At 31.8% G+C, this 72089-nt stretch overlaps 7 protein-coding genes and 2 pseudogenes across 7 annotated transcripts; 8 read left to right on the top strand and 1 right to left on the bottom strand.

The window, feature by feature from the left end:
• The first annotated feature begins 22915 nt into the window (after positions 1 to 22915).
• On the top strand, positions 22916 to 23556 carry LOC126552592 (acrosin-like). Its single transcript, XM_050207303.1, has 2 exons — positions 22916 to 23182; positions 23290 to 23556. Exons 1-2 carry the CDS (start codon positions 22916 to 22918, stop codon positions 23554 to 23556), a joined length of 534 nt encoding a protein of 177 aa, XP_050063260.1.
• A 3763-nt stretch (positions 23557 to 27319) lies between these two features.
• Positions 27320 to 31665, top strand: LOC126551821 (uncharacterized; annotated as a pseudogene).
• A 6482-nt stretch (positions 31666 to 38147) lies between these two features.
• Positions 38148 to 40039, top strand: LOC126552591 (uncharacterized). The gene is made up of 4 exons (XM_050207302.1): positions 38148 to 38323; positions 38376 to 38516; positions 38564 to 39330; positions 39372 to 40039. Exons 1-4 carry the CDS (start codon positions 38148 to 38150, stop codon positions 40037 to 40039), a joined length of 1752 nt encoding a protein of 583 aa, XP_050063259.1.
• A 35-nt stretch (positions 40040 to 40074) lies between these two features.
• On the top strand, positions 40075 to 40626 carry LOC126552590 (uncharacterized). Its single transcript, XM_050207301.1, has one exon. It carries the CDS (start codon positions 40075 to 40077, stop codon positions 40624 to 40626), a length of 552 nt encoding a protein of 183 aa, XP_050063258.1.
• A 788-nt stretch (positions 40627 to 41414) lies between these two features.
• On the top strand, positions 41415 to 42327 carry LOC126552103 (zinc finger MYM-type protein 1-like). Its single transcript, XM_050206590.1, has one exon. The coding sequence runs from the start codon at positions 41743 to 41745 to the stop codon at positions 42313 to 42315; it is 573 nt and encodes a 190-aa protein (XP_050062547.1). The 5' UTR covers positions 41415 to 41742; the 3' UTR covers positions 42316 to 42327.
• A 212-nt stretch (positions 42328 to 42539) lies between these two features.
• LOC126552102 (uncharacterized) lies at positions 42540 to 44550 on the top strand. The gene is made up of 3 exons (XM_050206589.1): positions 42540 to 43705; positions 43775 to 43919; positions 44191 to 44550. The coding sequence occupies exons 1-3, from the start codon at positions 42571 to 42573 to the stop codon at positions 44336 to 44338; spliced, it is 1428 nt and encodes a 475-aa protein (XP_050062546.1). The 5' UTR covers positions 42540 to 42570; the 3' UTR covers positions 44339 to 44550.
• A 14508-nt stretch (positions 44551 to 59058) lies between these two features.
• LOC126552589 (uncharacterized) lies at positions 59059 to 62727 on the top strand (annotated as a pseudogene).
• Positions 62728 to 63597: 870 nt separating this feature from the next.
• On the bottom strand, positions 63598 to 65324 carry LOC126552588 (putative nuclease HARBI1). The gene is made up of 6 exons (XM_050207299.1): positions 65076 to 65324; positions 64726 to 64922; positions 64412 to 64562; positions 64200 to 64344; positions 63996 to 64140; positions 63598 to 63886 (listed from the first exon to the last, which is right to left on the bottom strand). The coding sequence occupies exons 1-6, from the start codon at positions 65322 to 65324 to the stop codon at positions 63598 to 63600; spliced, it is 1176 nt and encodes a 391-aa protein (XP_050063256.1).
• A 4479-nt stretch (positions 65325 to 69803) lies between these two features.
• Positions 69804 to 70883, top strand: LOC126552587 (uncharacterized). Its single transcript, XM_050207298.1, has 2 exons — positions 69804 to 70125; positions 70552 to 70883. The coding sequence occupies exons 1-2, from the start codon at positions 69804 to 69806 to the stop codon at positions 70881 to 70883; spliced, it is 654 nt and encodes a 217-aa protein (XP_050063255.1).
• The last annotated feature ends 1206 nt before the right edge of the window (positions 70884 to 72089 follow it).

Raw genomic sequence — 72089 nt, 5'->3', positions numbered from 1 at the left:
TTTCCATGAATTACACATTTCACATACATTTGTTATCATGATAAATAATATATAGTATACTCGTATAAATGGTTATAAAAATTAAATCTTACGTTTTCGGGGTCGCAAACGATCACCTTAAACCGCATGTCCGCAAATGTGGTACGAAGGAGATTGCTCACTTCGTACCAATATTTCTGTCTGAACAGCAGCCCAGTTTCGGGATAATTAACAAATCAATTGACAAATCTGTTAATCTATCCCTTAACTGCGTTAATGTTGAGGCCAATGACTGTATTGTTGGTTTTTGATAGTAAAACATTTTAGTAACTAAATAAAATATGTATGCTTCTCTTTTCTGGTTATTGGAAATTTTGAGTTCTGCCATACCACCGACACTTACGTTCTGGTCTAATACTCTAATAGCACCCCAATATGACCATACTTCAGTCTGCAACATAAATTAACTTAAGTAAATCACATAATACAACAATGAAAATAAATGTTAAGACGATATTTTTTTAAACTTTTAAAGATACACCTTTTATAATTATTTTGTACCTCATTCATATTAGGTACCTAATAAAAAATACGTATAATACCTAACTATGAAATATGAATTTTAAACTTACTTAAAGCTCACCGCAAGGCCCTTCCCCATCTGCATGCCTTCAGACACACAGTGCGCTACCGCAAATGTGCTGCTGCAGACGGTTATTTCGATTGTATCGATAACGTTAGATGACGATAATACAATTTCAACCATGCTGAAAAATTAGTCACATAAAGTATCAATACCATAAAATAACTTACGCATTATTGAGTAATTAATATATTTTAAATGTCGGTTTAATAAATATATGATATTATGCTGACGACTATATAGGTGTATATTGGTTATTTATTATAGGAAAAATATAAAAATAAGTTAAAATATTATAGTTATATATATACTATATAGAGATGATGAATTAAAAACCTACAGTAAAGGCATTAAAAAGCTATATAAAAAGAACCAAAAATGTAATTATTTACGAATATCATAAGATAATGCAAAAAAATTTTATGTATGAATCGGATTTTGTATTCAATGAGATATGTCCTAGAGTTTAATGAAAAAAAATGCATATGCTACAAATTCCAAGCCCTGGGCTTTATATTACTTATATAGGTAAGTTTAAATACATACTTTTGTACCATTGCTGAAGATTGAGACAAGGTGCAGTCGTAAGGTGCAGTCGTATGGTGCAGTAGTGCAGGTAACAATATTCAAGGCAAAACTGTAAAGGCGTTTAACTATCAAACGTACGTTCTTTTATAGACTTTGACTCGATTACCCCTCCATTGGGTGATATACATGGTACACCACTATGGCACTATACGCTTACCCCATTGGTCCTAACCCAGATAATATTCTAGTACGATTTATTACAACTAAGTTACGACCTTATAATCAAACTTAACAAATATTTTTATATTTTTATACTTTTATTAATATTAATTAGTAATTAATAAATACCTTTATATCATTTATATATTCTTTGAAATTTGAATATTATATTTACTTATATCAACAATTGTTTAAACATATGTTCAATTTTCAAAAAAAAATGATTAATTTACACTTTCATCGAATTTACGCAATTAAGGTTTATATTATAACATATATTATAATTTAATCGTCCATATAAAATAATTTTAATAAATAGTATTTATTAATTTAGGGCTTGGAAATGGACTGAAAGCTATCGAAATGTGTAGGTAGGTAACATACCTAGGTATTTAAAATCACTCACATTTGTACTAAAAAAAAATATGGCCTTACATTTTTGTTTAAAATAATCTTTTAATTAGACAGTTCTTATTTCAATTTAGTTGACTAATGACTGATAATTAAAAATATCAATTTCATACATTTAAAAATATAACTTATACTTTGACAAATTAAGTAAAAGAAAAAACCAAACATTGGAATTTGTTGATTAGATTTAGACATTGAAACATTGTAGATTTATGTAATCAAAAAAATATAATTTTTCGTTAGTAGAAGTTAATTAAAATTAAATTAATTGATTAATAGAGAAATATTTTTTTTTGCGTCAAATATAATATTATTTTATTTATAATAATAATATTATATAAGATATTATAATCATATTGGATTTTCCCCTCCCAAAACCTGCACTGACACTCAGTGACATATTCTAAAATATCTATATTTAATAATATTAAATTTTATATGCTATATACATGAAGCTTAAGTACCTCTTTTTCAAAAATCTTTGTACCTATCAATATTTAAGAAGTATAAGAAAGTTTGAAAGTTGACAAAATCTAGGTAATGAATTCGAATATTATTTTATTTTTACATTTTTATTTTTTTCTAGGCACAGGTTGTCATTCGTATACTTATAGGTAATAGCAATGATCCGTTGATAGTTCTTTATTTTATTTAGGGTTAAAAACTTCAATAATGCAACTAGGATTTTTACAATTACGATTAAAAATATATTATATTCGTACCTATTGTGTTTCAAATACATCGACATAATATCGTACAGGTAAATCGTATAAAATGTACGCATTTGATAATCAATAGCAGAACCTTAAGTGATATAAAATAAAATAATTTGTTGATTGTTTAATTTTTAATTTGTATAATAACTACTTACACAGGTAATTGGTCAAAAAGTTCATTTTGAAAAAAAAATAAACAAAAAGTCCGAGCACATTTCTATTGTCAGACATAAAGTCCAAAAATATAATTAAAATATTTTATTAAATTTTCATCTATAACTATATTATATTATATATAGGTATTTCATATTACACAAAACAAATAATTTTACGTACAAATTATAAAAGGGAAAAATGATATTTGAAGCTTATTTCATTAAAATACGGGGAATTTTACTCAATTTAAAATAATAAAAAAAAAAATTATAAAAATTATAGAAATTTATTATATAATGATGTTATATTATAAAAATTATATATACAATATACCTACATATACATATAATTTAAAATTAAATTATACTGCGAATTTTTAGAGTAGAACCGAGATAATGCGTAAATAATTAATGGTAGACTGCCGTCCTAAGAAAAAACGCCGTTAATCGAAAAATAAAAAGTATCAGTGTTATTATACATCAATATAAAGCGCTGATTTGTATGTATTTGTATATTAATTCTGGTTGATCGTATGATATTGATATACAGACAAGAGCGGATCCAGCATGTATTTACGGTCGGGGCACTTTATAGGAAAAATGATATAATATTTGATATAGCTCCTCCCACCAAAATTTTTTTTAATATAATTTTTTTCCAAGGGTGGTGGCACTTTCCCCCAGTGCCACCCCCCTGGATCCGCCCATGTATATAGATATATTTTCATGACATACTGATTAAAAAATGACTTTTTTAATGCATATTTTTGCATGTTTTGAAATTTTTATATTTTATGATTTTAATTACATATTTCAATGTTTTTTGTTGCTTTTTAAATATGATATATTTATAGTTTCGATTAATAACAAAATTAATTAATAGTTATATACTTGTAGCAATAAATTGTTTTTCCTTATAAGAATTGTAGATCAATAATCGAGGAAATAAAATACGTAAACTAAAATAAAAAAATATCAGTTAAGATTATATGATAGAGCATTGACCTTATTTCACCATTGTTCAAAAAATATAGATAATATTTACTATCTACCCTATACAGTAATTTATATTTATTATATTTATATAGATTTATCAATACTACCACTAGCAGTGCCACTAGATTAGATTATATTGATTATAATATTTGTCATGGCAGTTATAGTTTTGAGATTTACAATGATTATTATACCACCTACCTATATTAGATAATATGAAGCTATAATTGCTTCAAATTGTCTTGTATCCCTCCGCCATTGAATACCACTATAGGCCAGTGGCGTTTATAGAAATCAATTATTAATTATATTTTCGTACTTTTTGTCCAACAATAAAAAATGAATCCGGACTTTTAGTTCAACTTTTTTTAAAATGGACTTTTCATCCGGGATTCATTTATATACATTATACATGACCAGGGTTCAGATTTTATAGCACTAAAATTTACTAAAACATACGCTATAAAAAAAGTTTTAATAAAAATCGTAAATAATAAAAAATAAAAAAAAATGATAAAAAATGTATATTATAAATTTTTTTAAAAAAAAATGTAGGTAATATTATTGATTCATTAAACTATAAAGTATAAACGTTTTTTGAGTATGATAACTATATATATTGTTATGTTTCATAGTTTCATACCATATAAATTAGTATTATGAAAAATATTTAAATACGAAATAAACGTTATATTGATATAGTAAATTAGCCGAAAATGACACCACAACTTAAAAAATACCACTAAAAACTAAAAATCCTTTAAATACCTATACAAAAAATAACAAAATAAAATTTCATACTTGAAGTCTCTAATGCATAAAACAAATTTATAGCTAACTCTGCTATTTTTATCTATATCCAATAAAAATAAGCAAATGCTATAAAATCTGAGCCTGCACACATGTATACATTTATAATACGGTATTTACTATTTACAATAACCTTATAATAATAATATGTTTACTGCAACTTCAGTTAACACTTAAGGGTCCCGTTGCTAGTTTTTAAAATTTTCCACAATTCTATAAAATTTGAAAATTTAATTTGATATTTTAACTGTCACCTCCGACAGGATGTTAATAATAATAATAATATCTTTATTGTCATAGATGTTATGCTGTCGCACTTCCCCTCCCTACCAAAAACCATATTAGTTTCCCAATTTTTTCTAACTTGAATATTGTAGCCCCATCTATATACATAGTAGAATTAATAATATTTTTAGCTTGCTTGATTATTAGCCATGTTCATCCCTACGCTATTGTTTATAATATTAAATATATGATAATTCCTTGTATGGGCAAATAGTAAAATAATTTAATTATTACTTTAGTATGAGGAAAATAAATCAATGTAGTTTGGTGAAAAAAGTTAACAGTTTATTATTAATGAATAATGATCAACTATCAATTTGATAAAACTTAACAACATAATATAATATCAGTTTAGGATAACATTTTATACATTAAACTTGAGCTGTTTTAAAAATAATCTACAACTTACGATACTGAAGATAAAAAAAAAAATCATCTGTTATATCAATACTAATAAATTATAATTAATAAAGTAATGGAAAAAGTGTTATTTAAATGTGTAGTCAATATATAGTTTGGTAAATAGACAAATAGTGGTTGTTAATCGAATGTAACGATGAGCGATAAATTTATATAATTTGCATGTACAAAAATATTAAAATGTTTGGCAATTCTAAATTTTTTTTAACACAAATTCTGTACCTATAGGTTTATATATACAGGTTTATATTAGTTTATAAACGAAAATTATATGTAGCCGATTAACAAGTACATCCACGGGCATTTGTGTGTACCTATGTGTATAGGCCAGAGATGGCGAACCTAAATCACGCGTGTCACGGAGTGAAACGCACATGATCTTTAAGTGACACACGCAAAGTCTGTTTTAGATTCTGAACGGAGTGATGAATGTATTGATTTTACAATGATGTATGTTTTTTTTTTTGTCGTCTGTGTACAGCATAACTAGTCGAAATAATGCTTCAATTTCAAACTTCGGGAGTGGTTTCCGATGGAAAAGTGAATATCCTTGGTGCATTATAAAGGTAAAAAGTAAACGTTTTCCAACAGTTTTCAAAAAAATCGAGAAAAACAAAAAAAAAAATGACGGAAAAACGGGAATTTATACGCATAAACAGTTTTCGACCGAATCGATTTTTTTATATGGTTGTAATTCAAAAACTAATCACTGAAAATACTTGAAATTTTCACCAAATGTTTATGTTAGTGTTATCTATATACAGTTAATTTGTAATATTTGTGGTATTTGTAATTTGTTACCATATTGATGCAAGTAGGAAATTGTATTGTTTGTTTTTATTTAAATTATTTACGTAATTTTGTTGTGTAAAATAGCAATACGGCGAATGTTACCTATACTACCTACCTACCGCACAAATATTAAATAATTTTATCTACAATTATCTTGCTCTTATTAATAATTATATTTAAACTAATACAATTTGTACAGTAGGTATATTTTTAACAATACTTTAAAATATACTTCAAAATCAAATGAATATTTCTAATTTTTACTCATCTTTAATAAAAAAAATGTGTTCTATTAAAAAATACAATTTCATTTTTATATCACTAGTCGTGGCTCATAATAATTAAATAATCAATCTAAGTTTATTAGTTACGAATTATCGATTTTTATCTCCGTAGGAGTTGAAAAATAATCCGTTTTAATTAATTTCGGAAAAAAAGTTAGACCACTAAATTACTATGATGAAACAGAGTCGGGTTTGTTTTTTTTTTTCACAAAAATATGATTTGACCAATTTATAATTATAAACATAATATAAAATTAATTATCCTGAAAAATAACTTGTTAATAATAGTGTACAAAATTATTGATATACCCAAATATTTGTGTAAACAAAACAATTACAAATAATTTTTTTTTCCAATTTCAAAACCACTACTTCCGTTTCAATGTGAATGACCGGGAGATCTTACAACGGTTTATGCGTTATCGTGCCATCGATTATATATAATATTATAATATTATTAATAATTATTGTTTAATGTTGGGTACTAGATGTGCCTCGCTCTGCTGTGAAATTCGGTCTAAGTGAAATTCGGTATAAGTGATATTCGGTCTAAGTGAGTACCCTAGATCGGAGACGGACTATAAAGAAAATATCATAAAAAGTCTAGTAGTCACAATTTTAGTTAACCTAACCTCTGGTGGTTTGGAAGGAGCCGAGGGAAACCTAACCTAACCTTCGAGAGGGTCGGTGTGCCTCGATTTCTAGGCTGGTAAAAGCCGTCTTCGGCGCCTTCGAGAGGGTCGTGAGAAAATCGTGCTATCAGGAATTCGGTCGGAAATTGTAATCGGGTGTCTAGAAAAGAAATCATACACTAAAAAAGTAAGAAAAGTACTGAAGTCGAGTAAATAAATACGAAAAATGATAATTGAGTGTCTAGCTATCAGTCCTTAACTGGTGTAATACCGTTTCCCATTGCATGCCATGTTCTTTTTGTATATAAAAAAATGTATTTAGCGAAAATGATAGTTGAGTGTCTAGTTATCAATCATCACATCACGTACCTAAATCTATGTTTGACAATGCAATCCGCCTGCGCCTCCGACGTCGAAAGTCTAATGTTGTATTGTAGGATAATAAGTATAAAGTCGAATAACATGTGAGCATTCAAGTCGAGTTGTCAGTTATCATTGGGAAAAATCAAATTAAACGTCATTGCGTCGGATCGCGGACGGTGTGTGAATAGTAGGTTTATACTTTATAATATCAATATAGTATAATATGAACAATCTCATACCGTGTCCCGTCGCATGCCTGGTTCTTTTTTTTATATTATAAAATTTATTTAGTGAAAATGGTAATTGAATGTCTAGCTATCAGTCATCATAATATGATGTAAATCGATGTCCGAAAGTTAAATCCATAATTTTCATACCTCCTAATGTCAAAGTTCAGATGTTGTTTTTGATATGTAAGTGTAAAAATCTATAAAACATACATTATTTTATTTAAGTATTAAGTAATACATAAATATTTTAATTTACAAAACATATCAATTCAAAATGTACTCCCTAAACGCGTTTTAGTACTACACGTCTACACTTTATATGTATATATACTTATAATAATCGTAATAATATGGTATTAAAAAAAATCGTAGATGTATATATTTATCGTATAAGAGAAAGCAATAGCTTTAATTTTCAAAATTCAAATTTAAAAATCAAAAACTAACTCGAAAAAAAAAATGCAAAAAATCGTTGGAGACGGGCGGCCAAAGACACAGCCAGAGAGGGAATCGAACCCACTACCTCCTTTCACCTATCATGGAAACCTAACGCCTTATCCTATCAACTACAGTTTGAGTTGGAAATGATGCCGTATCTCGAGCACTTAAACCGTTTCTGTGCTGCGACGAATTTTTCGTTCAGCTCAGTTTTAATTTGTATAATTCGTGTGTAATAAAGCTTAATTATTCTTATTAATGATCTTTTTAATGTATATCTGTAACACTACCTACTTAAATACGTTAATCATACATCCATTTAACGTATTAATTAATAATAAATCTACAAAATAAGCCGTAACGTTTCTCAAACCAACGTACAGTTGAAATACTTATATCTATAGGTATTTTTATAACATATAATCATGTACACGAACATTGTATTGTTTAGTGAAATGTCGTCTAGAAACACACAGTAAAAAAAACAACCAACGGTTGAATATAAAATAACATAATTTTGTATTATAATATACAAATTATCAGACAGATCGGAAAAAAACACTTGAATAAAAAAAAAAAAATCGAAGGAAAACGTCGTCGTACTCGGAAGACTCCAAAACGCACGGAACGGAACGGAAAACGTTCGGAAAAGTATGAAAATCGACGACATATAATTTTGTATTATAATATAACAAACAGCCGATAAAAAAAAAAAAATCGAAGGAAAACGTTAAAATCGTCGAAAACCCGCGTAATAATCGAACCTAACGTAAGAAAAACGCGTTATCGAGACGGCGGCGACGTTGGAGAACCATCCGTTTTTGATAACGACGGCGGCGGGCCATGGAGTATAAAAACGGCGACCGAGGCGCACTCTTTTTATAAAGAAACGAACCTCTTCGCGCTTTATTATATAAGAGGATTTTATATTTTATCTTATAATTCAGATTAATTGTGCTATCTTCATTATCTTGCCTATCCATTAATTTTCTATCTACCTTACCATCTATACATTTATTACTGTAGATTGTATAACAATAAATTATATAGGACTTTTTTTTTTTGGGAGTAATAAGTAAATATCAAACAAATGATCTATTGTGATCCATTATCCATAACGATTAACGACGTAACATGAATAATGGTAGGTAGTCGATGTGTGCCGATATGATGATCGTATAATTCGGGTACAACAAAACAACCTTTTTTTCAACCTACTATTTTGTGTAAAAAAAAATATATTGATTCAGTAAAAATGTCTCAGTCCAGTGGGAAAATCTCCAGTATCCAGCTTTTATATTTAATTTATTATTGGCTTTGATCTTATACAATTTGGGACATTGTGTATGATCTAAGAATACTTGACATTTCTTTCAGCTATAAAATTAAAATATAAATTTAATAATAAACAATAAAAGTTACTAATTAGTAATTTGTTATAATTTTAGAAGCAATTTTACTGTATTTAAAAATGTTTGAAAATAACATAGCTAATCTAAACTATAGTTTAAATTATTGAGAAAATAGCTCTGCTTTGTGAATCTGCAAAATATTATTTTAATAAATTATCATAAACAGAATTAAAAATACTATTACTTTATACTGTTATGCTTATGATGGGAAAGTTGAAATAATGTGACACTGCTATGTCTTAAACATTTTAAGGTTTACCTAGGTATACGGTGATAAATAATATGTATTAATAACTGCTAGCATTTAGAAGCATTATCAAAACAATGGCATTGTATTCCACAATTCGGTGTTTGCATTAATTAATATTTAAAATTTCATATATTGAATCTTCTATTTGAGTATGTGTTATTAGTAAAATTTTTGGTACCTATGCACACTTATTTTTGGGTAGTTTAAAGGGTAAATGTTCAAAATATTGTAGCCACACCTAAGTCTGTACTTATTCGAAACTGAGCAAACTATTATGTATGTAGTATAAAAATAAAACGACAAAATTGAACTACAAACTTCCAACGTTGTTACTTGCAAATTAACATGCACAGTGTTGAGGCATAATTCCATAATTAATGAAATGCTCAAATCCTAAGTATAAAATAGCACATAAATTCTTGGTAGGACTGTGGTGGTGGCACCATGTCCACCATATTTAATACATTTATAATAGTTTATATAAGATTTCAGATACTAGTAGACAGGAGGAATAATATATTGGAATTATACAATCAGTTTGAACCAGAAAAAAAGAATTTCACCAACAAAGTGAGGGCAATACTTAATGAGCTACCATTTGAAGTGAAGCGCATAGACTCTGAAATTGTAATTGAAATTTGCAAGAGGTTGGGAATAAAATGGAATGCTACTAAATGGAAAGTAGGTGCATTAAAAAATCGGAATAAAGTGACTTCAGCATTGCGTTATATTTTTAAACTGGACAGTGAAAAAGTAAAAACACCAATTGAAAAGGTAATGTTATATAAAAATATTGAAAATATTGGGCTGGTGTCTGTTGGTGATGATTTTTTGTCAAGTTCTAGGTCAATGGAGACAAGTATAACAATAAATGAGATACCTGAACATGGATCTTTATTGTTGAAACCAAATCTAGAGGAGCTAAATGTTGATGAATTTATCATTCCTACAAAACAAAATGAAGCTATTGGCATAGTGGAATGTGTTAATGATCAACTATTAACACATGACAGCAACAATGATATTAAGGGGCAAATATCACAGGTTGAAAATTTAATTACAGATGAAAATACCTCTAAGACAAAGGTAATGTGTGGTTCCAATGCAGAACAGTTATCTGTTATTGATGAAACTTTATACAATTTTAGGTTGATACAGAGAAATTATGGAAGTTGCATCTATTTATTCGTCCAGTGTAGAGAATATGTTGGACACTTCTAATGATACTGTATTGTTGGAACAAAGTCCTAAAGAGTCAAATTTTGTGTTTGTGACTCCTACTCAAAGAAATGCTATAGGAAATTCTAGAAGAAAATTATTTCATGATAATTTGAAGTTCATTGTTTGAATGTAATAACTCAATTGATTTACTCAAAAACACTGGTAAAATGAGAGACAAATTTATTAGTCCCATAAAGAGTCCGTTAAAACATTTAAATGATAGACAATTTAATAAAAGCCCTGGGGAGCTTTTACCACCAGGTTCTAAAAATGTGTCTCCTCTAAGCAATAAAGGAGAATATTATGAATGTAATTTCAAAGAAGAAGAGTTTATAATTCCAAAAGATGAATGGAATCATATATTTGAAGATGGAAAACTAAATACAAAAAGGTATACATAAACTTATTTCAATGTGCTTAATATATTTATATTATTAATTTATAACTACTTACATTATATTTAATTTGTTTGATTTATTATTCTATTAATTTGTCTTAAAATTGAACATTTTATTAAATATAGTTGAATTAAATCATCACAAAAATAATTTATATAGATATAATTGTTAGCTTATATAGTTATATTATATATATTGTGTATAACAAGTGGCACAACAAAGGGTTCAAATCTTGGGGGTGCTACAATTATGAAACCCTCCAACACAAACCTTATATATAGTCAGTAATCAGTATTTTATATTATACTTTAGCATCTCCTAGCACTTCCGTAGTCGTGCCACTGACAACAACAATAACATAATACTAAATAATATATGTTAATAGTTAATATTATAAATTTCAGTGATAGAATTAAGAGGTTGTTACACCAACATTTGTTGTCTCCATCCACGGCTGTAGATAGTAATACTATCTACAGCCGTGTCTCCATCTTGCAAGTGCTTAACATAGCACAGCATATCACGTTTAGCTCTGTTAGTTTAAAAATTAGAGTGAATTGAACTCTTATAAAATTTAAAGGTAAGATTATTATCTAAGGGGTCTCATACGGATTTTGTTATATTATAATTTTAAAGCGAGTATAATTATTTGAAGATGTAAAAATAATTTACAATTTTAATATACTTATAACTCGCTTTGAAATTAAAATATAACAAAAAGCCTACGAGATGTCCTAGGTAATAATCTTACTTTTAAATTGTACGAGAAATCAATTCACTCCAATTTTTAAACTAACAGAGCTAAACTTGATATGCTGTACTATGTTAGGCACTTATGAGATGGAGACAACAAATATCAGTGTAGCGTTCACTTAACTATTTATAGTATACCTTCATAAAATATTATTAAAAATCAATTATTTTTTAGTTTACTATTAATAAATTCTATTTACATATGTGCTTAAATGATGTACAATTTTCATGTTTGTATTGTCTTATATTATAAATAATGCATGTATACAATAAATTAGTTATAATATTAGACAAAACAAACATGAAAATTGTACATCATTTAAGTACATATGTAAATAGAATTAATCAATAGTAAACTAAAAAATAATTGATTTTTATTTTAGTGTAATGTAAAGCAAAATTATTAGCCTTTATTTAGTAAGTATACTTTTGTTTTATTGTTATATTTCAGGTATCCTGGTGTTATCAGGAAACATCTTCAAGCAGTGAATAAAACTTGTATATCGTATATTAAAAAGCTAGAATACATTAAGACTGAAAAATCAATGAAGCTGAAAATGTATTGTAAACATAGTGACTGTAAGAAGTTCAAACTATACATTTTGCCTACTGGTGACGAAACAGTTGTTGAAGTTTACAGTACGAGTAATAATTTTAATCATAAGCCAGATGCTCGATACACTACTCTAAGTAGGGGAGTTGAGCGAAAAATTATTGCAGAAAAAATTAAAGCGAAAAGTGCTTTTAAGTATAGACAAGAATGTGTATTATCAGTTTCTCCTATTAAATAAATGGAATGTGGGAATTTGCAAACAATTAAATCTCCTTCGATGTTACGGAAACTAAATAGTGAACAACAGTTCAAAGGGGATTTCAACCGAAATGATCACTTTGATGTAGGAAGGAAATCCCCATGGCCGAAGGAAATCCCTAGTTGAACATGAAAGTTCCCAAAAGTATAAATGAGCCATTCAATGTAACTTGGCAAGCCAACAGCAGTTGGCTATAGTTCAAAATTTGTTTAAACAAGGTGTGCTAACAACTATTCATGTGGATTCAACAGGATCAGTTGTTAGGCCCCCTCAGAACTCAACAAAACAAACTATTTATTATTATGTTTGTGTAGTGCGTTTAGGTAAAATTGAAACCGTATGGCCAATAACTGATATGGTCAGTGCAACACATGATAGAGAAACTGTAACAAAATGGTTGAAATGTTTCAAAGGTCTAGTAATTGTAGATCCAAGTATCTGGCCGCCTTTCAAAAATGTTGTAACTGATTTCAATTGGGCTTTTATGCACGGTATATCTAAAGCATGGAATAGCAAAGAAACACCTGGATATGTGTCATAGAATATTAACTGGAAGAGAGACATTGTCTTCTAGCACAGTAGTTATTACTTCTTGTACAAACCATTATGATAAAAATATTCTGAACCATGTAAAACTGTATTATCCAGATGATGAAAAAACAGCGTTTTACATAGCCAGATGTGTTGGGTTAGTGTTTGAAATGAACAATTATGAAGAAATCAAACATTGGTTTGAGTTGCTATCGACTATGATCTTGTCAGACAAGTCAACAGAAATGTATAAAGCAGCCAGAGTATGGAAATGAAATCATACCTACAAACAAACCGTGGATTAGTTGAGAATGAAATTGAAAAGTTTGATGACGATCAAAATTAATCTTGTGGTAAAACCACTGATGATTCTTATTCTGCCGAACGAAAGAAATCTGCATTTTATCATGATTTTAAACAAATATTTGATAGTATGAAAAAAATAGTAAGTATTTCCTCACAGGATCATAATCAACTAGATGTTAATAGTATGTATTCAGAAAAGTACTTGTTACATTTCCTTATTGAAAATGTGCCATACATACCTCTGTGGACAAAAGTTATGACTACTCTTATTCATCTGGAAGAACACCAGAGTAATGCATTAGTAGAAAGTTGGTTTAATTTAGTGAAAAATCATATTTTAGCAGGCAAAAGAAGAATGAAATGTGGTAGGTTTATTGAAAATATAACCCAATATGAAGCTCAATGTTTTAGACAGGTTGAATTACAAATACCTAAACGTATATGTGCAATAAAAAAAAAAGTTGATTGTGACGAGGACAACCTGCATTTAAATACTCCAGAAACTTGGAGGAAGAAAGGAAGACGTACAGCATTCTTGAGAAACAATAATAAAATTGTTTACGGTGTCACAGTGGACGATGAATAGCTGGGCGTTAAATAGTTAATGTATATTAATTAATTAGTTATATATATTTATTATATTTATTAATTAATTAATGTATATTTAATACTGTTATTACTATTATTATTATTATTATTATTATTATTATTATTTCCAATATTATTATTGTCGTTTTTGTTATATCTACATGGCACATGGCCTACTCTCTCTCTTTTTTTTAAAATTTAATTTCTTTATATTTATAAGTTCATTTGGTGATTATGCGCTATCCCTCTTAAATATTCAACAACGTCTCTGTTAGGTATGATAGTCCCGAACAATCTTTAAAATACGTTGATCAGCATCCCTGTACTTCTTTAATTTGGCTGGTGGATTGTGTCCAGCCACATGGTGTTCATAGTAGAAGTCGCTATTTGCTTGCACTTTTCGTAAGCCGTCTATAAGCTTCCAGATTGTAGGATGATCCATACTTAATTCCGTCTGAAGGCGACAATGAGCTACTTCAGCATGATTATTAGTTCTATCCTGTTGATTTAAAGTTCTGTTGTAGACATTCCACATTTCGTGAGGAAACAAAGGCTGTCTTCGTCCATTACCTTTTCTATTCATTTTTCCGACGTAGTTGTCTTCAAACCAGTCTAAAATTGGTTGCACGTCATCAGGTAAGTTTTCAGATGATGAAAACAAAGCATTATCTATGTCGTCACTTGGAACAAACGCCAAAGCTGTAACCATTTTTGCGTACAACGAAAAGTTTGGCTCTTTGTTATAGCGATTTGTTAGGCCTAATTTTCATAACTTTTTTTCATATTTTTCACCAAATGAAAAAAACAACCTCGAATTTCGGCAGAAAGAAATATTTCTGAAACACTTTTAAAAGCAGCCATTTCATAGTCACAAGTTATAAACTTTGGATCGAGGTTTGGCAGTAATACTTTAATCATACCAAATAATTTGTCGTATGTTTCTCTACATTTATTAGGCAAAAGTGCATAAAATAAAGGGTGAACGCCTTCAATTTTTTTTGTTAAAACAACATAAATTTGTTTGAATAAATTTGGCGCAATTTTAAATGTCCCGTCCATAAAAAAATCATCGCAGATTAATGATATTTCCAAATTTCGTTGACGACCAAATATTAGGATTCTGTCTGCAACCGGTCCACTGTCAACTAGCAGAAAGTTTTAAGTTTTTCCGGGTTCTGACTCATACGTTTTATAACACTCGGGAATTTCGAGGTCGACCAGATTTGTAGGATTTGATGGAACTTGATGTATTTCATTGTGTTTCCTTCTGATTAATTTCTTTAAAGCTTGTTGATTTGGAAGAGCTCCCTGACAAGCGACATCAGTATTTTGGGTACACTCATTTATTACTTGACACGTTGATTCTTGTGTTTCTAGAGCCCTTTTCTTAATTTTTGTAACGATTTTGTCCGCTGCTACTTTAGCTGCAGATGGTTCGTGACTATGCATATTTATAGTTTTTACGACTTCACGATTGACTAAATGCACACGCGCTTTACAATGTCGTTATTGTTCACATCGCCAAAACTCAGTTTTTTCGTCTGCAGATAGTTTATCAAATACGTACAAAAATCCGTTTTCATAAAACTTTTCACGATTTCGCTGTGATGTGATGTTTTCCATATTGAATGATGTATAAACTTCACACGACTACTTCAAAGACTAAAATATGCCTATAATACCTATTATTATTATTTTTTATTGTTTATTTATCGTATTTGTTCGCGTAGTGTCGTTAATCCCATGTACCTATTTAGGTTTCCTTACAAGCATCGTTCAGATGTGTAGTGAACCGGTCTTGGTGAAGATGGCTCAGCACGATTTAACGACGAGTCCACTTTGTCGTATGTCTTCTTCAGAGAGTGTAGGAAGTTTGAAGTTAATAAACAACTCGTTTGAATTAAAAGTTATTTATTCACCGAGACAATGTATATAATAAAAGCTAGCCCGACGTGATGTTAAGTATAGAACAACGCCATCGGTCTATGCGTGAGTGAGGCTTAACTATGTCTAATTCTTAATACTACCACAACCCCTTTTATATTAAACTATTTGGGCGTAATCCCCAAAATATACGTACGTGTCATGGTAAACAGGAAATTCGACTATAAGTTTCTATTTCATGTTTACTATGACCAATAATTTAAATACATAATTTTAATCTTAAAAATCTATATAAACGATTATTAAAACCATGTTCGTAATTCAATTATCTAATTATCTATTAATAAATATAATATATTAATATTCAGTATTCTAAATCTAAACAACTAATATCAGCTCAGGGTAACAGGAATGATGTAATTAAATAGTAATGTAATATGCCGGATTACTAAAGATGGTATGCGATAAACCGATACAATGTACGAATGACGTCGTTCGAGCAGATATGACTTTAGATATCCGTTTATAAATCTATACAGGATGATTTTTTTATCAAACAACACTCATTATTTCAAAAAGTATTAACTTTTTTCAATTTTTTTTTTCTTCAAAATTTTAGATTTACACTGTTCTAGAATTGTAGATTTCTTTATTATTTTTCGCTCTTATATTTATTAGGTAAACTGTCGCGGTCGTTATCGCAACGACCGCGGCTGCCTTTTCTCGTCCGCGATAACGCGACTGGACAACCGGTCTGGCCGCCGCCTCAAGGCACGGCCGACGGCCCGGTCGGCGGCGGCGACGAGCTTCAGCTTTTGCAAAACCGTCGTCGCCGACACACTCGCGTCGTTTATTGTTAATAACATAATAAAGTGTGTTTCCGACGTTACAACCGTGTCGTTATTCTATTCCGAACCTTAATACACCTACATTTGGCGCAGTCGGAAAAGGAGTAAGGTAAGTGCTAATTTTAATAAAAATAATTTTACGTAAATTAAAGTAAATTAGCACATATCGGGTTAAAAGAACCTACAATAGGTGTCCTGATCATACCGGTTCCTAAATAGTTTTATTCAAATTATTTTATTTTTTTTTATATTGAATAAAATATTAAGGGCTTATCCAATCTAAGGTGGTAAATTTTGGCAAAATTTGCATAATTTAGCGTAATTCCTACCGAGCTAAACTGCGTTTTGGCTATTTATAGATTGGAAAGTACATATCTCTACCAGCGATAGCCCGAGTTACGTAATTTCGTATCCATCGTAATTTAATTAGATAGATAATTACAAGTAAATTTAATCTCCACAATGGTTACGAAATGCATTAGTGAGTTAAATATTGTAGAAATTAACCGGGAATTGTCGATACGTGGTATTGAGACCGGGGGGTCCAAGGCCGATAAACTCTAGCACTGGAGGAGTATATTAGGTCTAAGGAAAACATGGATCCAAGATCAGTACGGTTGGGGTAACTGACGGGACGTCAGCCCAGGTACTGGAAGATAATACATCGGAGGTCCAGAACAGTGGTGAAGAGGGCAAATCTGACGGAGATTTGATAAACCACTTTATGGAACAGATGTTAGATAGACTGGAGGGGCTGGAAACAACGGTCGACAAGCAGCAGCTAACAATTGCTACTCTCAGCGAGAGCGTGGAACGCTTGGAGCGGGAGTTAGCCGAAGAAAAGCTTAGGTCGACCGAACGGGTGGCGCAAGCAAGTTGCGCATGCCGTGGGGTTTTTCCCAAACCCTCCACCAGCCTTTTGTCCGGTGAAAATCAAAATTTCCCGGGCAAAAGCCAAAATCTTCCGGTCAAAACTCAAGGTGTGAGTTTTGAGAGCCGTTGGGCGAACATACGGAGCAGATTGGCCGGGGAAAACCCGAGAAATCGGGAAGTATCCGGAGTTTCCGGTACCGGTCCGGAGTGTCCGGTGAAATGTCCGGTGTCTTCGGTGATCTGTCCGGAGTGTCCGGCGAAGTGTCCGGTAGAAGGTGATGGGGAAGCGTTACGGAGTAATCTCTCCGGTGGAAAACGTGTTCACTTCGCGGACAGCCTGCTCATTCCTCAAAATGAGTTGAATATGGCCCGTGCGTCGATACCAGAGTTTGCTGGCAAGAGGGAGGAAGACCCGGTGCGGTTTTTGCTCCAGGCCGAAGCAATACTTGAAGAAACTGGTATCCACATGGCTCGATGGGTGACCGTGTTGGCCCCTCAGCTAAAGGCACAGGCAGGTACATGGTGGGGAACCATGAGGGCGTTGGACTTGCCATGGCAAGAGTTCAAGTTTGAGCTTTTGGAAAAGTTCAACGGGGACGAATTACAGTCGAGCTTACAATCGGAACTGTTAAGTACCGCCCAGACCAAGGCCGAAACACTGGGAGGGTATGTCCTTCACAAGTACCAGTTGTATCGGAGGTTAAATCTTGGTCTGACTGAAGAAGCGGTGGTGATGACGGTGATTGGGCTCATGCGTGATGAATTTAGAATTCATGCACGCATTGAACGGCTGAAATCGTTCAGTGAACTACGTGCGCTTGCACATATTTTGGATGGTAGTAAGGCCGTAGTACCGGATAAGGCGGGAGAGAGCACCAGCGGACCACCAAAATTAAAATGGTTGGATAGAAGAAAAGCTGAGGATGCTAGCAAACCCCAGGTGCCTAATCCGAGGGAACGACTATCTTCGGGTGCAGGATGCAGAGTATGTGGTAGTCATGACCACTGGCAAGCTGCATGTCCGAAAAGAAAGTCGGAGTCGGGAAACGCCAGAACGACCGGCGGGACCGCCGGGTCCCGACCGGCCAGGAAGTAACCGGCGGAAAAGTCACGAGTCATCCGAAGAGTGGTAAGCAACGAAGTTCAACTCGGTCAGTGAGTAACGTTTCGGTACAGAAACCACAAATTACAAGAACTGACCCGAAGAAATGGAACTTCGGAGCGTTACGGACCGGAGACTCGGGAAAGGATCCGAATAAATCGGATCAAAAGAGTTCTGGACCGGAGAAAACCGGTAAGAACAGAAATCCTCCGGAGGAAAACTTCGGTTACCCGAAGTGGACGTCCGGAGTGAGAAGTTGTCCGGTGGAAACCGTCGAGCCTCCGGGAAAACACCGGAAAAACGCCGTAGCCACCCGAGAAAACTCATTGAAAGCGATGTTCCGGAAAAGGAACCACAGTTCGTGACAATGAGTCGGGCAAATGGCAAATCGACGGAGAGGTGGTTGAACCACCCGGACAAGAGGTATGGAAAATCGAACAGGATTGAAAATGTTTCGGACAAATGTGAAGATATCACCGAGGTGAGTTATCCTTCCGATAAAAATGTCGCGAACAGCATTTCAAGTGATGCGGAACAAGATAAGTTAACACAGCAGTTGTTAATTTGTCCGGTCACATCCGAAGATTTTCCCGAGGAAATAGTTCCTTATCCACGGAAGGTGTGCAAAAGGAGAGACTCAGATACGGACTCAAAGTTTGAGTTGCGGCAACGCTTCTCGGATCTGCGGACGGAAGCGTTTGAGTCTCCCATTGCAACGGTGTCAACGGGGAAAACTAGGGTATCGGATGTTCCGGTACCGGCCATAGAACTTGAGTTTGCACTCGGGGCAGTAGTAGCGCTATTGGACTCCCAGGCGGCGAGGACTTATGTCAAACCGTGGGTGGCAAAGAAGTTCGGCCGAAGTTTTACCGAAGAACCGGAGATTGTCCGGATGGCGGACGGTCGGACCCGAGAAATTACGGAGTTTTCCGAATTTCGGGCCCGGATAGTGGATATGGAGGTAAGCTTCAAGGCAGCAGTGTTAGACGATCTCATTGGAGATGTCTTCCTGGGCCACGATTTCCTCGTGGAGCAACAAGTCGCTTGGGACTATAGTGGTTGCATAATCCATTTGGGGAAAGAAAGACGGGTTTCCGTGAGTTGGAGAAATCCAGTAACTCCGGTCACCGTAGGAGTGGACTTAACGACCGCAATTTTACCGGAAGGAGAGTACGGTACGCGGGTCAAAGAAGTCTTATGCCAATATCCGGAGTTTTTCTCCGGAGAGGTAGGCAGAACTCGGGTGATAGAGCACCAGATCCGTCTCAAGGATCCAAATCCGTGGCTCTAAATGCTTACGGGTACTCCCGAGAGAAAAACGAGGTAATTGCCGAAATGGTGCGAGACATGGAGGAACAGGGGTTTGTTGAACCTAGCATATCTCCATGGGCTGCACCGGTAGTACTCGTGAAGAAAAAGGATGGTTCACGCAGATTTTGCGTTGACTATCGCCGTCTGAACATGCAGACGGAGTCGGATGCTCACCCAATGCCGGACCTCCATGACATGGTCCGAGGAATGGGCGGAGCGAAATTTACAGCACCATGGATCTGAAATCAGGATATTGGCAAGTGGGTCTCTCCGCAGGACACGTCCACTGACGGCGTTTAGGACCCAAAGAGGATTATTCGAGTTTAGGGTAATGCCTTTTGGACTTAAAAACGCTCCAGCCACATTCTGTCGCTTGGTAAGCGAAGTCTTCCGTGGGTTAGTTGGTAAATTTGTGTTGGTTTATTTGGATGATATTGTGGTATACTCTGAGAGTCCCGATCAACATTTAAACCACTTGCAGAGAGTCTTGGAGCGACTCCAGTCTTACGGTCTAACGTGCCAACCAAAAAAATGTACATTCGGGGTGGCACAGATCAAATTCCTAGGTCACGTCGTGGACGGTAAAGGAATAGACCGGGAACCGGAGAAATTGACGGCGATTCAGGAGTTACCGGTTCCAAAGAAGACAAAAGACGTGTTGCGCGTGTTAGGCGTTTGTGGTTGGTACAGCCAGTTCGTGCCACACTATGCCGAGATCACACTACCGCTCACGAGTCTGTTGGCCAAAGGGACCAAATGGCGTTGGTCAGAAATTGAGCAAGAGGCGTTCCGGAAGTTGAAGGAGTCTTTGGTGTCCGCACCACGGCTCTGCCCTCCTCTTCCGGGTAAGCCATTCAATCTACAGACCGACGCAAGCGAAGTCGGAGTTGGTGCCGTGCTCTTCCAGCAGGGGGAGAGTGGCGATAGGAAAATCATATCCTATGCCAGCAAAAAACTCAATCCAGCTCAGGGAAGATACTCGGCAGTCGAACGCGAATGTCTAGCCATAGTTTGGGCGGTTGACAGGTTCAGACCGTATCTTGAGTCTGGTAAGTTTATGTTATTTACAGATAACGCGGCACTCCGATGGTTACAGCAAGCTCGCTGTACCAACAGCAAACTAACGCGATGGGCGTTACAACTCGGGGCTTTCGATTTCGAAATCCGGCACGTGCCGGAGTAGAAAATGAAGCAGCCGACGCGCTATCCCGTTGTCCGGCGGGACCGAATACAGTGGACGAAGAATCGTTGGAGAATAATATCCACGACCCCCCTGTGATTCGGCCGGGAGTGTCCGGAGAAATGTTCGGAGTCTTCGGTGATCTGTCCGGCGTGGCCGGAGGACCCAGAGTGGGTGTCACCCAGTGTGGTGCGATCCAGCCGAAGAGGATGACGGAAACGTCACATTGCAAGACGTCCGAGAGTGGCAACAGAACGACCCGAACATACGGGAGATAGTTGCCAAACTCTCCGGAGACGGTGCAAGGTTCGGGCGTCTGCAAAGCTGTACGTCATGCGGGACAAGGTGTGTGCACCGCCACCCTCGATCCATCGCGAATGGAGAAGAGGGGGTGGTCGTCCCAGCTGACAAGGCCCAAATTCTGCTGCAAAGGTTTCACGACCACGATACAGCGAATCACCCAGGGTGGAAAGAAACGTACCGCAGCATAAAGAGTCGTTTCTTTTGGGCCGGTATGCGTGAAGCAGTGCGTAACTACGTGCGGGCATGCGACGTCTGTGCACGGGTAAAACCACTGAATCGTAACCTGAAGATCGGATGTGCACCAGGATCCCACGTCAACCTTGGGAGGTACTGAGCATCGATCTTATGGGTCCGTACCCGCGGACGCAGCGGGGTAAGACGACGATTTTGTAGTAGTAACAGACTGCTACAGTCGCTGGGTAGAGGCCTACCCTTTAGGAAAGGCGACGACCAAAGCGATTGTGGATACATTCGAACGGGAGTTGTTCCCACGGTTCGGATACCCGAGGGCATTATTGTCAGATAATGGCCCGCAGTTCGTGTCCAAGGCAATGGGAGAGGCACTCAAGAAGTGGGGAGTGGAAGGTTGGACGACTCCAATATACCACCCACGTGCCAACCCGGTAGAAAGGCAGAATCAAGAGTTGAAGAAAGGGTTACGAACCTTACTTGTTGATAAGCCTCATCATCTGTGGGATGTCTATCTGCCACACGTGTTGTTCTCCGTAAGAAACAGAGAAAACCGAAACACCGGACAGTCACCGGCCAAAATGATGTTTGGTCGGGAGACCAAGGCCCCCGGAGACTGGCAGCTTGAGTTAGCTGAAGAGTCACCGGACGACGGCAACAATGGTCCGGAGTTGTCCGGAGCACATCAGAACCCTCCGGTAGGAACCGAAGATTCTCCGGCGGAACAGGATGATGCTCCGGTGGTAGAGGGGGGTTACCCGGTGGTTTCCGGCCCCAAGGCCCCTAATACCCATATACCCCCAGAATCCCCGGGAAAAGGCAATCTGGCAGTAGGGGATTGGGTATACTACAAAGCGCATCCGCAGTCAAGTGCGGAGAAGCGGTTTCACGCGGGGTTCGCCCCGAAATGGTTAGGTCCGGTTAAGTTGGGTAAACCACTAGGAACCGGAGTGTTCTTGACGGAGGGTAAACACCCTACTAAGTTACATGTCTCAGCGATGAAGCGAGCTGTAGGACCGTCAGAGAACACTAACTAATCATACCTTGTTTTAGATGGCAGAACGCGCAAATAACCCGCCACCGAACCGCAACAACCGGCCATCCCGTGGCATGATCGCCGCCCACGTGGAGAAGCTACGGGCCATGGCCGGGCAGCTCCTTCGAGAAGCCAGGAGGCTCTCCGGGGATGGACCGGAGAATATGGTGAGCGGTTGGTCGGCTGAACGCGCGGCCACCGCCTCATTCGGCCGGATCCGGGCCAGCCCGACGGCGTGGGCTCTTTTCGAGAGGGGGTTCGCCGAGGGACGTCGGTCCACGCGGGCTAACACCCCGCAGCCTACTGCCAGGACGCGGGCAGGGTACCCCCCCGCCGAGAGGCGCCGGCGTACCAGCGTCACGATGTGCGGGACAGACGGGGGCGGTTCCAGCCTCTGCAGCCAGCCGTGCAGCCACCAGCTCCGCCGCCAGCCGTGCAGCCACCAGTTCCGCCGCCAGCTCAGCAGCCAACCGGACAGCCACCAGCTCCTGAGCCAGCGCCCGGAGCGGCACCACCAGCACCAGCTCCTACACCCACACCTCCGATCCAGCCCTCTCAACCACCAGCCACACCCGAGGCGCAGTTGGCAGTCGTGGAGCGGTGGATCGAGGAGATGGAGGTGACGCACGAGGCGGACACCGGCCCCGTGGGCGAATAGGGTCAGGGGCGCTGGTCGCGTTTCGCGGACTTGGGGGGGAGTATGTCGCGGTCGTTATCGCAACGACCGCGGCTGCCTTTTCTCGTCCGCGATAACGCGACTGGACAACCGGTCTGGCCGCCGCCTCAAGGCACGGCCGACGGCCCGGTCGGCGGCGGCGACGAGCTTCAGCTTTTGCAAAACCGTCGTCGCCGACACACTCGCGTCGTTTATTGTTAATAACATAATAAAGTGTGTTTCCGACGTTACAACCGTGTCGTTATTCTATTCCGAACCTTAATACACCTACAAAACCACTATCAACTTCTGATTTTCAAATGACAACCTATACTTTAAATATCATAAATTAAAAACTCTATTTTTTATTATGAATTATCACGTTAAAATTTTCATTTTTCGTCAATCCGTTGATGAGATACAGCCCCTCAAAGTTAGGTAGTTTTGGGAAGGTTAGCGCAGTTCGCCCCACAAAGGTGATTACTGATTGCGGCACTAGTCATAATAAAACTTATCAGTTATAAAGACCAGAAGTTATACCAGTTATGTAGTAAATCCGTTATCATTCGACCCAAGGTATAGCGGTTACCTGATCCTACCTACCTACAATAACACATGATTATTAGGTACCTATAACTAATTGGACTGCTACTGTCGATTATCGCTTCCGATGCAAATTAATCTCTTTTCTATGCCGATTACATAAAATTATCTTATAATCCATTATCCGTTGTTACTGGTTTATCACTACTGCAGTACTGCCTATTATCAAAAAAATACAGTGTATGTGTTTACAAAATAAATAGGAGTAGTAACTGTTAATTTATATTACAAATAAAAACTTGTTATTGTTACTCTGTCTGTACGTCGGGACGGGTACAGTTTTCCCGATTTTGATAAAAACTGATAACAGTGAACCTGATAAGAAAAAAAAAAGGCTCATACCAACCTATAAAATTCAAATTCCCACATCGTTTACTAGCGATTAAATAAAAAATTTAAATATCAGCTTAATACCAATCGTGATTTTTCCAAAAATTCATACCGAGAAATTTAATCTCCTATAAAATAAAACCCTGTTTAGTTAGCTTTTAATATTGGTGAAGTTAGGTTTTAATCAGTTTAATCATTTATTTGTTATTTAAATATTAATAATAATTTATTTTAATATTTTAATTTAATTTTAATTTTAATTCATTGATTAAATTATTTTAAACCATATAATTTATATTAAGATTTAGATTGATTTTATAAGCAATTTGGCTTTTAAAATACTTACTAGGGGTTACTATTGTATTGTAATATATTATTTATTATAGTACCTATTCTAATTTTAATTTTTAATTGAAGAACAGCTTTAATATTAGTGAAAGTATTTAAACTTACTAAGCTATAAAAAATGATTGTGTATGCATATTTGAATATTTGAAAACTTAGGTAGTGTAATTAAGTTATTTTTAAATATTATTAAATTCTTCTTACGTTTAAATTATATATTATAAATTTTGCTTATTGAATAATGGAAGCATATTCAATTACAAAAATTTAGTAAACCAATAAATTATAGTGTTCATTCATCCAGTAAATGAATTTTCATGAAATAAATTTTATTTGTTTCTTTGTAACTTTATAATAACACAAATGTTTGTGTGAAAAAATATTTTATTTATTTTATGTGTTTTATCAATATCAAATGCTAAAACAACTTAATAAAATAAAGAGGTTGTTGATTATTGCTTATATGTTTATAGTTTTTTAAATACTTTGTAAACATAATTATTTTTTGAGACAAGTATTTTAATACATAGCTTGTATAGGTATTATTTATATAATAACGAAATGGCAGATTGCTAGCTGCAACAACCAGTTTCTTCACGTATTTATCAAATTATTCAAATTTATAATAACTATAATATTTGTGTACATATTTTATTGTTAACATAATATCATACTTATTCTAGTTAGTAAAAAATGAACAAATTATATTTGTATTATTTTATTAAATACTAGGTCACTGACTTATTATTTTTTATTTCTGTTTCAACCTTGCTTACAGTATAAATTTAAACAGCATTATTTCAAAACTCAGTTTGAAACGCTGAACATTTTTTCTGGTTTTGTATCTAGATATTTTTCTTTTAAACTATCAAAATTAATATTTTTAGTATTTAGGTTTTTTTGTATTACAAAAATAAAATATTTTTTTAATTTATTTTATTCCTAACATTTAAAATTATTTCTAGTGTTTTAATTGTAAATTTTGGTTAAAATTAATTTTGTGACAAACTCTTGTTTTAAATGTATTTATTATATCACTCGTCCAGAGTTTATAATTTATTTGTATATTTTTAAAAATATTTTTTCTAATTAGTTGGAGTTTAAATAAGATTCACGTTTTATAACATCATTATTATTATATAAAATTATGTTCTTCTAGATGTTCAAACTCTTTGTCAGTATAGAAGCCGTAGTATAAGTTAAGACTTTAACTTAACTTAAAGTTATGCTGTTAAAATGTGCTTAGCTTATATAACGATCCAATAACTTGTTTACTACTAATTGTTCTATTATCATTATTAATTGTTTTTGTTCATTTTCTTAGTTGTTAACAATTATTAAATAATAATACAAATCTATGTCAGACATTTTCAACACAATCCTGCTTTCAAAAACAGAGCTTATGTTTAATTAATGTATCTTCTTTAAAAACATTTATATTCTTTAAAATATTTTGATTTTATATCATTACCTAAATGGAATACATATTATTATTATTATTATTGTTGTTAATGCAATTTACAATAATTAGTTAATATAACTTGAAAAAGCAAAAAGTTTATGAATTATTTAACTCTATTCATTTCACTACTTTTATTGGATTTAAAAATATACTTCAGATTATTAGAAGTAAACACACAGAGCTTTTGGGTACTGCCATCAGACTAGCTAGACTAGGTAGTTTATTCACTCAAATAAATACATAATTGTCATTAGTTTAAAGAATACATTTCTATGTATATATTTTCAATACATAATAATGTGGGTATCCTTTGCTCCTTGAATAAAATAATAATATATAGACATTATCATCCATATTAAGAGACTATCAATATAACATGTACATGCATATTATGTGAGCAGTGATAAATTTTCTGCCCCCTTTTCAGAAATATAGGTGTAGGTTAAAATTGTTTAAATAGGAACAATGATTCCCTGTTAGTTTGCTTTTTTACTTTTCAAATTTTTCTAACATTGAATTAATTTTGGTAAAAATAACCATGATGAGTAGGTATAAACTTATTTAATTCAATACTTATGCTGAAAAAGTACAACATACTTTATTATATTTATTGAACATAATATATTTTTACAATACTATTGACTTTTTGTTGTTTGCTCTTCAATGTTTTTTCTGTAGCCAACTGCATGCTCTTTGCATCTCTATTGATGCGCTTCTTCTAAGTATAGAACTTAAGATTAATTTAAATTTGAAATCAGTGATGAATTGTTTCAATTGTTCAGAATGTAAAATCTCTAGGTAGCACTATCATTTTGGAGTTGCAACTAAATATGAATAAGTAATTACTAAAATCAATTCCATACAGATTTAACATATTTACTGAGTTTTTACAATTTATTCCAAAATTAAAAAAAAAAAAAAACTATCAAGAATTTCAGAAAATGACCTCTAGATAACCTACTTCACCTCAAATAAGATCAAATTTTTCAAACCAAGAATTCAATATTCATAAATAAACCGCCTTGAAATACAAATATATAATTATTTATTGTATTTATTAATTCCCACCTTTTTAGCATTCTATTGCTGTGTTTACTGTTTTGTAACGGTTTTTGCGAGACGTTTTTCCCAGTTTCCCACCCCACCCAGACGACTCTTACCATTACGATTCACAAAGTACGAGAAACGACTAACCCGCTTAACAGCTCTCGAACACGACGGACGACTGTACTTGTGTCTTGTATGCTTTTGAGCTTTTGAAATATTTCAACATTGTTCGTTGACTTAACTGTACTTAACTGTACGTCATTTTTTAAACTTGCTATCACACGTTGTTCTTTAAAACTTTGACCATAGGTCATACTGCCGATTTTATTTGTAATGTCGCACGTTTTTTAAAAATTTGACCTCCTCCGACTATTTGTTCGTGTGATTTGCTGTTTTTTTTTAGTTTCCTGATTCCAGATATGATGAACATCGAAGAAGTCGGTCTCCCAGCTCATTTGTTGGATCATGATTATTTTCGTCCAGTTGTTTACGAGAACAACCCGAATGAAGAACTCACCGATGAAGATGAAGAAGTAGAAGTACTTGAAAATGAAATAGTTCCAGCAGATGAAGAAGTGCTTGAAGAAGAAGATCCAGAAGAAAATATTTTGAATCAAGTACCAGTTACTTACAGACTGATCCCGGGGGTTCATCATGGTTCTAGGGTTTATATTGATAATTTAGGTTTTAAGTACTACAAGCGCGAAGCCAGAATTAACCGGATATATTTGGTATGTGAAAGGCAAAAAAGTCGGGTACATGATTATTGTCCTTGTACAGCATCGGTAAGTACAGAACATGTTGACAATAAATTAGAATTCGAAATCGACACAACCACGAACCTGCAGATATCAATTTACATGTGCCTTTCTTGAAGAAGCAATTGGTGCAAGGGGCATTGATCCTGAAAACATGTCTGTTTCAGTTAGGACTGCATACAACAATGCAATTGTTCAGTAAGTTTTTGAATTAATATTTTATTTAACTAACTATTTCGTTTATTTAAACATTATTCGCTTACTTATATATTTTAATCACAGTTAGGTAGGTAACTAATAAATTTGCAAGTATTATGTGTCGTATATTGTAGACAGTCGTCCAAATTATTACTTAATATGTATAAAGAAAAATATTTTTAAATAACACACAGGAGAGGCCGGTGAAGCAAAATGTGCTGAGGCGACAAGACAAATTTTGTATATAAGACCGCCGTACGCACGGGCAAGGGGAGTCCCGCTGTCGCTGAGTGAGTCGCGAGAGTGTAGGTACGACGATCGCACGTGTGAAACGGCGGTTATAGTACGGACTAAATTAATAGAATTTTTGATTGTTTATTTTATGTTTTTGAGTTTAATAAAAAAGTGTTTCCGACCAGGACAACCCGAGTTGGATATCATTTAAGTCTTCCTTGCGTTTCTACCTTTATATAGGAAACAGCGCCGAGATATATGTACCACGAGGTATAAGTAATCTTCGAGTCATTTCCACTATAAAGGAGCGAAGAATCGACAAGCGCAAACCATCGTACCTCGTTAGTTAACAGTGCCATTCTAATTCATTTTAGAGAGTGTCATTAACTAAAGAGTACGAGGGTAAGGCATAGTTGATTTACCGCAAACCCATCGTACCTCCCTAGTTAACAGTGCCATTCTAATTTATTTTAGAGAGTGTCATTAACTAGAGAATACGGGGGTAAAACTTACCTAGTTGGTTATACCGCGTATACTAAAATACCGGTATACCACATATGATAAAGTTGTTAAACATTCCTTGTTCTAAGTTATTTACTTGGTTATTTATTATTAAGAGGCACTGTTGAATTTAATACAACTATTTTCCAATTCTATAATATAGAAAAAATAATAATAATATATATAAATAATATAGTATATAATAATAATATATTATATGTTTATTTGTATATTTCTTTTAATTTAATGGTTCAGTAGTTATTATAATATGTTATAAGCTTTACATAATAAATAAATCAATTAGGTCTCGGTTATGTTGTACTTATCATCGTTGTACAATTGTCAAACAACTATACATTATCATCAGTTTCCTCTTAAAATACCTAAAACTATTTTACAATATATTATTAAATGATAAACCAGCCTCATTCAATAATTTGTATTATTGATAATTATTATAATTTATTTGTGTAGTTAAAAATGTGGTTTGACAGTAAGTTTATAGTGAAATAATAAATTGTATTGAACAAATTAAAAAAAATTTATTAAATTTTTTTAGGTATCTAGAAGCTGCTAACAATTACACATTTATGCAAGGACAGAGAAGATGGAAGAGGATGCGGAGGTCACGTCAACCAAACGGTGGACGCATTCCCGAAGACATCCATGAGCTTGCTGAAGCATTGACCCGACCAGAGAATGCTGCCTACAGTCAAACGCTTCAGACACCACCGTCAAATTTCTTCCAACAAGAACTTCTAGTCAATGGATCAAGCGAAGGAATTATTTTTGCAAACCTGGATGCAATTAGGAGATTTAGAGAAGAGTTGGCCACGGTTACAACAGTTGGAATTGACGGGACTTTCAAGACTGTTCCTGCTACTCCTGCAGACTTGAGAAGTTTTCTGACTTTTCAAGTGGTATTTAAGAGTGTATCGTTCCCAATGGTGTATGTTCTTCTTAGAAGTCGGACAGAAGAAACATACGTTACATTATTTAATATTGTTTGTCAAATTTTACCTTTAAATTATAATTCAATTCGATTTGTTACAAATTATGAAAAAGGACTCATGAATGCAGTTCAACAAGCATTTCCAGAAAGTAGATTAGGATGTTGCTGGTTCCATTACACTCAATCAATTGTGCGGTATTGTCATCGTAAATTGAATGGTGTTTTGGATTTAGTCAAGAGAAATCCTGAAGCAGCTCGTGTTTTCAGAATGGTTCTTGCACTGCCTCATCTGCCTGCTGTTAGGGGTCATCCACAATGTCCACGGTTTTGTATGTATGATGGTTTCAGGGCCATCATGCAGTATGTTCAACAATTTCCTGAAGTCGAACAGGGAATGAGCAATTTTTTAATTGGATATATTGAGCATTATTGGTTTTTACAGGTTGGTCCAGAGTTTATCAGTGTTTTTGGAGAAGACTATCGTACAAATAACTATTTAGAATCATTCCACTCATCATTATTGTCGCAAATGGGACGCCATCCTAATATTTGGGATTTTCTCCGTGAGTCAGATAACGTTTGATGTGTTTTTATGTGTTGTAACTTTGTCCTAAATGTTTGTGATTATATGGTTTATGGTTATATGTTCAACAGCGTGTTACAGATAAGTAAGTTAATTTATGTGTATTTTAATTTTAGTTAAAAACCATTTGTTGCTTTCCTTATAATCTATGCTTTTGTGTATTATTGTAGTTACTTGATTTTATGTGTAATGCTTGTGCTATGGTTACTGATTTCTTATTGTCTTGTTTTTTGCTTGTGTCTTATCTTAATAAAATAATTAATAATATATTTTTTTAATTACACCACAATTATTTTAAAACTAGATTTTTGTTATAAATGAATAATCATTTATACATGAAATAATAATAATTTAAAAAATATTTTATATAATTATGAATTGATATTTTTATAAAATAGACAATCATTTTTAACCATATACCAACAACCAAAATTTGTTATCCGGGACATTTCATTAAGACACTTCCTCAAGACAATGGGTTGAAAATCAGTTGTGTCCTGGCAAATCTGTGACATATCACTCTAGTCTATTAATTATGTTTGATTGTTTTGCCTTGGGTTCAACATTTAGTTAATTTAATATTTAGCATGATGTAAAATAAATTGTCTTTATTGCTGTAGTTTTATATAGTATCATATCAATTTTATATTATTTATATATTATTAAATAATATATATTTATATTTATAATAAAATATATTACATTTTTTATTCATTATTAAATAATGGATAAATAATATAAAATTTATATGATATAATAACGTATGTAATATATAATAATGTCATCTTCTATTTCAGGAAAATTAACTTACATTGAAAATCAGTTTTCAGTTGAGTTTAATCAAGAACGGAATAATCTCAGGGTAAATGGTTAACATACTTAACTTGTTTTACTTAATTTAAAATATAATATGAATTATTATTTTTATTAGGTGAGAGACGGCATATCAAGATCGGAACGAGTTATTGCCACTCATATTATTGCTCAAAATGTCCAGCGCCTTAATGAACAACAAGACCTCTTGTTGTTTTTGCGGAATACCGGTCATCGTAATGATGGTTACGTTCTAAGGGAAATTGGACCTTATGCGCAGCCATGAAGCCGTTGTAATTTAATTTTATCAATTCTTAATGTACCTATTATATTTAGGTTATAATCATTAATTGTTTTATTTATATTATTTTGTATACTAAGTTACATTTTTAATTATTATATAATTTATATAGGTATTGTATTTTCTTTATAATATTACCACAGTAATTATTTATAATATTAATACGTAGTAAGTAACTATTTTTATTGTTTTATGTTAAATCATATTTTGTTTTAATTATTTTCAAAGTGTTACATTTAATTACTTTTCTAATTTTTATCTCTTGTTATATTTTATTTTTATTTTATATTATATTTTCCTTTTACTATTACCTAAAGCGATATTAGATATTAAGTATATATTTTGTTTTTTTATAATAAAAAATCATATTTTGTTTTTTAACATTTTTAAATTAATACATTTAATTAATTAGTTTACTTGCCTGTTGTACACTGTTACATAGGTTGTAACTATTATATACAATTGCATATACAAAATCTATTAGCTGATGAATTTCTCTAGTTTTTCAGTATAACTAACTACCTATTTCATCATTAATTAAGTACATACTGAGTTTGAAATTTTCTAAGACTAAGTTAAACTGTTCAATGACTGGTGTTGTAAAACTTTGAATTTTGTGTTATTTTGAATGTGTATGATTCAGTATCCCTTCAATTCTTCTTTTTTTTGTATTATTTGTATTTACTATACTATAATCAATATTATTCATATTCTCCACACAAAGTTTGTTCCAATATAATATAGCAAAAATCCTTGTGTATAGTGGTGTGCTTATAGAGTAGGTATACTTCAATAGTATATAAAATCTACAGAATACACAAATGATAACCAATAGCCAATAACTATGAACGACTTACAAAAACCACATCTAAGGAGAACTGTTTAGATTTGAAATTTGTATACTGTACACTGTAGTGAAATTATTATTCAATTAAACAAAACAAAAATGTAAAATACTTTAAATACTTAAAAATTAAATCAAAAATATCAAAATTGATAATAATCATTTTTTCTTTATCATGAAATTAAAACAAAAAAAATAAATTAATAACCTCAAATATTGGTTAAGATTTGAAATGGTAACCTTCTAAAACTATATACAACCATGGTTATACTAATCTATAATCTATAATAATTGATAAAGCAAATTTTGTATTGTTTTTTGGTTTTTTTATGCTTTTTGAAAGCTATCTATTTAACTACTGGAAGATTTGTTACACTGACCACTTAAATGGAATCCTCATAAATTTCTCTACCCATAAAGTTTTGGTTCACAATTTCTCGTTCTCTTATGTGTGATTAATATCGTCCGCAAATGGACGACCACAATAATTCTGAATAGAAAACATAATATTTACCCTTGTTATTTTGTAATTACTATACCTATTGTTCAGCGTTAAAGGTTTTGAGACTTGTCATAATTAAGTTATTATGTATGCATAAAAAAATAAACATATAACTGCATAAAACTATAAAATAGTCAAGTACAGAGGTTCAAATTTTAGTCACAATACCATTTGCAGCTTGCTTCTGTTAAAATACTAAGTCCTTCATCCACAGCGAACATTCTTATTTACTTATCGTTTGAAAGTTTAAAAGTAAATCTAAGTTGTCGGATAACAAAAATCGTTTTCCTTCATTCAAAACAAATCACCTTAATTACAAATACTGTATTTTAGTATAATATAAATACACAAATAGGTAGGTAATCTAGACAATCTAGTATTTTTCGGACAGGTTTCAACTTAGGGGGACCATTGCTTCACCAAACGTTTTGGTTTAGGCTCTTCTAAGACGCATTCCCGAAGTCGAGGGTCTTTGAACACCCCCCCTAGGAGTATTTTTGAAAATGTTTAATTTTTGTACAATGTTTCTGAAACTCGGGAACTGGGTAGTTTGAAGGTCGGTGATAAAATTTGGCGTCTTGTGTCGAGACCGTAGAAGCCGTTTTTCCCTGTAATTTGGGGCTTCAAAAGTTCAAAATATACATTTTTTTCGGTTTTTTCGGCATGGGCACTAAGATTTGGGCGCAACAAACCGTTTTTGTAATTAAGTATTATAGAAGACTTTGCGCCGAATCGATGGGTTCCGAGATCGACATTATGCGACTTGTGGTTCGGGAGTTATGATTTTTCGTATGTTTTTTGTACTTAGAAAATTACGTAGTAACATGTTTTTTGGATTTTGAATTTTCGATCGATCACTATGAAACTCGAAATTCTGGTATTTTAGCGTACGAAAATTCAAAAAGGGTCTATGGTCGAAGTACCTACGACCATTATTTCACCCATAATCTGAGAAGCAAAAAGTTGAATAACACATAAAGTTATTTTTCGTATAACCATACGTTTCCTTATGGTATACGTCCGTTTAACGTTTAAAGTAATAATTATTTTGAACTTTTTGTTTATATGCCACTTGAACAACACGTTTTCGTAAAATCTAAATTTAAAACTTACAAAGTACCCTACGGGGATCAATTTTACCTCTTATGATTTTTGTCCTATCTATGACGGTTTTCCCGGGAAACAGCTAGAAAACGCGATTTTCCGAATTACGAAATTGTCAATTTTCCCGGTAAACCGATGGCCGAATGAACATTTTGCATAGAGGTCGATTTGTTCTCCGAGGGATTCTACACTAGGATCAGTTTTTCATTTTTCCAAAAAGTCATTATTTAAAACTTTTATTTTTTAAAAGCCATTTGACGTATACGATGTTTTTAAAAAACCTAAATAACACGTTTTTGAAAAATCTAAACTATAGAACTTACGAAGTATCCAACGGGGATCAATTTTATCTCCTATGATTTTTGTCCTATCTATGACGGTTTTCCCGGGAAACAGCTGGAAAACGCGATTTTCCGAATTACGAAATTGTCAATTTTCCCGGTAAACCGATGGCCGAATGAACATTTTGCATAGAGGTCGATTTGTTCTCTGAGAGATTCTACACTAGGATCAGTTTTTTATTTTTCCAAAAAGTCATTATTTAAAACTTTTATTTTTTAAAAGCCATTTGAAGTATACGATGTTTTTAAAAAACCTAAATAACACGTTTTCGAAAAATCTAAACTATAGAACTTACGAAGTATCCAACGGGGATCAATTTAATCTCTTATGATTTTCGTCTTATCTCTCGCGATTTTCCCGGGAAACAGCTGGTAAACATTATTTCCCAAATTGCGAAATTGTCAGTTTTCACGGTAAACCGTTTTTGCATATAATTTTGCATAGAGGTCGGTTTGTACACAAGTCTTAAAACTCATTTTAGGGTAAATAGATGATAAAGATAATGTTATTTTATATAATGTATAATAATATATTATAATATATAATTAATTGATAAAGATACAAATTCCATTCTGATACTTTTTTTTGTGGAAGGCCTACATAATTACGCTACTGCTAGTATTAATGTTCTGATGGATACAACTAAAAAAATTATTATGTAAATTATTTTGTAATTTTTTTAAAGTTAGAATTGATAAGCGGTAGTTACGTTTTAAGCTTTTTTAAACAGGGATTTTCGTAATTTTTTGTTGGCAATACCGGTTATTCGAAAAAACTTTTTTTATTACGGGAAATTTGTTTTTCTAAGGTTGGTACACCGATCTCCCGAAATTTGATTTTTGTGATATCTAGCTGTTATCAAAATCGGGAAATCTGTACCAGCCCCTCTGTACGTCTGTACTACAGTAGCCAACAACTGTTAATTGTTTTAAATCACCGCTGAAGAAGTGTAGGCACTGTACTCTTAAAGTCTGTACGTAGTAATATACTGTGAAGTAGTCTGTTTACCTATAAAAAAAATAATTCCTTGACTGTTACAGACTATTTAAGCATGGTGACATGGCTTCAACGACTAATACTACTGCCTACTATAGTATTATTCTGTAAAATTTAAGTTAACTCAATATTTTTTTAAATTTTCACAACAATTATCATAACACCCATAACATATTATAATATTTGTTTAATCTATAAGACAAGTACCTATATGATATGTATACCTAATATTTTTTGGTTTAACTAATTAGATAACTAGTTAGTGAACTGGATCTCTGGTTAGACAATCAAATATGTTTATTTTACTAATGACAGAAAACGCAGTATTCAGCCTAACCTAAGGTATGTTTTATCATCTTGTTGGCCAACCTTAATGCCCAGTGATATGGAAAAATTAAACATGTAATTTTCCAAACTCTTACATCTGTACAAATTACAAATTTTATTTACACTTAGGTTAAAAATAAACATTAACACAAAATAAACACTATTAACTTATCGTATTATTATTATTATAAATAATAACCTAACCTATACACTTATAGAACAAGGTTTGAGTAGTGAGTACTTATGTTCTAAATAACATGTCAAGAGAATAAAAAAAATAGTTTATTTTTATGTATAAACATTTTTTTTTTTTTTTTTTATAACAATACATTGTAGGATTACATATAAAAATAATAAGCACATGCATTTTGAATGAAGAAAGTTTGTTAAAATTATTTTAAACACAATTACATCTTAAGAAAACAACTTATTTTAATGTCACAAGGGCCAAGCTTTTTTCAAAATTTATATTTTGCATACATGTCATATCTATTATATAAAAATAAGTCCGGTTTTCCTCCCTGACGCTATAACTCCAGAACGCACGAACCGATTTCCACGGTTTTGCATTCGTTGGAAAGGTCTTGGGCTCCGTGAGGTTTATAGCAAAGAAAATTCTGGAAAATTCAGGAAAAATTCAACAGAAAAGTGGGGAAATCGTTTTTCACATACAGCGCCATCTATTATACATAGCATGTACTTCAAACCAATAGCAACGGTGCGTGATAAAGTGTGTGACAGATATTATTATTCTCTGCTCAGTTAATTTCATTTAAGCTCAGTGTAAATTATGTGGATCGTGCATTTGAAGTTAAATTCAACACTCTGTCCATAGTCCAAAATGCCTAGAGAACGACGTGCGAACATCGGCCGCCGCACAAGACATGCAAGCCAGCAACAAGTCTATTCAAGAACTTAAGAGAAGAAAGACAAAATATAATAAGAGAAAATGACCGATTGAGACATCGCGTGAGCACACGAAGATCATTGGCATCATACAATCGCTTGGCATTCCAATATGATCCCACTGCGAACTACATTGATGATGAAAATTTGGATATTGGACGAATGACGACTATATGCCGATATTGCAATGCGGTAAAGTTCAAAAGAGAAACGGTTGGATTGTGCTGCGCAAGTGGAAAAGTCAAACTGGATCCATTACTTACACCACCACAGCCACTGAAAACATGTTTGATGGAAGTGATCCCGATTCCAGCCATTTTCTTCAACACATCCTTGAATTTAATAACTGCTTTCGCATGACTTCCTTTGGAGCTAATATCATTCGAGAAGGCGGCTTCATGCCGACTTGCAAGGTAAAAGATACAACACACATAACCAACACATAATTGCAACACATAACAACTTCATATACACCACACACTACACCATCACACGATTTACAATGTATTCATGAACAAATTTTAATGATTATTTGCAATTACAGATACAAGGTCAAATATATCATTTGCATGGTTCAATGGTGCCAACACCAGATGAACCGCATCAATTTCTGCAAATATATTTCATTTCGTCGATGGTGGATCAGCTGAACGTGCGGTGCAATATACAGGGAGCACAACAGTTAAAGAGACGAATTATTGAACAGTTGCAAGCATTTTTTCACGCTAATAATGCTGTGGTTAATATGTTCAAAACAGCATTGGAACGAATGCCATCGGATACGCACAAATTTGTCATAAAAGCGGATTGTACTCCAACAGGTGAACATGTGCGAAGATTCAATGCACCCACCGTTAATGATGTTGCTGCAATTATTGTTGGCGATCCAACTAAATCACGAGACATTGTCGTTCAGCGAAGAAGCAATATCATGCATCGTGTAAACGAGACACATCGTTTGTACGATGCGTTACAATATCCAATCATTTATTGGCAAGGGCAAGACGGATACGACATCACGTTGAAGATGGTCGATCCAATTACAGGTACAATATTCACACACTAATTATTCCATTATTACTTTTATTGGTTTCCATTAACAATTCATTTAATTTTGCATTTTCAGGAGTATCAACGAATAATAAAAATCTAAGCGCAATGAATTACTATGCGTATCGTATGATGATTCGTACACATGAGGAGAATGTCATTCTGAAGTGCGGTCGGCTATTCCAGCAATTCGCTGTCGACATGTATGTCAAAGTCGAGACCGAACGTTTAGCGTTCATCAGATTCAATCAGCCAAAGCTACGATCTGAGGACTATATACACTTGCGTGATGCTATTCATTCAGATGGTGATGTTCAGAATATTGGACGACTGACGATTCTCCCATCAACTTATATCGGAATCCCACGCCACATGCACGAATACGCTCAAGACGCTATGACGTACGTGCGAAATTATGGAACTTCGGATTTATTTATTACGGTCACATGCAATCCGAAGTGGACGGAAATTGAAAGCGAGTTGGAACCGGGTCAAAAACCGCAAGATCGCCATGACATAATCGCCAGAGTATTTCAGCAAAAACTCAAGGTTATGATGGATGTGCTTACTAAGTATCGAGTTTTTGGTGACACACGTTGTTATATGTACTCGGTGGAATGGCAGAAATGAAGTGGATGACATCATATCAGCTGAAATTCCTGATCCAGTCACTGATCCCCGTCTACACGACATTGTGACGACACAGATGGTGCATGGACCGTGCGGTGCATTAAATCCATTATCGCCTTGCATGGCTGATGGAAAGTGCACAAAACGATATCCGCGACCGTTAGTTGCTGAAACAGTCACAGGAACGATGGATATCCAGTTTATCGTCGGCGTTCAAAAGAAGATAACGGTCGAACTATCAAAGTTAAAGTTCAAAATCAAGAGATTGAGATCGGAAATGAATTCATTGTACCATATTGCCCGCTGCTATCACGAATTTTCGAAACACATGCAAACGTTGAGAGTTGTCATTCGGCCAAATCAATCAAATATTTGTGCAAGTACGTCACAAAAGGCAGCGACATGGCTGTGTTTGGTATTGCGTCGGAAAATGTGAATGACGAAATCAGCAACTTCCAAATGGGCAGATACGTCAGTACTAATGAAGCACTGTGGCGATTATTGTCATTTCAAATTCATGAAAGATATCCCACAGTTGTACATTTAGCAGTGCATTTGGAAAATGGCCAAAGAGTTTACTTCACTGAGGCTAATGCGGCACAACGAGCTGAGAGACCACCATCGACAACATTGACTAGCTTCTTTGCAATGTGTGAAGCAGATCCATTCGCAGCGACGCTGATGTACGTTGAAATGCCCAAGTATTACACTTGGAATCAATCAACAAAGAAATTCCAACGTCGCAAACAAGGAACCCCAGTTCCAGACTGGCCACAGGTGTTTTCAACTGATGCACTAGGTCGTATGTACACTGTTCATCCTAGAAACGATGAATGTTTTTATTTGCGACTGCTGTTAGTAAATGTACGTGGACCGAAATCATTTGCGCATTTGAAAACTGTGAATGGCCACCAATGCCAAACATATCGAGAAGCATGTCAACTATTGGGTTTGCTGGAGAACGATTCTCATTGGATTTAACACTTGCAGATTCAGTTGTTTCATCAAATGCGTACCAAATACGAACGCTGTTCGCAATTATCATCACCACATGTTTTCCTTCACAACCAATTCAGTTATGGAACAAATACAAAGACGCCATATGTGAAGATATCTTGCATCGCTTGCGTATTCAAACGAATAATCCTGACATCCAAATAACCGATGAAATCTACAATGAAGGATTGATTCTGATTGAGGATCAATGCTTGACTATTGCAAACAAGCTACTGATTGAAGTAGGAATGATTGCGCCAAATCGATCGATGCACGATGCATTCAACCAAGAATTAAATCGAGAGCTGCAATACAATGTTGATACATTGCAGGAATTCGTTAGAAATAATGTTCCGTTGCTGAATGAACAGCAAAAACAAGTATACAAAACATTAATGCAAGCGGTGGACAATAATACTGGTGGTCTATTCTTCCTGGATGCACCTGGAGGAACAGGGAAAACATTTGTCATTTCATTGATTTTGGCCACTATTCGATCAAGATGTGACATAGCTTTAGCGTTAGCATCATCTGGAATTGCGGCGACTCTTCTAGATGGCGGTCGTACTGCACATTCTGCGCTTAAGTTGCCACTCAATTTAAACACAATTGATACTCCAACGTGCAATATTCCCGATCCAGTGCAATGGGAAAATTGTTAATGCAATGCAAGCTCATTGTTTGGGATGAGTGCACAATGGCACATAAGAAATCACTTGAAGCACTTAACTTCACACTGAAGGATCTTCGAAGAAATAACAACATCTTTGGCGGCTTGATGATATTGTTGGCAGGCGATTTCAGGCAGACGTTGCCAGTAGTTTCCCGTGGAACGCCTGCAGATGAATTGAATGCTTGCCTAAAGGCATCACCTTTATGGAATAACGTAAAAACATTATCGCTAACCACTAATATGAGAGTTCAACTTCAAAATGATCAAAGTGCTGCACAATTTTCCAAACAATTGTTAGATCTTGGAAATGGAAAAGTCCCAGTTGATGCGACATCTGGATTAATTACTCTTACCAACGACTTTTGCCGATTTGTAGACACTCAATTAGTTCTTATTGAAAATGTTTTCCCAAACATTAGTGAGAATTATAAGAATTATGCTTGGTTAAGTCAACGAGCAATTCTTGCAGCAAAGAATAATGATGTCCACGCACTGAATTTCACCATTCAATCAAAAATTGCTGGCGATTTGGTGACATACAAATCCGTTGATTCAATACAAATCCCGATGATGTAGTAAATTATCCAACGGTTTTTTGAACTCTCTGGAGATACCAGGATTTCCACCACATAACTTGCAACTGAAAGTTGGTACAGTTATTTTGATACTGCGTAATTTGAATCCACCGCGACTTTGCAACGGTACTCGACTTTCGGTAAAGAGACTTATGCCGAATTTAATTGAGGCAACCATTATTAACGGAAAGTACGCAGGTGAAAATGTATGTATTCCTCGAATACTAATGATTCCGACTGATCTTCCGTTTGACTTCAAACGATTGCAATTCCCAGTTCGCCTTGCGTTCGCAATGACAATTAATAAGTCGCAAGGCCAATCGCTTAGTGTTTGCGGGATAAATTTGGAAAATCATTGTTTTTCACATGGACAGTTATACGTTGCGTGTTCACGAGTTGGGAAACCATCCGCTTTGTTTGTGTTAACGTCAGACCAAAAAACAAAAAATGTGGTTTACCAAAGAGCACTACAATGAAACAATTAAATAACACTTCATTTTAGTAGGTAATTGAAATGAATTTATTACTGTTGTGAAATGAAATAAATATTTTCCTTTTCAAATATATAACAAAAAAAATTTTTTTTCTTTATCTTTTAATCACCAAACGAAATGTTACATAAAACGAATCTGGTGGCGAAACGGAGTTCGCCGGGTCTGCTAGTACTTCATAATTTTATTTTATACTTAATAGTTAATACTAGGTTATTATACTAATATAATAATAGTTGATTCTGTTCATCTGTTGTTTAAATTTCGTATTATTTGTTTCGTACGTTAATATGTCAAAATCAAATGTGCAGAAGCAACTAACCCAATGGGTGTTGAAAAAAGGTACAAAACGTTCTGTTGATGTCATTGATGACAATTCAGAATTGAAATCTAAAAAAAATTGTACATCTGACAATAACAGTACAAATGTCAACTGTCCTCTGTTTTCAAATTCATTTTCTAATAAAGAAGAATCATCAACAACATTCCCAATCAATAATGAGCCAACAGCCACTATAAGTAAGAATATTGATATAACTAATGATACATATAGTGTAGACATAGGTAATTTTTTAAGGACATCTGATAGCTTATTAACTGATCATGTAAAGGCTAAAATTATCAATATGGATAACATACCTTCAAATGATTTTATTTATCCATTTACTTTGAATATCAGAAACGGTAAAAGTATTAAGAGATCATTGAGAAAAAACCATTTTGAACAATACAAATGGCTGACATATTCTAACTTAAAATCTGGTTTATTCTGCAAATATTGTGTTTTATTTATTGTCAAAGGTGGTAAGTATAACACAATAACTTTAAAAAAATTTGTTACTGAACCTCTTACTAAATTTTCAAACCTAACTGGGAAAGATGGAGACTTAGAGGTGCACAACAATAATAAGTATCATATAAATGCCATACAAATTGCTGATGATTTTTTGAAAAATCTTATTAATCCAAAACAAGATGTGATTAATTTAATAAACAATGATAGATTATGTCAAGTTCTTGAAAATCGAAAAAGACTAATACCAATAATACAATCCATTTTATTCCTTGGTCGCCAAAATATACCATTTAGAGGGCATCGTGAAGAAGGTAATATTTTAGATGATAGTGTTTCCTCTGTTAACATGGGCAATTTTCGTGAACTTCTAAAATATAGAATACTTGGTGGTGATTCTACTTAAGAAAATCATTTAACAACTACTCATTCAAAAGCAACATATATTAGCCCTGTAGTCCAAAATGAATTAATAGATTGTTGTAAACAAATAATAACCCAACAAATTTTAAATGAAGTAAAAGAATCAAAATATTACAGTATTTTATTTGACGAAACTACTGATATGAGTCATGTTTCTCAAATGAGTCTTATTTTGAGGTATGTTAAGAAAGGTGTAATTCAAGAAAACTTTATTGCATTTATTGATTGTCATACATATATGTATGGTAAAAATAAAACAGTTGATTCTAATGAACATAACATCCAAGATACTACTCCTAAGACTGTCATAGAACCAAAATTAACTGGTGAAATTTTGGGCAATACTGTTCTTAAGGTATTGAAACATTTTTCTTTAGACCCTCAATACTGTGTTGGAGTAGGTACAGATGGATGTTCTGTAATGGTATCTTCTATCAAGGGAGCTATTAAAACAATACAATCAGTTGCTAAAAATGCTGCACGTTGTTCTTGTGCTAATCATGCATTAAATTTAGCCATTTCTAAATCATCAACAGTTCAAAGTATAAGAAATAGTGTTGGTCTTGTAAAAGAAATTGTTTCATTTTTTAATATGTCTGCAAAAAGAAACTTTGTTCTAAAATCAGTTTTAAATGGAAAACCTCACTTAAAAAGTCTATGTGAAACGAGATGGAAGGACCGCCATGATAGCATAGCAATTTTTAAATGTTCAATGTCTGACATTATAGAAGCCTTGACCAATATATCAGAATGGAATGAATTAGATTCATCATCTAAAGCCAAAACTCTTTTAACAGCTATGTGTACATGTGAATTTATAATTTCAATTAATGCCCTATCTAACATATTAAGTGTAACAGCTCCTATAAGTAGAATACTTCAAGGCATTGACAATGATGTATTAGCTGCATTTGAATGTATTAAAAATGTAGTAACTATTTTGGAAAATATGCGTACAAATTGTGATACAGTATTTAAGCAAATTTTTGAAGAGAGCTGTTCATTAATGAAAAACTTTGAAATTGAAGTAAAAACTCCAAGGTTATCTAAACGTCAAACTCAACGTTCTAATCACCCATCTGAAAATACTGAAGATTTTTATAGGGTGTCTCTATTTATACCATTGGTGGAAAATGTATTAGAAGATTTAAAGTTACGGTTTTTAAGTAAACAAAACCAGACAATAACAATTTTGAGTCAACTTATACCAAAATTTATTGTAGATGTAAATGATGAAAAGATTGACTCAATAGTATCAATTATGAAAAATGGTTATAAATTTGATGATGATTTATTAGAACTATTGGAAGAATCACAATTAAAATCAGAAATACAACTATGGAAAGAAAAGTGGAAAACAATAAAAAATGAAGGTAATTATGTAATAATAATTTACTATGAAATAATTATTTATGAAATTATAAGCTTTAATTGTGTTTCAGGTGGAGAAGTAATAAAAGATGCATTAACAGCTATTGACCAATGTAGTGGTATACTGTACCCAAATATTAAAAAAATGTTATATATAATTGCTTGCTTGCCTATTACTGTTGCCTCTGCTGAACGTAGTTTTTCGACACTAAGAAGGTTTGATCATACTTTTTTCATTAAATTTAAACTAATATAACACAACATTTACATTTATTGTAATATTGTATTATACTAATGAGTTTAATCACTTTTATTAGCTTTACCGCATATCACTGATAATTTTTAAGTATAATTTGAATTAATTCTTCATAGTAATTTTCTTATCTGCTATAACTGGCCAATTTTATACCATGTCCAAATAGTGATTTGCTTATTTGCTTATGCATGATAATTTTATTATTTTGTTATGCTTTGCTTTTTCAACTTAGGTTAAAACTTATTGGCGGTCAAGTGGGGCAAGATCGTTAGTTGGATTGGCTTTACTAAATATACACAGGAACAGGGACATAAAAATAGATGAAGTTATTGATATGTTTGCTGCCACAAAAAAAAGAAATATTGACTTAATAATATAATTATTTTTTTACTAATTGAACTACTTTACTACCTATTGACTGTTTATTATTTTATATTATTATATTGTTTTTAGGATTATAACTGTATACAAGTAAGAATCATGTCTAACAACGAATAAAGTACCTATTGCATTAAAATTTCCTTAAATTGTAACAGTGAGAGATTTTTGACTTTTGTATTTTGCCCCCCCTGAAAAATTATCTCAAATACGCCACTGTGATCCACCAGAGTTAGAGCGAGCACCTTCACGTCACCCAGATCAATAGTTTTGTCATTTGGACATAGAATATTTTTCACAAGTTCAATTAATTGGACTTAGAATAATTTTTAAATAAAAACACTTAAAATAATTTCGAGAGTTTTCATTATTTCAAAATAACCTTTCCGATTCGACATCAATTCAACTGATTGTACGTGGCACGTTACAAATTTGGCGCAGTCGGTAGGATTCTTTCAAATAAGAATTCTTTGGTCGAACAATTTTATTTTTTCGAACTTAGAAAATTTTCGGGAAAAATATTTTTTTTTCCACTTCGAAAATTTTTCGAAAAAAATTAAAATATATCAACTTCAAAGAATTTACGGAGGCACATTCGGCAACGAATCACTGTTGAAGAAGACAACTGCAGAACGTCAACTTCAGCGACTCCGAAAGAGGAAAGAATCAACAAGTAACACCACGGCTCAGCAATCAAGAAGAATGGAAGCATCGACTCAAACCATCGTTGTGTAAGCATAATTTTTTTTTCTTAATGTAAAATAATTTTAAGCGTCTAACTCTGTTCGCGTCTCCTTTGGAATTAAAAACTCCATCGTATAAGTTACTTTTAATTGTGAAGGTGTATATATATATTTCCCGTTAAACATTAAATAAAATATCTTGATAAAATTAAATAAATAATTTAAGTAAGGAAAAAATTTAAAATAAGCAAGAATTAAATAAAATAAAAAAAAAAAAAACGCAACCATTAAATAATTTTAATATTTTAATATTACACTTAGAATATTTTTTTACGCATAAAAAAAAATTTTATTAATAATAATATAGTACAACTTTTATTTTAGTTATAAAATATATAAATATTTTTAATATAAATAATTTTTTCGAGGAACAATTAAATTAAATTTTATTTTTTAAAAAAAAAGATAAATAATTTTTCAGGGAAAAAATAATAATTTAGAAGTTTTAAAATAAAATTTTATAATAGCAGAAAAATAGATTTTTTTTTTGGAAAAAAATATATTTTTAATATAAAAGAAAAGGAAAATTATTTAATTACTTTGAATTTTTTTTATTATTACGGAAATTAAATTATTTATTAAAATTAAATATTTTTACAAGAAAATTATTTTTTTTTATGCGGAAAAATTTTTTAAGATAAATATCGTAAGAATAGTATAAAATAAAAAAAAAAAGAATATATTATTAAATAAAAAAAAAGAGGAATTATAATTAAGGGGGAATATTTTATTTAGAGAGAATTATACGTGAGGAATACGGAAATAAATATTTATTGAATAAAAAATTATTAGTGGATTATACGTCAAGGAACACGAAAAAAAAAAGAGAGTTTATTTTGTGAATTAAAAAGAATATTAATTGAGAATTTTATTGAAGGCAGTTAAGACCTTATTTATTGAATTATTGGGAAGGCAAGTAATAAGTCCTTATATATTGAATTATTTTAGGCTGAAAAAGTGCCATATTTTAAAAGTTGATGAAAGGAATTATTTTGGGGCGGATTTGAGCCATATATATTGTGAATTAAATAATTGTGAATTTTATTGGGCCGAGAAGAGTCGTATATTGAAAAAATAGTTGTGAATTTCATTGGGCCAAAAAGAGCCGTATTTTGTGAAAAAATAATTGTGAATTTATTTAGGCCGGGAAGAGCCGTATTTAGCGATTTTAATAATCGGAGATTTTATTAAGCAGAAATAAGCCGTGTTATAATTGAAAAATAATTGTGAGTTTTATAGGTAAGAAAGGCCTAACGTGTTAAAAAATTACTTGACGTATATTGTGAATTTTAGAGAGGATAAAAAAATCTTAGAAGAAAAAAAAAATAAATTAATGATAAACTAATAATTGGGAAAAATAATAAGTTGTGTAAAACAAATAATAATAAAAAAAAAAATAATAAATAACAATAAATAATTTATTTAAGAAATAAAATATAATTAATTTAAGCTATAATAAATGAGTATAAAAATAAACGTATGAATAAGGAAAAAGAAGAAAATAGTTATAGTGAAAACGATAGTAATAGTTCGGAAGAGGAAACAGATACAACAAAAGAAATCGGAACTCAAGTAGAGTTAGATAAAAATATTGAAGTAGATAAATTAGTAAACATAAGTATAAATACGAAAGGGGGTAGCGACTCTACACAGGGAATTAATAAGGAAAAAACAACAGGGAAAAGTTTGTTAGATACTACTGACTACTGTTAAAGAAGACTCGAATACAGGATTAGAACAAAGATTAATAGGGTTACGTAGTACACCAAATTTAATCCATTCAGAATTAGGACCAGTGAAAAGGAAGCAAAGAACAAAAATGTCTAGTGTAAAGGCTACAATTGAGCAGGTCACTGCTATGATACCAATTTGCGCCGATGCAAAAGACGTTTGTTCGTTCATACGGGCATGCGATTATGCATGTGAGGCCGTAGATAAAGAAACTATACCCTTATTAGTGAAATTTATTAATACTAGGATTACTGGCAAAGCGTTAGAAGTATGTCGGTATAGGGAAACTAGTGATTGGGAAACCATTAAAAAAATATTACGGGGGGCTTTTGAACAGCAATTGTCACCACAAACATTACAGATAGGATTAAATTCTGTTCGTATGAAAAATGACGAAGATGTACTAACTTATACGGGTCGCGTAGAACAATTGTATTATAATTTATGTATTGCAACTTTGGCGAATAAAACACCGGAAGAATCGAGAATTTTGAGGCAAACTTTAAAAGATCAGGCTTTAGCAATTTATATAAATGGGTTGAAAATGGATTTACAAACAATATTACGAGCTAGGAACCCAGAAACGTTAGAACTGGCAATGCAAATGGCTAGGCAGTTGGAAATCGAATTTAGTTTTAACAAAGAATTACAAAATAACGAAACTAAAGTAAATCAGAACGGAAATAAAAATAATAACGGAGATCGTTGGTCAAATAACTATCAGGGAAATAATCCAAATGGACAGAAATTCGGTTATAAGCAAAATTATAATCGTAGTCAGAATAGACAAGGTCCTAATAATTATAATAATGTTAATCGTAATAATAATTTTAATAATTTTGGTCGCAATAATAATAATAGTAATAATTATCCGCGTAATAATAACGGTCAATATGATAATACTAATCGGAGACAGCAAAACAATCCCGGATGTTATATTTGCGGCAGAACTAATCATGTCGCTCGCGATTGTCGTGGTAATGTTACACAGGTTGCGCGTCGAAATAATAATAATAATCCGCAACCGCAAAATAATAACGCACGACAAAATACTAATAATAATTTTAACAATAATTCGGCACCAATAACTTGTAGTTATTGCAATAAGATAGGACACGATAGTGTTAGCTGTTATAGTAGGCAACGGGATGAGCGTAATAATGCAAACCGGACGGGAAACGGTCAAGTGTCGAACGGGAACGGCGTCCGTTCGATCAACCAAATAACGGCCGTAACGGAGGAATTATCACCCAATGATGTTTCACCATCGTATCAGTAATTAATGAAAATCATGTTACATTTCAATCACCTAACTTTAAAACAAATACAGCAAATCTTCTTTTAGACACCGGTAGTGAAATCAATTTAATAAAAATAAATTTAAAAGGCATTAATGATAAAATAGTAACTACCATAGGCAAAATTACAATAATATTAATATTAAATAATAATAAAATAAAAACGGAATTTCATGTGGTCGATAAGGAATTTCCAATACCGCGAGATGGAATTCTAGGTCACCACTTCCTGTTACAAACTAACGCGATAATAGATGTTGCGAATAATATATTAACTATAAATGATAACACTCCGTGCGAATTAAATAAAGATAAAATATGTTACACATTAAAACCGCGAACGGAAACAATAATATCTATACCAATAGCTGATCCGATAATGGAAAATAAAAATATTTTAATACAGAAACAAGAATTGATACAGGACGTATATTGCGCTAATATAATAAACACGGTAAAGAACGGAAACACGGTGATAAGTATACTGAATTTTCTGAATTACCAACAAAACATTTATGAGGACCAATTAAAAAAATATTATACGACAATGACATAGAATATAAATTACACACGAAATAACTGTAGTAAATGACAATAACGATCGCGTAAATAAAATAAAAGTTTAATACGTAGTGACCATTTAAATAATGAGGAGCGTGAAACAATATTAGAAATATGCGAACATTTTTCCGATGTATTTCATTTGGAAAACGATTATTTAACATTTACTAACGCCGCGGAACACGTAATAGAGATACCCGCCAATCAGCCACCTATATATAAAAACCATATAGATTACCACAGGCACAGCAAAGGAAAATTGAACAACAATTAATTAAAATGGAACAAAATGATATCATAGAACGATCTATGTCACCTTTTAATGCACCTTTGTTGCTAGTAAAAAAGAAATTAGATTCATCTGGTAAAGATAAATTTCGAATAGTAATTGATTTTAGGGCACTCAACGAAGTAACTTTAAATGAATTTCATCATTTCAAGATTAATTAATAAGAAGATTAAATCTAAAAAACAGTATGATAAGAAGGAATTTAGCGAAGATTTAGATGTGAAAGATTTGGTATTATTGAAAGACAAAACCCAGAAAAATAAATTAAGTCCATTATGGAAAGGACCTTTTGAAATTTTAGAAGTTTTGGATACCGAAAATGTAGTAATACAGAGAGGTAGAAGGAAGGTGACTGTACATAAAAATGATGTAAAAAGATATTATGAAAAAGACAAACTAGACAAGGATGATTAGAAATCTAATACGAAAGTTTAGGTAGAAATTAAATATAATTAAATAATTATTAAATAAATAAGGTAGATAAGACTTAGAGTGTAGTTTAAGATTAAGTATTTATTTTTAGGGAGAAGAAAACAAATCATAAATTATCTATACGACATGATTAAACGAGAAAAACATAACGTTACTACTACTTCTCTTAGAAGGGACGAAACACCTAGTTGCTTAAAGTCGCATATGGAAAATGCTAATAAGAAATTGAGCGAACCATATTCGCAATCGGAATTAGAGCGATTTACAAAAAACATTTCGGTTTATATACATGACGTTTATGAAAAAAACGACTTGAGAGAACAATTTTGTATAGTAATAAACACGATTGGTTAGACGTAATGCCGGAGGCTGACGAAATGTTAGAACACGATAGGAAAAAATATAGGAAAGAAATGAAACGAATGGTGATGGTAAGTCGTAAAAGAAGCGACAGAATGGACCAATTGTTGAAAATGTATGAACAGAAATAGATAATAAAAAAAAAAAAAATATAATAAAAAAAAAGTAATAATATTAAGTATAGATATAGAGTATAAATGTATAATAAGTAATAGAACAATAAAATAATATAAGTAATAAGTAATGAAATTATAGGTTAATCATTATGACGGTAAAGGGAGTAACGACCCATGAAGAAACAATAGTTTTTTATGAAGTAAACAATAGTCGTGTTGAACTTCAACGAACGACTTGGGGAACAACGGAACGTATAACTTTAGCTTTGAATGATGAGAACAACACACGGGTACATATTATGAACCTAGGGTGTATATTCTCCATAAAACCTACGACTATTGTATTGAACAACACTTTAACAAAAATTACTATTGACACAATGTGCGAGATAATATTGAAAACAATAGGATTAGACAATGAAAAATTCATATCGTTTCCGAAAAATGTTAGACACCTAAGTGTCATACACTCAAAATTACTACATAAGACCAACATAACTAATCCAACATCGCAGACAATTTCAACTACAATAAAACCTATCATGACAAGTGAGCATGACTATAACTTAACTACACTGAATAATTTCGAGTATAACAAAATACAAATAATACCAATTACGAAATAATATCGCAAATAATTACAGCAAACTTAACAACGGTAGAACCCACAAATGTAACAAATGTAGTAAATGAGTTTGACTATGGCGATATCACGTTAGATACCACAGAAGGAATAGAGGATAAAACAAATATAACTAATAAAATAATAAAATAATTATTAATAACACCAACACACGATTCGTAACAAATCTAGAAAATCCTAAATTTAAAATACATTATTATAATTTTATAATATGTGTAGGAGTAAGCATTCTAATAATGACCATTGTACTACTAATTATTAGTATACACCATAATTTTAGATGTGTGAACAGATACAGATACAGATATGTAGTAAACTTAATACACGAACAAGGAACAGAGTTAAACACGATGAGGGAAACCAGTATATAAAAAAAAAAATATAAAAAAAAAATTAAAAAAACATAAATAAAGATAGTAAATCAGATTTATTTTAGTATTAAGATACACATGTAGTTAGTTTTAAATTTTACACTAATAACCAAAAAGTACTATAAGAGTTAAACTATATTATAGGAGCCGACAAATTGAAGTAATTTATCTGACAACGGAGGGGCATAGGCGCATAGTGCCATTGGTGGAAAATGCACAATTAGACGTAGTTCCTGAATTCGGGTTGGAAATAAAAGAAACAGCAGGAGGACGTCTGGTGACTCTCCGGTTAAATAAGGGAGATGAAATGTTGGGGGAAATGCAGTTGTACACATATCTGGGGTGCATGGAGTTTGAAAGAAACCCTATGTACTCGCACATATATGGTGCACATAACGAAATCTGCTGGGATTGGCATGAACCACATGAAACGCTGTCAGAGGAATCGGTACTCTGCAAATGTTTTTTGGACGAATTCCGATGTGAAGGAAACCGAAGGATACATTTGACACCGATAACGTATGAAAGGCCGCACATGTGGTTACCCACCATGAACTTGTTGGGAAGCGTGAGCTTTTTTGCTGGCAGAAGGAATTTAAAAATCAGATTCCTTAAAAATGTGGGTAGAAAAATAAAACACCAAAGACATTACTTCGTAGTAGGAGACAGGGGGATTCCCGCCTGCTTTGACCACCATGTGCACTCTGCCTTATGCCTTACCCGATGAGTCCTCACGTAATAGAGCAATCCATTGCAACTTTGAGATCAGACCTCTTTGAGAATCATACAAAGCGATGAGCCCTATACAAGCCCTATGTGCTGATCATGAAAAGAGAAATTCTGAGGACAACGTCGAGGGGAAATTTTTAACAAAATAATTGTAAAATAATTGCTAGTAGTATTTAGTTAGAATTAATAAGATAATTTATATTTAAGTAATAAAATAATAAAACGTAACATGACCTATTAAATTAATTAAGGTAAATATATGTCTAATTAGCATATTATTATATAGGTTTTTGTGTATAATGATGGTGCAAGGACAGTCGCCATACACCATAGAAGAATTTAAAAATGAAACAAGTATATTTTATGAAAACCAAGGTGAAATCAGAATAATAAGAGCTCATTGGGAGCTCGTAACTTATATACCGTTAAGCGACTATGATTTAAGACATTATCAATTAGAATTAGAAATTAGAAATATGGACGAGCATTGTAAGGGAAATATGACCGATCGGGAGATGTGCTCCAAATACGACAATGTATTAAAAACAACTTTTAATGAAATATCCGTCCAACGGAAACAAATGTATGAATCTATTGGTAGATATTTGAACCCACCACCCTACGTAGTGCTAGAGTGAAAAGAGGGTTAGTAAATATAATAGGTTCGGCAATGAAAACTTTATTCGGAGTTTGTGATGAGGAATGTGCGGAGGAAACTTTACGACACATAGACATAGTCGAAGGTACCAACGAACGCATGATACATGTTATAAAAGACAAGACCACTGTAGTCAAATCTTCAATTGTAGGAATAAACAGTGCTTCAACTGAACTAAACCGGTTATATGACGAATTAAAACAAAAGCAACTAAGTCTAGAGACAAACATAAAGGCTCTAGTAAACAATACGTATACTTTAAAAACCTTGTTACTTTCAAATAGAATTTTCAGTATATTTACAGCGTTAATGACACAATACTCTTACGAAACCCAACTTTAAGCGCCATAATAACTGCGGCTAGGACAGGTGTTTTACACCCCAGTTTAGTAACAACGCGAGAACTTGCAGCGCAACTAGTAGAAGTAAAATAAACCTACCACTTAACTTGAATTTACCAATGGGAACATTGCCAAGCGAAATACACGAATTTACAAAAATAACTAAAATTGCAGTATTTTATAGTGGTGATCAAATAGTATTTCTGATCAAAATACCGTTGATAACGGAAACTCAATTGACTTTATTTAAAATCATACCTATACCACATCCTGTAGACATTGATCGACCGGATAACAAAACACATAGTATTGTATTGAAACCGGAATACCAATATGTAGGAATAACTAAAAATCGTAGACAATTTACAACATTTACTGAAACAGAATTATTACACTGTACCGAAACAGAAACCTTTACTATTTGCCCGGAACTCCAACCAATACAACACGAATCAAAAGAACAACCGTGTGAAATTTCTTTATTTAAAAATCCAGACCAGTTACCACAAAATTGTGAATCAGGAGTAATCATTATTTCTAAAAATATATACCACAACTTAAGTATGCCAACACATGGATATACACAACAAAAAAGATACATTAACAATTACGTGTCAGGAATACAAGAACCATATATAGAAAAAATTAAAATCAAGGATAATTAAATTAAATCAGGAATGTAGAGCTTATGCAGAACATGTAGTGCTAAATCCGACAAGGGAAATCAAAACGAAGTATTTCACAAATTTCATACCTAAGATCGGAGTAGAGAGTATATCGTATAAGATCAATAACAGTATCAAGGACATTAAAATAAAAAAGTATAGACATAAGTTCGACTCACGCAAACTCGATAACGTACACGAAATGGCCCACTCACTAGACGATGTAGAAAAAAATGATAGACTAGGAAATACTTAAACAATCCGGAGTGGAAGTACAAAGTAATACCAATTCATTAATGATGTATGCAATTATGGCATTGTTAGTATTCTCCATGTTTCTTTTGGCGTTTATATACATAAGTTATAAATGCAAACTGACCACTATGAGGGCCATAGGCCGCCATCGAACAAGAACTATGGATAACGATATAACGAATAAAAAAAGAGGAGTCATACATGTGACGTCATCGGCAAAGGGGAATGGGGTTAAGGAAAAGCTACTAGGTGACACACCAGATAGACTAGCCCTAAGTAATATGCCTCCCTTACTAAAAGAACAATAAAAATGTATAAATTGAATATATAAATTTTATAAAATATACAGGGCCGGCTCAAGGTATAGGCGAGCTAGGCACCTGCCTAGAGCGGCACTTTAGCAGGGGCGGCATTTTTAAAATTTACTCATACATTTTTTTTATTTCTATCGGTGTTATTTATATAAGGAAAATATTTAAAAACATTTATTTGTGAAAATCAACTTACCTATACAAATATACAATAAAATACTTCAATAATAATTATTACATGATAATTGTAATTAAATAATAATTGTAAATACACGATATTACATAAATTATAATGTCGTGTCAAAGTTTGTAAGGCTGATCCGATGGAAAACAAAACCGTTTTCTAAGTTCAAACTTGTAAGGCAAGTACAGTCGATGCGGACGCACTCGCTTTCCAGTTGAGACATGTAAAATCGTGTTACAGTTTTGTTTTATATTAATTAATCGCATCGGCGGCATTTTGTACATCGTATTTCCGTATACGTATAATTTGTATATTCTATCTTTTTATTTTATCGTGACTCGTGTTCGATTGTTGACGGCTGACGCTCATTAACAATTGGAATTTAGTTGATTTCTTAAGTAAGTAAAATACTATCTGCACATCGTACATATTTATAAAAATAATGATCTAATGACCAAATATTAAAATTTATGTTTCTATATAAATGTTGTAATACATTTTAATTTCTTACATATTTTAAACTTACTTAACTTATTTATTTTTAGAAAATATTATAATTCCTATTACCAAGTAATATATTAAAGTGATTTAACTAGATATATCCTGATGTCCATCAATTTTAATTTTTGTCATTATTTAAATCAACTTTAAAATTTAAATAGGTAACTAAGTACAGTTTTTTTTCCAATTTAACATTCTGTTTAGAGAATAGGATTTTTTTTTATTAACAATCAAAAACTATACGTAATGTGTAACACTGTAATGTTATAATATATATATTATATAAATACATTTGGGTTACTTATAATATTTTTAACATTAAAATTTTTTTAACTGCCAAATGTTTTTAATAAAATATTATATTATATTATGCGATATTGCTATGTTACATATTTAAATATTATAAATACATCAATAAAAACAAAACATAGTAAAAACTCGAATTTACTACTATATTTTATTTAGATTCCAAAGTTTGGAAATGTCAGGACAAGGGAATAAGCGGCAGCGTTTATCAGGTGCACAATATAAAAAAAAACGAATTGAACGAGAAGCAAATTCTGCTAGGCAACGGGTTAGTCTTCTTCAATTTTTAAAACCAAATCAACAAATAGAACATAATTCGTCTGAGAATAACGTAACGCTTCATCCTGAAAATATTAATGAAAACAATACGATTTGTGACGAAATAATTGAAAATGATATCTCAAAAAGTCATATCGATAATGAGCGTCAATCAAATAATGTTCAAGATTCTGAAAACATTAATGATACCAACGCGATTTGTGAGGAAATAATAATTGGTAATAATATCTTAAATAATGTTCAAGATGATATTAATATCTTATCTGATGATAGTGTTGATCTTGAAATTTTCGAGGATCCATCAAAATGGCCTGATCCATTGAATGATGGACATAGGTTAATATTAGTAAGAAATTTTAATCACCCAGTTCAGATTATTTTAACTCCGTATCCTATAAATGATGACGGTAGATCATTTTCAAGAAAATACTTTTATCGACGTCTATCAAATGGTGAAAACATACAGCGTACTTGGCTTATATATTCAAAAGCTACTGATTCAGTATTTTGTTTCTGTTGTAAATTGTTTAAATCGGGTACATTTTCTCTTGCATCACATGGTAACCGAGATTGGAAAAATATAGGAGATATTCTCAAAAATCACGAAAATTCGCCGATTCATAAAAATGCATTACTAAATTGGAAAGAATTAGAAATAAGGGTGAAAATGGGAAAAACTATAGATGATGTTAACCAGGTGATAATTAGAGCGGAAACTGATCACTGGAAAGGTGTTATTAATCGTATTATATCACTTATTAAAATTATGGCTGGGCAAAATTTACCTCTAAGAGGCGATTCTGATAAACTCAATACACCTCATAATGGTAATTTTCTAAAAATGATTGAGTTTTTGGGGCTATATGATCCTATTATGAAAGAGCACATAAGAAGAATAACTTCTGAAGAAATTCACTCCCACTATCTCGGTAAAAATATTCAGAATGAAATTATTCAATTACTATCCAAAAAAATTAAATTACAAATCATATCTGCTCTTAAAAATGCCAAATATTATTCAATAATATTAGATTGTACTCCTGACATAAGTCACAAAGAAAAAATGACTATGATATTTAGATTTGTTACAACTACAGAAGGTATTAATAAGAATGAAAAACATACAAATGTTTCTGTGAACGAACATTTCATAGATTTTATCGAATTACATTCCGCAACTGGGTTAAACATGACAAATGTCCTTATTCAAAAACTGAAAGACTTAGATATATCTATTGATGACATGAGAGGCCAAGGGTACGATAATGGTTCAAATATGCGTGGTCAAAATAGTGGTGTTCAAGCTAGAGTGAGAGAAATTAATTCTAGAGCATTTTACGTTCCATGTAATGCCCATTGTTTAAATTTAGTTTTAAACGACGCTGCCAACTGCTGTTTAGATGCTGTTAAATTTTTTAGTTTAATCCAAGAGATTTATGTTTTTTTTTCGGGATCAACTTATCGTTGGGACATATTTAAAAAACATGTTAGTAGTCTTACTCTAAAACCATTAAGTGCAACACGCTGGGAGAGCAGAGTTGATGCTGTTAAAGCCATCCGATTTCAAGTAGGGGAAGTGTATGATTCTCTAATAGAAATTGTAGAAGATGTAACACTTGTGAACGCAACTGGAGTAAAATGTCGTGCAGAAGCTAAAAGTATTGCTGAAAAATTAGTTGATTTTAAATTTTTGTGTTGTCTTGTTATTTGGTATGATATATTGTTCGAAATTAACCATACAAGTAAATTACTTCAATCTGTGTCATTAAATATTTCAGAAACTATAACACAATTTGAAAAAATTTGAAAAATTTGAAAAATTAGGCAATAGAGAAATAATTTTCGAAGTAGATATCGGTACATATAATAAAACAGGAAGGCTACTTAATTTAGTAGAGACCCATGATATAATATGTAAAAAGAAACACCATACTACGTATGCGCATGATCCGAGAATGGATGTCAAATATACTAAATGTATATTTGATTATGTGATACGGAAACAGCGATATGAAAATCTAGTAAAGCATTTCTAAAAAAAAATATAATATAAACAATAACAATAAAATAACAATAAAACAAAAACAACGGTTACATTAATAATCAAAATACGAACGTAAAATTTCTTTTTCAGAAATTCATAATTCTATAAATTACAAATCAACTCTACGAAATAAATAATAACCAATAATGGATAGAATGGAGCAATTAGCTTCGGCAATATCGTTTAACATAGAAACGCAATTTCATATTAATCCAACACGGGGAGAATGGCATAATTACACTGCTTGTTTTGATTTTCATATAGTTACCGCTAATGAAAATATACTCGTACCTTACGAGGACGAAACTATATTGGAAATGATTGAGGCAGCCAAAAGATTTTTGTATGATATAGCGATAGACAGAGAATTTGGTGAACCATACTGTTATGAATTAAACTATTACCTCGAAATAATACAGAATCCACGAGATATATTGAATTACAGTAGATAAATGTATGTCTACGTAGAATGAATTGATCAGGTAAAACGAAGTGGTTGGGGCTGTACGAAACACCTATCGACATAACATTTGACATATGATCGATGGGGTGGATTCTATGGCATCCCCAATGAGTAAAGAGTGATCAAGTAAACGTATTAATCAATTAGGGTTGTTGTCAATGTGGACGACGTACTTCCAATGATTAGTATGTCATTCCATGGGCAGCGAATCTGATTGAGTAAATAAAATAAAAATAACATACAAACTGGAATAATATAAATATATATATATGCACTTAGAGTTAAGAAAACATACTGTACGAATAAGTTACTATTGGGATATGGAAATAATTTGAATTATGGGGAACTTTATAGATTTTATATTACTAAACATATTATGATAAGAAAGAATATTATTGTATTAATTAATTTACCATATAAGAAACTATTGTAATCAACACATTATACTAACCACATATTTTTTTGGAACTATCAAATCAATATAAATTATAAGAAACTAACCACCATATTTGAAACATTGAATTATATAACCAAATATTTAATCTAACCATTTAATCATTAATTATATTATAATCAAAATATTTAATCAAACTATTTAACCATTATATTGTAATCAACCTATATTTAATCAAAATTATATATACAACATATACATCATATATTCATATTATATAACGAAAATACTTTAAATGTAATAGCATACAGAAAATTGTAATGTATGTCTTATATCAATAACTTGTAATCGATTATTGTAAACACTATAATATTGTAATAATTTGTAACTTAACCATTTTGTACTGAACTTTGAAAGATTTCTGTCTTTGAGACATAAACCTTTTTTTTCGTGGGGAGGTGCAACGTGCTCTGATAGTTACAATATATAAATTACTACATTCCACATTCCACAGCCAACAATAACCTAAACACTGGGGGTGCAACAAACACTTTTATAAATATGATAAGGGTAAAACAAATAAGATACTAGAAGGTTGTGTGCGCAGGTGATCAAATACAGATTTTCTTAATATATTAACAATCATCAACGGCGGCGGAGCGGCGTGAGAACGCTGGGGGTCGATTCTTGAACTCGTTCGATATGCTAGAGAAAATTAGTAGTATACTACAATAGTCGTATGATTAGTCGTATACGTTTTCTCTTATCTGTTAATGTCTATTCTTGAACACCACTCGACAATTTAGTTGTAGTATACTACAATATAGTCGTAGGAAATTTAGGTATTCATATAACCACGTATAACCGCATATGGTTTTTGGGTTATCATTATGATAAGAACTGTTAGTGGTGCTAAATCAGCTGATACATCCATCAGCTGATTATAATAAAAAACGAAAATTTAAAATTTAAATTTTTTTTATTAATGTTTAATATTTTTAATACAGTAAGTCGCTCATAGGTACTAATTAAAATATTAAATTTAAAATGAGTAACGAAAGTAAAGGTCGGGCGACGACTGAGCAAATGATTGGACTAAACGAGTTTTTGAAAAACGATGTTCAATTGTTAAGTGGTAAATTTAGCTCAACATTTACACATAAAATTGCTCAAAAACGTTGGGAAGCAATCGCCGAATCCCTAAATGCTATGCCCGGAGCGGTAAAAGACTGGAAAAAATGGCGTTAAGTAAGTAATTTATGCAGTGGTTGAACTGGAAAAAACATAAAGGTGGACTCTAAATGTAGTTGAATAATTATCATTTCAAAGCATATTAATCTGAAAGTAAATTATGTTCTCTGCATTGATATGTGATTGACTATACTGATGCTTGGAAATCTTCTTTCTTAAACTAGCTTGTTGTTTGAATATACTATTTCCAGATGGAACAATGTCACATTGAATCCAGTTTGATTAAGATTTATATTTATTTTATAGCATATATTACAACCCAACCTTTTGTTTTTGAAACATAGCCATGAATATTCTTCACAAAAGTATTTTGCTTGTTTTAAGTCCCAACATTTAGGAAGTTCATCATTACATGTAAACTCAATTGGTTGACAACTGTTATTACTTATTAACAATAATGTTTTCATTATTAACTGAAAAAAAAATACATGTTAATTCCATTAAATTTAATAATTATTATAATGTTAAATATGACAAAACTCAGTATTATTATGATAAGTATGATATAAATATAATTATTTAATAAAAATGTGTTATATATGTGTTACAGTACAAATGAATGAACAAATTAAACTTTAGATTGTATTATTAAGTAATCTAGGATATGTAGGTACACTATATATTTATAATGTATAAAACAACTATAACATTCAAATGTTGGCATACATAATTTTTCATGACCACAGAAATGATACCTATTTAAATTTATATCATAATTCTTAGGTACATATTATAATATAATAATACTCATATTTAAATTTAAATATTGAATAATATATAAGTGAAGACCATAACAATGTCTGAATTAAATTGGAAATATGTTTTAATATATAAAAAAAAAATGTTAAGTAGAGTAAACAGAACCAAGAAAATTATTAAATAAAAACATGTATTCCATGAATTGTAAAATACCTGCAAACATTTGTAAATATATAAGTACCTACAGTTAATGTTTATTATTATTAATATTAATAATTCATTTATTATTACTTAACCTATTTATACATTTTTTTAATTAATTATAACAACAGTTCATTTATTAGTAGGTACTTGAAAGGATTTATTTTTGTGGTTTTCATTATTATAAGCAAAAAAAAAAAAAAGAAATTAGATATTTGCTTTAAATTATTATAATAAAAGTAGTTAAATGAACTTTATTTTAGGCATTGTATTGTTTTTATCTTATAAACATTAATACATTACTCTTAAAAAATATTATATTATGTCCACTATACATTGTTTATTACCCTAACTTTGGTGTTTGTGTGTTCATTCAGTGGTACAGTCACCATAAATTTCCAACATGTTTTATAAGTAAATTATAAAATACAATTCGTCAATTCATAAACTAATCTCAGAAATGTATTTAAAAAATACCAAAGTAGGTATGTACCTACATGCTGCAGTCTTGGTGATATCTGAATCATCGATGTCGTATTGAATATCATTATCTATAGTTTTAAGTAAATATTAATGCATTAATTAATAAATCATAATTCATGCGTTATAATATTTTATAATACCTTCTTACTATCGGGCATTTATTAAATAAAAATTATTTCTATTATTATTATAATGATCATTAAAATTGTATAATTACCTTGGTTTCTTCTTGAAAAATTCCGACGGACAATTTTTGACGTTTATTCATTATAGATATTAGATAGGTATAGGTACTTATAATTTATACATGCTTTTATAAAATAAAGTATAATTTAATATATTATAATATATACAAAGTACTGATGTGACAAATTCTTATTCTAACCATTAAAACCTTAAACTAAATTACTAAATTACAATTTACAACAGCGATAAGCCAATATAATAACGATTAGTGGCGCGCCCTGTTTCAAAATTAAATATAAATATTATTTGATTTTCGTAGAAAACGGTCGTCGATCGTTATTGTTATTTCATGATACAAGTTGATAATACTTGATATGTGACAGTGACACTATATATATATAAACATCATGCGCTCTCGTGAGTCGTGATGCACTGACGATAACAAAAACAATAGACGGGTATTTCTTTATTGAATCTATATTTTATTATAGTGTACTATACTCGTAGATCGTTATCGCCGACATCGGCACACACCGGGAGTTTTCGTAAAAGCTATATATTTTAACACTTAACACGAATTAAAACATGTTATATACAATATTAATATATTAAAATATATTTTATTACTTCGTTCTTCGTTATTAAATATACTAATATACTGATTAGAACTAATTTTCCAAAAATAAAATTAATTCCATTTCCAATTTTTGATCATAATTATTCATACAAATGTCAATGGAAGATTTTTTCTACGTTCCTTGATGAATAAATAAAGGGTCAATGCCGTAGCCAGGATTTTTTTTGGGGGGGTGCTTAATTTTTTATAGCAGTGGATATCATGGATTCACGCATATTGCATACACAATTGTCTTTTTAATAAAATTATTGTCGTCTGACATTTCGGGGGGGGGAGGCTTGAGCCCGGAAGCCCCCCCTGGCTACGGCACTGAAAGGGGTACACTATAAAATGGAAAAAGATGAAGAGTAGCTCCGTCCCCCTGAGCCCCCACAATCCAACCACTAAATTTATGTTATATAACAGAATAATTAATATTTTAAATGTATTAGTTAGGTACAACTTTCTATGAAAAAGTTTTTCAATGTTCAAAATGTTTAAAGAAGTTTTTTTGTATTGTACCCATATAGACTTTTCAAGATAATCGTACAAAAACTAAAACTAAACAGTCAGCTCTTCAGGCTGCTCAAAGGAGAACTGGCTATAATACACCATGTACTCCATTGTCTTTTGTAGAGAATAATACTTTGGAACTTATTAATCCTACGAGCATATCTGGTCATACCGAAAGTATGGCTTCAAAAGTGTTATTTTCATTTGATAATGCTGATGATGGTAATTTAATGATGATGTCGTAAAAAAATTTGATTGAACATGATTTAAAGTACCTATTCTATTTATACTCAATGTTGGAAGTATTTAAAGTACTATAATACTTTTATTTATATTATCCATTTAAATAATTTTTGTTTTTATTTTTCATGATAAATAAAATAATTTACTTATATTGTTAGGAATATTCCCAAATATCAATAACTTTATTCCATTGCCATTTCATAGGTACAATGTTAAATATTGAACAACTCAAGTGTTTTACAGTTAAAGAGAATCAAATAGGTACTTTAAATATATTATATATTTTAATATATTTCAAATTTACTTATAAAATTTACATAGATATGCTTGAAAGTGATCCTATCTGTGATGGAATACAAGTATTAAATAATAATGAATCAAATGAATTGTTTCCTGAGGAGAGTGTTGAAAATGAAGTGTTTTTTAAGAGTTTCTCTTTGAGCCCCCCTCAAAACATTAATGACACAGTAATAGACACTAATATTAGCTTTCCTTGTGCACAGTCAAATAAAAAAAGTATATAATTAAAAAAATATATTTTTATGTATTAAAATATATTTATAATTTTATAACTTTATATTATTATTCTTCTGCATTGATAGATATTGAAATAGTAAAAAAAAAAAAAACAAAAAAAGTCAACAACTGCCAAAGATTGGATGAGAGTAATAACAGTGCTGCATGCTTAGTTGCTTTAGGAAAAAAAATTAATATGAAGAGTGAGCACTATAAATCTAAACTCGAAATTCTCAGAGAAAAAACAGTATCCTTCAACGAATTGCGGTTGCGCTTGAAAATCAACCTTCAATTATTTCAAATATTTAAATTACTATTAGCTATTAATATTATAATATAATTTTGTTATTTTTTAAATATTTATTTTCAGTAATTTTCATCTATTCTAAATTTCTAAACCTTTATAAGAAAAATAATGAATTTATTATTTTTAAATTTTTCTTTTAATTGTTTCTATCTATATTATAATATAATTTAATAATGATATATTATATTTATTTTTATTTATTGTTATCTATTCTATTATTTCTATTATTATTAAATATAATAAATTTATATGTTTTTTTTCTTATATTATATTTTCTAAATCATTAATTTGACTATCTATTAATATATTATGTTATTTTATTTTAAACACTTACAATTAAAAGTTATTGTTTTTCATTTATATATTATATTTTCATATAAAAAAACATGTTTGTATTATTATTATATTATGTTTTTGTTTTTAAAATGTATATACTAATATATATATATATATATTATATAATACAGTATTACAATTAATTGTATTAAAAAAAAATTGTATTACATTCTACTACCTATATTATAATAAAAAGGCATTTATGTATACATGGGTTTACAGGGTATACTGCATACTAATGTACTTTACATAAACTTTTATATTGTCTATTTCTTTGCATATCACTTACAACTTTTGAGCGAACATATCTGCCTTGGACTAAATCATTGGCATTGCCGCCATGAGGCATTTCATTATTTGGAATGTTTTGTTGAATTATTCCCATATCAATATCAGCCACATGTTCATTAGTCGGCAGTGGTACATTATTCATAATACACATATTATGCAATACTGTACAAGCATTTATAATTCGTGTTGCTTTTTCCGGGTGGTAATGCAGAAATCGATGTTTTAAAAGACATCTAGACATAATGCAATTATTACTTAGTTTTTGTATGACAACGACGTCATATTAGTTTTTTTTTAATCAAACATTAGGTACTAGGTACTATTATGTTGTTGTAAACTTGCCTAAATCGCATTTTCAACACTCCATTGCACCTTTCAATTACACTACGAGTTGCCATTTGCATTTTATTATAGAAATTTTCTTCTTCAGTGATAGGTTCAGCAATAGGAATCAGTAACAAAAGTCTCAATGCGTACCCCGAATCTCCTAATTATTATTCAAATTCAAAAGAAAATTATTTGTTAAATTTCAAAATTTATTTTTACCTAAAAGAAAAAATCCTGTGTGGCCTCTTTCATAAATTTCTTTTACTACTGAATATACATCACAATTATTCCATATATGGGAATCATTAGTAGATCCAGGAAATAATGCATTTACATTCATAATTCGTAGTTTTGAATCACATATCTAAACATTATTTTACATTTTTATATACTAATACCAAGTTAATTATATAATAATAAAGGTACTCAACTAGTTGTACATTTATTGAATGGTAGCCTTTACGATTAACATAAATGTATTCTGGGGGCGCATTTAACGGATCTTTGTTTGGTGGTACTATAGCCACGTGAGTGCAATCTATGCAACCTATACACCCTTGAAAACCCGTAGTTTCATAAAATCTAAAAATGTACAAATTATGTAAATTATTTCAGAAAAATTTCCACAATAATGTTAAAAAAAACAATTAACATTGTGTAAAAAAATAAATATATATTATTTTTATTGTACTAAATAATATTAGTATACGTATCAACAAAACGTGAACATTGAATAGATACATACTCATTTCGAACTGTTCGTAATTTTGTTAAATTACTTGGAAAATTTACCCATTTACCAAAAACACTTTCATCATTCAATGCAGTAGTTACTTGTTCCAAACATCTAGATACTGAACTCTGTGATACAAAAGCAAATATGCTATTACCAACAGAAGTTTGGTAACTGCCAGTGGCATAAAAATTTAAGGATATCAAAACCTAAAAAAATATTAGATATTACCTAACTTTGTAAAATTCAGTTTTTTAAGAATTGAGTAGATAAGGTTATATAAATAAATATTAAGTTTTTAATCTTATAATTGAGAAAACCATATTGTTACCTATAGGGAATATTATTAATAAACAACTTACTTTTGTTGTCACATCTAAGTCAGATGATCTATTTTGTGATGAAATCAGTGGACTTAATTCTTCAATTAAGTCCTTAACTAACTCTTTAGAAAGTCTATAATTTTTTATAAACGCCGAGTCGGACAGTTTAAAAGCATCCGAAACAAATGTTTCTCTTCTCATTAATCTTGGCTGCTGTGGTTGAAAATTTATTTGGTTTTGAACATTTTCAAGAACAAATAAATTCGCCAAGTCATCGAAATTTGCCATTTTAATTTTTTTTTTTTTTGAAATTGTATTTTTAAATTATACTAGGTACCTACTACCTAGGTATTAAAAAAAAATATTAAAATAATGAAACTCGTAAATGATCCGTATCAATAAAGACGAGATGTGATTAAAAAAATGACATAGATCATACAGATTTCATTATTGTCGCATACGACAACTGAATGGCGAGTGGTTAAACCCACACTTTTAGAAGGCGCATGACTTTTCATACGCCCATCAGTCGTATGAAATTCAAGAATAGGAAATATTGAATCTCATTCGACAACGTCAAATTGTAGTATACGACTAATAAATAGCGCCGTTCAAGAATCGACCCCCTGGCCACATCGACAATATTTGCATTGTAACAAGTTATATTATATGGCGGCATCGTTCAGGGTCAAAGACAGATCATCGCACGTATGCTTGTCACCGGTAGAATATTATAGATATACAATTACCACCCGATAGAATAATATAGATATCTTATTGACTCACTGTCGCGCGGATGACGCAAGGCGTGGGAAGAAGCGGATGCAGGTGGCACTGTCCATCAGGGACCTGATGGTACCGCGGGAGTCCCTGGATGATATATAAGGGGGCCCAGAATAGGCACATTTCAGACGTGATCCACCAGAGTTAGAGCGAGCACCTTCACGTCACCCAGATCAATAGTTTTGTCATTTGGACATAGAATATTTTTCACAAGTTCAATTAATTGGACTTAGAATAATTTTTAAATAAAAACACTTAGAATAATTTCGAGAGTTTTCATTATTTCAAAATAACCTTTCCGATTCGACATCAATTCAACTGATTGTACGTGGCACGTTACAAGTCGATAACGTCCATTTAAATTAACGTGATAATTATTAATTTAATAATTTTAGACTTTTAGTATTATTGGCTTATTGCAGTTTTTGCACGAAGTTCGCGTGTTATAGTACATAGTACATTCGTGTAATCCGCGTGTCATCGGCGTGTCAAATATTAATTTTACATAATTATATTGCTGTATAGTATACTAGTATTACTGACTGCTGTAAGTATACAAATAATTATTTAACGACTGTAGTGTATTTGTAATTTTTAATTAATAAAACTACAACATAATATATATATTTAATTCTATAAGATACTAAGGTATAATAATTTACATAGAATCTGCTCTTATATTAATTAATTATAAACATGCCAAGGGACCGTTGTAAACGCAAATCAAAAGATATTTCGACTATTTCACAACTATCATTTAGACGTAGAATAGTTCAAGAAATAGTTGGATCAGATGATGATGAATCTACAGTCAATCCCAATTGCAATATAACACCAAAAGATAATATAAATGATATTTCTGATAATAACTGTAACCCTAATATCATAAATTGTCCTAGTAATAGTAATTCTACTAGCTCATTTTTTTGTGATTCTAAGGAAAGTGATGACTTAATTGATTTTCATACTAACGACACAGATAGTTCATCAAATGAATCTGATACTGATGATTGTGATATTTTACTAAATGTACCTGAAATATGTGATAATGAATCACAATTTAAAGATGAACTTATATTTTGGGTTGTAATGAATAAGTTTAAGCACAATGCATTAGATGACTTACTAGTAATTCTGAGGAAACAGACTTGTGGCCAAAATCTACCAAAAACTGCCAGAACATTACTTTCTACACCAAGAAATACTATAATACGGTCTGTAAATCCTGGTTATTACTGTCATTTTGGTATACGAAGTGGTTTAACTGAAGTATTAGAGGTCGAACAAAATAAAATAAAGGATTTTAACATCAGTATTAAAATTTCAACTGATGGGTTACCTTTGTCAAACAGTAGCACCAGCGAATTATGGCCCATAATGGGAAGTATTGTTCATAGTTCGGTTGTATTTCTCATTGGAGTATACCATGGATATTCTAAACCGGAAAATGCTAATGAGTTTTTGCAAGAATTCTTTGTTGAAATTACTGATTTAATTAATAAAGGGTTTATATACAAACAAACATTGTATAGTATTAGTATATACTGTATTACATGTGACACTCCTGTTCGTTCTTTCATCACAATGACCAAGGGGCATGCAGGATATTATAGCTGTTCAAAATGTTGCCAAGAAGGAGAATATATTGACCACCGAATGTGTTTTCCAAATATAACTAATAATGTTTTAAGAACTGATAACTGTTTTATTAATCAAGAATATGATAATTATCAACTGGGTCGGTCTATTCTTAATGATATACCTAATTTTAAACCTGTATCTCTAATTCCATTAGATTATATGTATTTGGTATGTATTGGTGTCATGCGAAAAATAATGGCTTTATGGTTAGGTGGTAAACCAGCTTCTAAAATTGTGCGGCTTCCTATGAATAAAATTAAAATGATTTCACAAAATTTGTTGGACATCCGGAATGTTATTCCAAATGACTTTGCTAGACGACCACAGCGAATAGAGAAATTAGGATCTTGGAAAGCAACTGAGCTACGACAGTTTTTGTTGTATACAGCTCCTGTTATTCTGTATAACATTTTAAACCCCCAAGTATATTCCCATGTAATATCTCTTCATGTAGCCATGAGAATTTTAAGCAATAAAACACTTCTTGAAAATTATGCTGATTATGCTCAGTCTCTTTTGGAACATTTTGTGGATACATTTATAATTTTATATGGTAAACGTTATGTATCACATAATGTACATGGTTTAATACATATTGTCAATGATGCTAAATTATTGGGACCAATTCATGAACTCAGTACATTTCAATTTGAAAATTACCTTAGGATTTTAAAAATGCAACTAAGAAAATCTGACAAGCCCCTTCAACAAATTCATAGGAGATACAAAGAAAAAGCTTTTTTGAATTCACATATGGCCAGAGATAAAAAATAATATCACCGGGGCCTTTTTAAGAAATCACTGGAATGGACCAATATTAAATACAACTGATGTTAATAAGCAATTTAAGGATGCAAAAATAAAAAATTCTATCTTATCATCTGAATGTCCAAATAATATTTGTATTACTATCATCGTGAAATATTTATTGTTCATAACTTTGTATATGATAAACATCTGAAATGCATGGTAGTTTTAGGTAAAACTTTCTTAAATAAGGAGAAATATATGAAACTCCTTGTAAGTCTAGTTTACTTGATTGTTATTTAGTTAGTGATATTTCAGAAAATATCCAAAGTTGCCTAGTGTCTGATATTATGTGCAAATGTACAGCTCTACCATGGAAGCATGATAGCAGTAATAGTCTAGCAGTCTTTCCGCTATTGGATAGCGATTACACTAAGACTAATTAATAAGTGTATCTATATTTAATATAATATATATATATATATATATATATAAATTAAACATGCATATTTAATTCTTTAAATGTAAATAAATAATATTAAGTACTATAATTAAATATAGTTAATTAAAATTCTAAAAACAATTTTTCTTATAAATGTTTTTATAATATTGACTATAGCAGGTTAGACAGTTGAAGAAAATGACACAAAAACCACCTATTTGGTGTGTTATTGAGTATGATGATGGTGGTGTACAAGTTGTACCAAAAAGTTGGACAGAAACTGGATCACCAGGAACCAGTTATTGGCCCCAAAGAGAAGTTTTCAATTCAAACCTACAATACCTTAAGGCAGTAAAACATAACACAAGTCCTGGAATAACTTGGCCAGTCTATAAGGCATCTATATTGGGATCCTATGGTAATTTTAAACTTAATAAATATTTTATTTTGTATAAGAAACAGCATTAAATTGAATGCAAAGCTGATAAATGATAATCCTTACACTTAATTTAATGCAGTATAAATATTTTTTATAAAGCCTTTAAAATGTTTTGTAATTTAAAATATTATATATGAATGTATAATACTAATAAAAAGACTTTCCTCTCATATACCGTGTGTTCAATTTTAAAGGTAACAGGAAATATTTCGATTGTGTGACCTTGAATTTGATTCGGGGTTTTTGTACTGCATATAGGACTTATAAATATATATTTTTTTAATAAATTCAAATTTTTAATTTTTTTTATCAGCGCATGCGCAGTAAAATAAAAATTTCTGAAATAGCAACCACTATTTTGGAGACCGGATTTCAATTTCTTTATTTTTTCTGAACAACTTTGATGTTTACAGTTTGTTGATATCTTCAAAATTGCCATTTTTATGACGGCCGGAAGTTTTAAAATAGTTAATTCGTAAATATCGCATTTTTCAACGGCCTATCTTAATTTATAGGTATTTATATGTATTATTATAACAATTTATTTTTATTAAAACTACTAAATTATCTACTACTTTTATCTTAATTTGTTTTTAATAGTTGAAAGTTATACTATTAATCTGTGTGAATAAGATATTTTGATAGCATTCTAAAATTGATTGTGAATAGTCAAACGTTTTTCGTAAGTCACGCGAGTCACATTATTTTCTGTACAATGGCGAACTATTCCGAAAAAACTGATATGGCATTAATTTTTGGAGAATGTCATCAAAATTGGCGTAACACAGCGGCACTTTATGCTGAACGATATCCTGAGAGATATCATCCACCATACAATTATTTTTTACGTATAGTAAGAAATCTTAGAGAAAACGGAGAACTTCCAGCTATTGCAAACCACCGCCGCAATAGGAGACCGCGAGTTCATGAACCTAATGAAAATGAAGAATTACAGGTATTAGCATACATTCAAATAAATCCTCGTTCTTCTGTTAGAAATTTGGCTAGAGAAGTCGGTGTCTCTGTGGGGAAAGCACATTCAATTTTAAAAAAACATAAATTTCACGCATATCGACCTAACATAATACAACATTAAATACCCGGTGATTCCGATAGAAGACTTACATTTATTGCGTGGTTAATGGTAAAAATTGAAGAAGAACCACTATTTTTAAATTATGTTTGTTGGACCGATGAGTCAAAATTCACTAATAATAGTGTGATCAACAAACAAAATAACCGCTATTGGTCGGATACTAATCCTCATTGGACAAATGATTTAAACTTTCAGCATGTGTGGGGAACGAATGTCTGGTGTGGGCTTTTATGTGGTAGATTACTAGGTCCTTACTTTTACAACGGTACTCTGACAGGAAGGAGATACCTAGACTTTTTGACAAACACACTACCAACATTTTTGGATGAATTCAACTTAGATACCCGCATGAATTTATTTTTCCAACAAGATGGGGCACCCGCCCATAATGCAATAATTGTTCGAGAATACCTTAACCAAACATTTGGCCATAAATGGATGGGGACATATGGTCCAGTACAATGGCCTCCTAGATCTCCTGATATAACACCATTAGACTATTTTTTATGGGGACATTTAAAAACAGTAGTTTATGCTGATTCGCCTATTAATCTTGAAAATTTGAAAAACAAAATAATCATTGCGTGTAGTGAACTCACTGAAGACCAAATAATAACAGCTACACAAAGAGAACTACTGCGACGAATGGAAGCATGCGTTGAAAATAATGGCAATAACTTTGAACAGTTCATTGAATAATAAATTATCGAATAAATTGTAATGATATTTTTTTATAAATTCGATGTAATAATAAATACACCTTGTAGTTATAATAAAAATAAATTGTTATAATAATACATATAAATACCTATAAATTAAGATAGGCCGTTGAAAAATGCGATATTTACGAATTAACTATTTTAAAACTTCCGGCCGTCATAAAAATGGCAATTTTGAAGATATCAACAAACTGTAAACATCAAAGTTGTTCAGAAAAAATAAAGAAATCATAAAGAATTTTACTGCGCATGCGCTGATAAAAAAAAATTAAAAATTTGAATTTATTAAAAAAATATGTATTTATAAGTCCTATATGCAGTAAAAAAACCCCGAATCAAATTCAAGGTCACACGATCGAAATATTTCCTGTTACCTTTAAAATTGAACACACGGTATACTACTTATGAGTCCTTGTTTTTTTTTTAACAACAAAGGTTTAACTATATTATATACCACACTTTACAGTTAAATACTCTTATAACTATAAATTACATGGCACTAATATTGATTGCTTAAAAGTAAATAACATTTACTAGGTTAAATTCAATAAACATTTATTCAAATCATCAAATTTGTACTTGCAATTGAAATAATTGTTTTTTAAATATTTAATTTATCATATTTTGATATTTTAATCAATTGTATTTTAGATGATTTTGAAAAAGCCAAACGTAAATTAAAAAAATCTGAAGTCCATACAGATCTTACCACAGATGTGGAAAAAGAAAAAAAAGTCGAAAAAAGAGAAAGAAAAAAACAAATGTTAGTTCTAGTGAGAATTCTGAACCTGAGGACACTTCCGCTGTTAACATAAAACCATTTCCTAAACCACAACAACCATCTAGTACATTGCCACAAAGTTCATATCAAAATGACTCTGCATTGCAATGTTCTTTTGAAAATGAATTTGTTACCAATGTAACTAATATAGACTGGAATAGTTCATTTATTATATCAGATACATTAGATGACCATCAGTCTTTTTTACACGTTACTCCTACACCTTGTAATATGACTGAACTGAATGCAACAGAAGATAATAATTCTCTTATCATAAAATCACCTATATACAATACTACAACGCCAAATAAAACGAGATCTAAACTTCCAGAAATGTCAGACAAAGGTATTTAATTAGTGACTATAAGTATAAAATATTATATGATTTAAAAATTGTTATTATTT

This window comes from Aphis gossypii, chromosome X (assembly GCF_020184175.1).
Source record: "Aphis gossypii isolate Hap1 chromosome X, ASM2018417v2, whole genome shotgun sequence".
Lineage (NCBI taxonomy): Eukaryota > Metazoa > Arthropoda > Insecta > Hemiptera > Aphididae > Aphis > Aphis gossypii.
This window is presented reverse-complemented; position numbering and strand designations above follow the sequence as displayed.

Coding starts and splice junctions, on each gene's coding strand:
- LOC126552590 (XM_050207301.1), top strand. CDS start 40,075: ATGGCACATAAGAAATCACTTGAAGCACTTAACTTCACACTGAAGGAT.
- LOC126552591 (XM_050207302.1), top strand. CDS start 38,148: ATGACGTACGTGCGAAATTATGGAACTTCGGATTTATTTATTACGGTC. Junction 38,324..38,375: donor ATGATGGATGTGCTTACTAA/GTATCGAGTTTT, acceptor GTGGAATGGCAG/AAATGAAGTGGATGACATCA. Junction 39,331..39,371: donor AGAAGCATGTCAACTATTGG/GTTTGCTGGAGA, acceptor TAACACTTGCAG/ATTCAGTTGTTTCATCAAAT.
- LOC126552592 (XM_050207303.1), top strand. CDS start 22,916: ATGGCAGAACGCGCAAATAACCCGCCACCGAACCGCAACAACCGGCCA. Junction 23,183..23,289: donor AGGGACGTCGGTCCACGCGG/GCTAACACCCCG, acceptor GGGCGGTTCCAG/CCTCTGCAGCCAGCCGTGCA.
- LOC126552587 (XM_050207298.1), top strand. CDS start 69,804: ATGGCGAACTATTCCGAAAAAACTGATATGGCATTAATTTTTGGAGAA. Junction 70,126..70,551: donor TGTCTCTGTGGGGAAAGCAC/ATTCAATTTTAA, acceptor TATTTTTCCAAC/AAGATGGGGCACCCGCCCAT.
- LOC126552102 (XM_050206589.1), top strand. CDS start 42,571: ATGTATGGTAAAAATAAAACAGTTGATTCTAATGAACATAACATCCAA. Junction 43,706..43,774: donor GAAAACAATAAAAAATGAAG/GTAATTATGTAA, acceptor ATTGTGTTTCAG/GTGGAGAAGTAATAAAAGAT. Junction 43,920..44,190: donor AGTTTTTCGACACTAAGAAG/GTTTGATCATAC, acceptor TTTTTCAACTTA/GGTTAAAACTTATTGGCGGT.
- LOC126552103 (XM_050206590.1), top strand. CDS start 41,743: ATGGATAACATACCTTCAAATGATTTTATTTATCCATTTACTTTGAAT.
- LOC126552588 (XM_050207299.1), bottom strand. CDS start 65,324: ATGGCAAATTTCGATGACTTGGCGAATTTATTTGTTCTTGAAAATGTT. Junction 64,345..64,411: donor ATTCAATAAATGTACAACTA/GTTGAGTACCTT, acceptor AATAATGTTTAG/ATATGTGATTCAAAACTACG. Junction 64,141..64,199: donor CACAGGATTTTTTCTTTTAG/GTAAAAATAAAT, acceptor AATAATAATTAG/GAGATTCGGGGTACGCATTG.